At 43.9% G+C, this 71,353-nt stretch overlaps 2 protein-coding genes and 1 non-coding gene across 3 annotated transcripts; 2 read left to right on the plus strand and 1 right to left on the minus strand.

Moving 5' to 3' along the window:
- Window positions 1-11,246: 11,246 nt before the first annotated feature.
- RAB33A (RAB33A, member RAS oncogene family) lies at window positions 11,247-35,530 on the minus strand. The gene is made up of 2 exons (XM_007527630.2): window positions 35,090-35,530; window positions 11,247-11,830 (listed from the first exon to the last, which is right to left on the minus strand). The coding sequence occupies exons 1-2, from the start codon at window positions 35,345-35,347 to the stop codon at window positions 11,375-11,377; spliced, it is 714 nt and encodes a 237-aa protein (XP_007527692.1). The 5' UTR covers window positions 35,348-35,530; the 3' UTR covers window positions 11,247-11,374.
- On the plus strand, window positions 12,061-12,137 carry LOC132536681 (small nucleolar RNA U2-19). Its single transcript, XR_009548165.1, has one exon. It is a non-coding gene; the product is annotated as a small nucleolar RNA U2-19 (small nucleolar RNA).
- A 12,870-nt stretch (window positions 35,531-48,400) lies between the features above and the next one.
- On the plus strand, window positions 48,401-70,569 carry LOC132536680 (apoptosis-inducing factor 1, mitochondrial-like). The gene is made up of 5 exons (XM_060184842.1): window positions 48,401-48,698; window positions 60,704-60,846; window positions 68,156-68,255; window positions 70,183-70,307; window positions 70,420-70,569. The coding sequence occupies exons 1-5, from the start codon at window positions 48,593-48,595 to the stop codon at window positions 70,552-70,554; spliced, it is 609 nt and encodes a 202-aa protein (XP_060040825.1). The 5' UTR covers window positions 48,401-48,592; the 3' UTR covers window positions 70,555-70,569.
- Window positions 70,570-71,353: the final 784 nt, after the last annotated feature.

Below are 71,353 nucleotides of genomic sequence, written 5' to 3' on the forward strand. Positions count from 1 at the left end.
CAGCAATGGAAAGAGTAGATTTGACAAGCAGGAGCAAGAAAGCTAGAGAGAGTTTATTTGGAAAGAAAACAAAGGGTAAAAAGCAAGCCATCAATTCTTTTGATCCTAGTCTTTTTCTAGGGGTCTGAAATATTTGGTGATGGTGGTGTAGGGCATGGAATGCTTATCTGTAGGTGGCAAGCTTTCTGGGTGTGTGACAAGGGGCTGGGGGCTCTGGAATGCCAGGATTCCTTTTCTTCTGGGGGCGGGGGTTGAAGGCGGATTGCCTAATCTGGTTATCTCTCACCTCACCAGGGTCTGGCAGGGTTGATCCTCATCTATGTCTGGGGAATGGCGTCCCGGTGTCTGTCCCTTCAGCCCCGTGCTATTCCAGGTGGTCTGGTCAGCATGGGTACTAACCTGCCAGGCATAGGCATTTGCAAAGGCCTGTCCATATGCCATTTTCCCATATTATGCCTCTGTCTCACATCTTGTGGCCAACTGCCCTTGTCAGCATGCATGCAGGACTGGAACTAGGTGCCCTGGGGGAGGGGTCAGAGAATCTTAGGGCCCCTGGCCAAAGTGCAGAGTCCGGGGACTTCTTTTTTTTAATTATTTATTTATTCCTTTTTGTTGCCCTTGTTGTTTAATTGTTGTAGTTATTATTGTTGTTGTTATTGATGTCATCGTTGTTGGATAGGACAGAGAGAAATGGAGAGAGGAGAGGAAGACAGAGAGGGGGAGAGAAAGACACCTGCACACCTGCTTCACTGCCTGTGAAGTGACGCCCCTGTAGGTGGGGAGCCGGGGGCTCGAACCAGGCTCCTTACGCTCGTCCTTGCACTTTGTGCCACATTTGCTTAACCGCTGCACTACCGCCCGACTCCCCAGGGACTTAGTTTTATTTATTGGATAGAGACAGGGAGAATTTGTGGGGGAGGGAAGATAAAGAGGGAAAGAGAGTGGTCCCAAAGGTGACTCAGTGTGTGAGGTCTGAGTTCAATCCCCGTCAGCACATGTACCAGAGTGATGTCTGGTTCTTTCTCTGCCTATCTTCATGAATAAATAAAATCTTAAAAAGAGAGAGGGGAGGAAGAGACAGAGAGACACCTGAAGACTTCCTGCTTCCCTCAGAAAGCTTCCCCCAGGGCTGGGGAGATAGCATAATGGTTATGCAAATGCATTAAAAGCCTGAGGCTCATTGGTTTATTGCAAGTAAAAGACTCCGGGTGGGTGTGTGGGGAGAATACAGGTCCAAGAAGGATGACAGAGGACCTAGTGGGGGTTGTATTGTTATATGGAAAACTGAGAAATGTTATGCATGTACAAACTATTGTATTTATTGTTGAATGCAAAAGATTAATTCCCCAATAAGGAAATTTAAAAAAAGAAAACAGAAATGTTATGCATGTACTAACTATTTTATTTACTGTCGAATGTAAAACATTAATTCCCCAATAAAGAAATAAAAAAATGTTATAAAAAAAGCCTGAGGCTCTGAGATCTCAGGTTCAATCCCCAGCACCACCATAAGCCAGAACTGAGCAGTAGTTCTGCTCTCCTTCTCTCAGTATCTTTCCCTCTGTATCTACTCTTTCTCATTAAAATAAAGTAACTAAAAATATTAAAAGAAAGAAAGGAAGGAAGGAAGAAAGAAAGCTTCCCCCTTTGGGGGGGGATAAGGTGGGGATTAGGGGCTTGAATCTGGGTCCTTTCATATGGTAACAGTTGAACTGCCACCTCCCTGCCCCCTCAGAACTTTGTGACTGTTCCTGGGTTTCTGAAGAAGAGCAATATGATACTGCGTGTTATGCCCAGAGTCCCGATCTCACGCAAAGAAGACCAGAATCACATGCAATAGCAAGAGCCTTTATTAGCAAGCTTAAGCTTGGGCCGCCAACACCCTTCCACACAAGGAGAAAGTCTGCGACCCCTGATCATTTTTCATCCCACCTTCTTATAGTTGGCACAGGGTGGGTACAGGTGGAAATATTTACACGGAACAAGGAACAGTTGGTTTTAGGTTAACAGCTGTTCTCAATATTCGGGGCTTTTCTCTACCCTCACACTGCGAAGGAGGAGGAGGAAACAATAAAAAGTTGTGAATCAATAGGTACAGGTAAACAGTTTTAGATTCAACCCATATTGATGATCTTGGGTGAACTACTACAGTTTCCAGTGGAGGGAATGGGGACACACAACTCTGGTGGTGGGAGCTGTATGGGTTATTATTATGATTATTACCTCCAGGGGTATCGCTGGGGCTCGGGTGCTCACACTACGAATCCACAGCTCCTGTGTGGGGTTACAGAGGGGTCCCAAATATTGAGAGCAGCTGTTGGCTCGAAGCCAATTGTTCTTGTTCCGTGTGGATATTTCCACCTGTGCCCATCCTGTGACAACTATAAAAAGGTGGGTCGAGAAGTGATCGAGGTTGCAGACTCTCCCTTTGCTTGGAAGGGTGTTGGCGCCCCAGCTTAAGCTTGATAATAAAGGCTCTTGCTATTGCGTCTGATTCTGGTCTACTTTGCGTGAGATCGGGACTCGAACTTCTGGGCATAACACCGGTAGGCCATTTCTTTTTCTTTTTTTTTTTTATTTCTTTATTGGGCGATTAATGATTTACAGTCGACAGTAAAATACAATAGTTTGTAAATGTATAACATTTCCACATAACAATACACCCCCCCTTGTGGTCTGGGAGGTGGCACAGTGGCTAAGGCACTAGACTCTCAAGCATGAGGTCCTGAGTTCAATCCCCAGCAGCACATGTCCCAGAGTGATGTCTGGTTCTTTCTTTCTCTCCTATCTTTCTCATTAGTAAATAAAATCTTAAAAAAAGCACATACCTAGGATTGAACTGCCGGCCTCATACTTCCAAGTCCTGCACTCTGCCTGTTGACTCACTTCCCCAGCCACAATATAATACTTCAAGAGGGAAAAAAAAAAAAAGCAAGATACCCCCCTACTGGGTCCACCTCTGCCATCATGTTCACCCCCCCCCCAAGTCTTTTACTTTGGTGCAGTACACCAACCTTTTTCTTTTTTTATTGGACAGCACAGAGAGAAATTGAGAGGGGAGGGAGAGAAAAAGAGAGACCTACAGGCCTGCTTGACAAATTGTGAAGTGTCTCCTCTGCAGGTGGGGAGTTCGGGGCTCAAAACTCGGACCTTGGCTCTGGGTACTATGTGCGCTTCACCACCTGCCTCCCCTGGAACTGTATGGTATTATACCCCTATTATCCTACAAATTTGTAAATCAACATTAAATCACTAATATTTTTTTTGCCTCCAGGGTTATTGCTGGGGCTCTGTGTCTGCACTACAAATCCACTGCTACTGGAGGCCATTTTTCTCATTTTGTTTCCCTTGTTGTTGTTTTAATTTTTTAAACTATATTTATTTATTGGATAGAGACAGTCAGAAATCCAGAGGGAAGGTGGAGATAGAGAGGGTGAGAGACAGAGAGATACCTACAGCACTGCTTCACCACTTGTGTAACTGTCCCCCTGCAGGTGAGGACTGGGGGCTCAAACCCAGGTCCTTGCACATTGTAACATGTGCGCTCAACCAGGTGTGCCACCACCTGGCCTGCCCTTGTTGTTGTTAATGTTATTGCTGCCATTGCTGTTGGATAGGACAGAGAGAAATGGAGAGAGGAGGGGAAGACAGAGAAGGGGGTTCTTCTTGTAGCGTTTGCCCTTCTTCCGTAGCCAGTCAACAGCATCAGGTTGAACCTGATGTAAAGTTTCGAGACCTCCTTTGAATCTGGAGAGGTGGCAGTCGTTGACTATGTGGGTCATAGTCTGTCTGGAGCCGCAGGGGCAGTTCGGGTCATCTCTGGCTCCCCAGCAATGGAACATAGCGGCGCACCGGCCATGGCCTGTTCGATAGCAATTGAGGAGGGCCCAATCATAACGTGCTAGGTCAAAGCCGGGTTGACGCTTGCAGGGGTCTGTGATGAGGTGTTTGTTCTTTACCTCAGCTGACTGCCAGCTCTGTTTCCAAGAGACTGGAACAGAGAAGTTCAGTGTAGGCATAGGGGACCAGATTGGGTGACGAGACATCAAGCGTTGGACAGGGTGGGCGAAGATATCCGCGTATATTGGCAGGTCCGGTCGAGCGTGTAGACGTGGGAAATGAACTTAGATGATGCCGCATCCCGATGAATATCTGGCGGGGCGATGTTGCTAAGAACTGGCAGCCATGGAACCGGGGTGGAACGGATGGTTCCAGAAATTATCCTCATGGAGGAATATAATTTGGAATCGACCAAGTGGACATGGGGGCTACGGAACCATACTGGGGCACAGTATTCTGCAGTGGAATAGCATAATGCCAGAGAGGATGATCGTAGTGTGGAAGCGCTCGCACCCCATGAGGAGCTGGCCAGTCTTGCAATGATGTTATTCCTCGTGCCCACCTTTGCTGCAGATTTTATGAGATGTTTGTGAAATGACAGAGTGCGATCGAGAGTAACGCCAAGATAGACTGGCTGGGCTTCATGCCGGATTCTCGTACCGCCAAGCTGCACATTAAGCTCACGCAAGGCCGAGGCATGGTGTAGATGGAAAACAGATGATACCGTTTTTGTAGTGCTAGGAATTAGTCGCCATTTTTTACAGTAATCAGATATCAGAGACATGTCTTTCGTGAGTGTTTCCTCGAGGATGTCAAACTTGGATGCCTGAGTTGCACAGCAGATGTCATCGGCGTAGATGAACTTCCTTGAAGAAGTTTCTGGGAGGTCATTGATGTAAATATTAAATAGCGTAGGAGCCAGAACAGAGCCCTGGGGGAGGCCACTTGAGACAAGTCTCCATCTGCTAGACTTGTCACCCAGATGTACCCGGAATCTTCTGTTTTGGAGAAGAAACGATATAGTGTTGGTCACCCATGGAGGCAGGCATCTTGAGATCTTGACCAGGAGACCACGGTGCCAGACTGTGTCATAGGCTGCTGTGAGATCAACAAAGACAGCACCCGTCTTTAAATTCTTCTGGAATCCATTTTCAATGTAAGTTGAGAGGGCCAGGGCTTGTTCGCAGGTAGATCTTCCTGGGTGGAAACCAGCCTAGGCGGGTGATAGGAATTTCTCTGTAAGATGAGAAATACGTGACAGAAGCAGCCTCTCAAGGAGTTTGTAACACACGGAGAGGAGAGAAATTGGTCTATAGCTGGCGGCCAGTGTTGGATCTTTCTTTGGTTTCAAAACCGCTATAATCTTCGCACGATGCCAAACTTTGGGCACAGACTCAGATTCCAAGATGTGGGACAGGAATGAAGCGAGCCACTTCTTTGCCACGGGGCCCAGGTTAAGAATGAGTTCTGGGGTGATGTTATCATAGCCAGCAGCTGTTCCCGGTTTAACCCTCTTCAAAGCATCTTCCAGTTCAGACAAGAGAAGGGGGTGAGAAAGATAGACACCTGCAGACCTGCTTCACCATTTGTGAAGCGACCCCCTGCAGGTGGGGAGTGGGGGCTAGGGAGGGGCTCAAACCCAGATCCTTAAGTGGGTCCTTGTGCTTTGCACTTAACCCGTGGCACAACTGCCAGGCCCCCAAATCACTAATAATTTTTTAAAAAATATCTTTTTAAAAATCTTTATTTGTTGGATAGAGACAGCCAAATCGAGAGGGGAGGGAAGATAGGGAGAGACAGAGAGACACCTGCATACCTGATTCACCACTCGCAAAGCTTTCCCGCTGCAGGTGGGGACCAGGGACTTGAACCTGGGTCCTTGAGCATTGTAACATGTATGCTCAACCAGGTGTGCCACCACCCAGCCCCCACTAGTAATTTTTTATGTAGTGAATAATTCCACCCATATAAGGACATAACATTGATGTGCAGACAAAACAGCACAAACTTAGAAGTCAGAGCCAGGGGAGAGTTCATCAGGTAGAGCGCTCTCCTTACTCACCATGCTCACATCCTGGGTTTGAACCCAGGCTCCACATGGGAATGCTATGGCCTCAGAAGAAGCTCATGTGCTGTGGCAAACCCCCCTCAAATTAAAAAAAAAGTAAATAAAAAGGTCAACCTGGGAGCAGTGGAATCATGCATGCTTGAGGGCCCAGTTCTATAAGGAATGAAACAGTAAATAAACATGGAGACATCAGCCTGTTATCCGAGGGTGAAATTGGGGTCCCCCAAAGAACAGGGCTGTCTGAAATGGCCCCCCGCAGTGAGTCGGGGGCCATCTGAGACTGCTGATGACTGGAGTGCTTGTTTACTGGAGCTCTAGAGGTTACTAACCCCCAGCTGGTCTGCAGACCCGAGGGTGGTGTCGACTCTGGCCCCGCCCCTTCCTGCTGGCCTCGCCCTCCTGAAGTCATGAAAAACATTTAAGACTGACAAGAGCTTTGTTCTGGGAGGAAGTCTGAGCAGCCAGGGTCCCTGAGGCAGGAAGATCTGAAGGCCATGGACCTCTCCTTGCTGACACCCCCCCCAATCCTGCTCCTCCACTCCCAGCCCTCCCCTTCCCACTTCCACTTGGAGAAGAAACTGACACCCAACGTTGGTCTTTATTCACTGTGGGGAATAGGGGTGGAGGGGAAGGGGGAGGATACGCATGTGTGCTGTCGTTTTTTTTTTTATTGAGAGAAAGACCTCACAGAAAACAGAGAGTGAGAAAGAGAGATCTCATTTCTGGATGGTCCCGGGACTCAAACCTGGGCGATGCTTACAGCAAGGCACATACCTTAGCCGGTGAGCCGTATTCTAGTCCAGCCGACGCTATTTTATTTTATTTCATTTATTATAATAATTTATCTTTTTTTTTTTTTTTACCATCAGGGTTATTATTGAGATTCCATACCTGCACAATGCCTCCACCCACCCCTAATCTTTTTTTCTTTGTTTTCTTTTCTTTCTTCTTCCTTTCTTTTTTCCCTTTTGCAAAAATTTCTATTACCTTTATTTGGTTATTGGATATAGACAACCAGAAATTTAGAGGAGGTGTGAGATAGAGAGGGAGAGAGACAGACATGTGCACGCCTCTCAATTCTATTTCTTATCAAATAAAATAGAAAAGGGTAGGGGAGGTAAATATGACTGTTGAGAGCAGTGGATTTGGAGTGCTGGCACTGAGCCCCAGAAATAACCCTGGTGGCAAGAAAATCCTTTTGCATGACTGTTATGATATCTCCCCTGCCCTTTTTATTCTCTCTCTCTTTTCATCTCACCCTCCTCTCTCAATTTCTCTGTTTTATCAAATAAAAGAAAGAAAAAAAGGGAGTTGGGCGGTAGCGCAGCGGGCTAAGCGCAGGTGGCGCAAAGCACAAGGACCGGCATAAGGATCCCGGTTCGAACCCCGGCTCCCCACCTGCAGGGGAGTCGCTTCACAGGCGGTGAAGCAGGTCTGCAGGTGTCTATCTTTCTCTCCCCCTCTCTGTCTTCCCCTCCCTCTCTCCATTTCTCTCTGTCCTATCCAACAACGACGACAACAACAATAATAACTACAACAGTAAAACAAGGGCAACAAAAGGGAATAAATAAATAAAATAAATATTTTTAAAAATTTAAAAAAAAAGAAAGAAAAAAATGAAAGAAGTAACAAGAGGAGAAAAGAAGAGAAGAGAAAGCTCTAAGTGCAGCACACATCACTAGGGTCTGGGGTGAACCTGAGGGTATTGGGGACCAGCCAGAACAGGAGAAAGAGGCTGAAGGGCCAGTCAGGCCAGGGAGGCTATTGGTTTGGGAGGGGAACTCATCTGACGTGTGTCACCCTTTGTATGGGGACAGGGTCGCACCAGAACATGCCTGCAGAGAAAGATGTTCAGGGACTGTTACCTGGAATCCTCTCCTGGAGCCTATTCTTATTCTTACTAATTTTTTGCCATCAGGGTTATTACTGGGACTCAGTGCCAGCACTACGAACCCACCACTCCTGGTGGCCATTATTTCCTCTTTTCTTTCTTTCTCTTTCTTTCTTTCTCTCTTTCTTTCTCTTTTTAGCCTTTTTAAAAATATTTATTCATTTATTCCCTTTTGTTAACCTTGTTTCATTATTGTAGTTATTATTGATGTCTTTGTTGTTGGATACGACAGAGAAATGGAGAGAGGAGGGGAAGACAGAGGGGGGAGAGAAAGACACCTGCAGACCTGCTTCACCACCTGTGAAGCAGCTCCCCTGCAGGTGGGGAGCTGGGGGCTCGAACCGGAATCCTTATGCCAGTCCTTGCACTTTGTGCCACCTGCACTTAACCCACTGTGCTACCGCCTGACGCCTTCTCTCTCTTTCTATTATTTGCTTGATAGGACAGAAATAAATTGATAAGGTAAGACTAATAGGAAGAGAGACAGAGAAGCTTTCCCCTTGCAGGTGGGGAGTGGGGGCTTGAACACAGGTCCTTGTGCACTGTAATGTGTTATGTTCAAATGAGTGCATCACTGCCCACCCCCAGCTTTTTTTTTATGGTTTCCTACAAGGGACTCAACAACATGACTTGCTAGTGAATTTTAAATCTGATTATCTGTATGCTTAATTGCTTGTCTGTCTTGTTTGAGTTTTGTAACTTGGTGAAGATACTCTGAGAAAGATAAACTTAAGGTGAAAACTTCTTGGGTCAGGAGTAGAAAAAAAAAGGAATTATTTGGAGATTACTATTTCCACCTTAAATTTCCCACAAGCACACACACTGCAGGTGGAAAGCCAGGGGCTTGAACTGTGTGCTCTACTGGGTGTGCCACCACCTACCCCATAATGTTGTTGTTGTTGTTGTTATATTTCCACCAGGGTTATTACTGAAGCTCCATGCCTGTACAAGAAATCTACCACTCCCAGTGGCCATTACTTCTTTCTTTCTTTTTTTTTCCCTGTTAGATCGAGGCAGAGAGAAATTGAAAGGGAAGGGAGAGGTAGAGAGAAAAGAGATGCCTGTAGCACTGTTTCACCACTTGTTTCACTTCAAGTGGGGAGGAGCAGAGACTTGAAGCCAGGTCCTTGTGCATGATGACATGTGCATTCAGCCAGGTGTTCCCCCACCCAGCTCTCCATTTTTCCTTCTCTTTACCATTTTTAGCATTACACTGAGTTCAATATGCCAAAGAAGCCCACCAATTTTTCAGTGACTGCCTCTTGATGTTGAGTACATGACTTTTTTTTTTTTTGCCTCCAGGTTTATCGCTGGGGCTCGGTGCCTGCACTAGGAATCCATTGCTCCTGGAGGCCATTTTTCCCCATTTTTTGTTGGATAGGACAGAGAGAAATGGAGAGAGGAAGGGAAGACAAAGAGGGGGAGAGGAAAGATAGACACCTGCAAACCTGCTTCACCACCTGTGAAGCGACTCCCCTGCAGGTGGGGAGCCGGGGGCTCAAATCCGGATCCTTATGCCGGTCCTTGTGCTTTGGGCCGTGTGTCTGCACTACCACCCGGCTCCCAAAGACATTTAATGGGAAGCAGGGTTGCAGTTGCTTCTCTCTCTGTCCGTCTATACTACCCCATTTCCTCTTGAGTTCTGGCTGTTTCTACCCAATAAATAAGTAAAGATAGTGCCAAAAAATAATAATGTACAAGGACTCAGGTTTGAACCCCTGGTCCTCACCTGCAGGAGAAAAGCTTTGCAAGTGCTGAAGCAATGCTGCAGGTGTGTCTCTCTGTCTTTCTCACTCTCTATCTCCTCCTCCCCTCTTGATTTCTGACTGTCTCTATCCAATAAATAAATAAATAAGGCAAGGATAGATTAAAAAAAGAGACTTTCATACCTAGGACTCCAAAGTCCCAAGTTCAATCCCCTGCAGCACCATAAACCAGAGCTGAGCAGTGCTCTGGTAAAATAATAATACATATAAATATAATAGAAAAATTTAAAAACATAAAGAGGCAAGGGGTGTCCACATGAGGCAGAGAGAGAGAGACAGACCAGAATACTACTCAAGCATATACGTTATTGGGGATTGAACCAGGAATCCCAAGCGTGAAAATCCAATGCTTTATCAGCTGAACTCTTTCCCTGCCACCATCTCCTTTTAGGGAGTCGGACAGCAACGCTCCGGTTTAAGCGCACTGGGCACAAAGCGCAAGGACCGGCTTGAGAATCCTGGTTCTTTTTTTCTTTCTTTCTTTTTAAAATTTATTATTATCTTTATTTATTGGATAGAGACAGTCAGAAATCAAGAGGGAGGGGAATGGTAGAGAGGGAGAGACACCTGCAGCCCTGCTTCAACACTTGTAAAGCTTTTGCCCTGCAGGTGGGGACTGGGGGCTCGAACCTAGGTCCTTGCGCATTGTACTACATACATACACTCAACCAGGTGCACCACCACCTGCCCCCCTTTTAAAAAATATTTATTTATTTATTTTCCCTTTTGTTGCCCTTGTTTTGTTGTTGTTGTAGATATTATTGATGTCGTCATTGTTAGATAGGACAGAGAGAAGTGGAGACAGGAGGAGAAGACAGGGGGAGAGAAAGATAGACACTTGCAAACCTGCTTCACTGCTTGTGAAGCGACTCCCCTCAGGTGGGGAGCCAGGGGCTCGAACTGGGATTCTTACGCCAGTCCTTGCGCTTTGCACCACATGCGCTTAACCCACTGTGTTACCGCCCGACTCCCAAGGATCCAGGTTTGAGCCCCCAGCTCCCCACCTGCAGGGGGGGTCGCTTCACAGGCGGTGAAGCAGTTCTACATGTGTCTTATCTTTCTCTCCGCCTTTCTGTCTTCCCCTCTCTTTCCATTTCTCTCTGTCCTATCCAACAATGACGACATCAATAATAATAATAACTACAATAATGATAAAAAAAACAAGGGCAACAAAAAGGAAATAAATAAATATTTTTTAAAATCTTAAAAAAAAACCCATCTCCTTTTGATGTTTCTGGAACCTGACCCCTCCCACCTTTCATACTGGCAGTCTAGAATGTATCTGGTCTGTACCCCTCTCCATCCTTTTTCTGCCCATTAAGGACACTGGGTAAGAATGAAATAAGTCCTGAAGAAGTAACTCAAAATGATGAGAGCTTCTGGTAGGACAAAAGGCTTGTGGGTCCTTAATGGGTCTTCAACCCTAGTAGGGCTAGTTTATCCTACTGGAGACAATCAGAGATGTCTTCTTGGGGGAAAGCAAGACATGAAGTCATGAAACTGGGGAGATAGCACAATGGTTCTGCAAAACACCTTCATGCCTGAGGCTCTGAGGTCCCAGGTTTAATCCCCACCATAAGCCAGGGCTGATCAGTGCTCTGGCCTCTGTATCTTTCTGTTTGTACCTCCCTTTCATTGTAAATAAATGAAAAAATATTTAAAAATACACAAAACCATGTGATAATCTATACAAATTTTATTTTAATATCAATTTGTATGGAAACAAGCAGGTGTCAGCATTATGCAGGCACAGAGAAAAGGGGGGGGGAACTCCAGTGATAACTGATCTTGTGTTTCCACCATTTGGCTTCAACAAGGACAGGAAGTTTTACTGTTAGCTTCCTGTGGGAACTCCAGTTTCTGCACCTTCCCCTGCTGCCGATCAGCATCACGATAGAGCAGGGATTTCTGAGCCTTCAATCGGCAAGCCAAACACATGAAAATTGACTCCACGTTCTGGCTCTCTTTGGGGTCCTTGGCCGATGTTTCAAACAAGAGCATGTTGTGGGCGTCTGCAAATTTCAGTGCTAAGTTGGAGGGTACCTGGATCTGCTCCCTCAAGTCACACTTGTTACCCACAAGCACTTTGGGGACGAGTGGGGGCACAGCATGGCCGTTGCATTCTTGGATCCACATTTTGAGGTTGGTGAAGGAGGCCATTTTGGTGACATCATAGACGAAGACCACTGCGTGCACATTACGGTAGTAATGTTCAACCATGCTTTTGCGGAAGCGCTCCTGCCCAGCTGTGTCCCAAACCTGAACCTGGAAGATGCAAAAGCCCATTGTTGGAATTAGAAAAAGATACATGGTGGTCCAGGAGGTGGCACAGTGGATAAAACATTGGACTGTCAAGCATGAGGTCCTGAGTTCAATCCCCGCCAGCACATGTACTGGAGTGATGTCTGGTTCTTTGTCTCTCTCCTATCTTTCTCATAAATAAAATTTAAAAAATAATCTTAGAAAATTCTCTGAGATCTGCTCTTACTATAGTGGATTGATGATGAAAATAGCCAAGTCTGAATATCAGAAGCTTTTTAGTCTACCTGATGCATGATGTCTACTTCTGAGAAGCAAAAGTACTTAAATTCAACACCAGAATGAGAGAGTGTGGAGGTGGGGGGGATAAAGATGCATGAGCAGAGAGGAGAAAAGATGGTTTCTGTGATGTCCTCAAAATGAGGTGTCAAGCATTGATACAGTGTTTCTTTGACAGTTTGGTAGAATGGACTTCTGAAGTACAAAGGAAGCTAGTTCCAGAGTTTGTAAAGTCTGTCTTCAGATTTTAGTTAAAAATCTTGGGAGTTGGGCGGTAACGCAACAGGTTAATCGCACATGGCGCAAAGTGTGAGGACCGGCATAAGTATCCTGGTTTGAGCACCGGCTCCCCACCTGCAGGGGAGTCGCTTTATAAGCGGTGAAGCAGGTCTGCAGGTGTCTTTCTCTCCCCCTCTTTGTCTTCCCTTCCTCTCTCCATTTCTCTCTGTGTCCTATCCAGCAACAACGACGTCAATCATAACTACAACAATAAAACAATAAGAGCAACAAAAGGAAATAAAAATAATAAAAGAAAAAATTTAAATATTTATTTTATTTATTTATTCCCTTTTGTTGCCCTTGTTGTTTTATTGTTGTAGTTATTATTGTTGTTGTCGTTGTTGGATAGGACAGAGAGAAATGGAGAGAGGAGGGGAAGACAGAGAGGAGGAGAGAAAGAGAGACACCTGCAGACCTGCTTCACCGCCTGTGAAGCTACTCCCCTGCAGGTGGGGAGCTGGGGTTCGAACCGGGATCCTTATGCCGGTCCTTGTGCTTTGCGCCACCTGCGCTTAACCCACTGCGCTACAGCCCGACTCCCTAATAAAAGAAAATTTTTAAAAATCTTGAGCTAGGTGCACTATTTACAGCAGTCAAATGATCGATGCAACATAAGTGTCCAAGGGAAGTGCCTCATGAGGTGATACAGTAAATGAATGAGGCATTGGGCTTTCGAGCAGAAGGCCTCAGGTTTGATTGCTGGCATCACATGTGCCGAAGTGATACTCTGGTTCTCTCTTTCCTTCAGTCTCTCATTAATTAATTAACCTTTTTAAATGAATGTACATATAAATGCCCATGTACAGGCAAATGGATAGTGAAGTTGTGGGATATATATGTCAATGGATTATGACTGTGCAGTCAAAAAAAAAAAGTGTGTGGTCTGGGAGGTGGCACAGTGGCTAAGGCACTAGACTCTCAAGCATGAGGTCCTGAGTTCGATCCCCGGCAGCACGTGTACCAGAGTGATGGCTGGTTCTTTGGTTCTTTCTCTCCTCCTATCCTTCTCATGAATAAATAGATAAATTCTAAAAAAGAAAGTGAGATTGTATCATTTGGGACAAAATGGACGAAACTGGAGGTGATTATATTTTGTGAAATAAGAGGTGAGGGACAATTATCAGATGGTTTTGTTTGTATGTGGAATCTAGATGGCTAAAGCAAATGAGCTTTCAAAACATGGTAACCAAACTATTTCTTGGACTCCATGAGAACTATGGTACATAGAGGAGCACAGGGCACAGATTCAGGACTTCGGTGGAAGGTGTAGCAACTTACACATATCATGTGTGGGTGTGAAATTATACCTCTGGGGGCTGGGGAGATGGTTCTGCAAAAGACTTTCATGCCTGAGGCTCTGAGGTCTCAGGTTCAAGCCCTAGAACCACCATAACCCAGAGCTGAGCATTGCCCTATTTTTTTTTTTTTGCATGTCTCCCTCTCTTAAAAGAAATCATGGGAGTCAGGCGGCGGCGCAGCGGGTTAAGCGCACGTGGTGCAAAGTGCAATGACCGGCGTAAAGATCCCGGTTCGAGCCCCCGGCTCCCCACCTACAGGGGAGTCCCTTCACAGGCGGTGAAGCAGGTCTGCAGGTGTCTATCTTTCTCTCCCACTCTGTCTTCCCCTCCTCTCTCCATTTCTCTCTGTCTTATCCAACGACATCAATAACCACAACAATGTTAAACAACAAGGGCAACAAAAGGGAAAATAAATAAATAGATAAATATAAAAAGAAAAAAATTTTAAAAAAAAGAAATCATAGCTCTGGAATTGTATTTTTTTTTAAAAAATACTGTAAACAGCACTAATACAAAAATCTTGAGCTGTTATGAAACTAGTGAAATGTCTCAGCATGATCAGCACAGGACTTGCATTGGAAGGTTTGGGTTCAATTCCTGGGACAGTAGATACTGGAAGGGTATATGGTCTCTCTCATAAAGTTAGAAAAAATTAAAAATAAAAGGGAGTCGGGCTGTGGTGCAGCGGGTTAAGAGCACATGGAGCAAAGCACAAAGACTGGTGGGAGGATCCAGGTTCTAGACCCCCGCTCCCCACCTCTAGGGGAGTCGCTTCACAAGCGGTGAAGCAGGTCTGCAGGTGTCTTTCTTTCTTTCCCCCTCTGTCTTCCCCTCCTCTCTCCATTTCTCTCTGTCCTATCCAACAACAACGACATCAATAACCACAAAAATGTTAAACAAGGGCAACAAAAGGGAAAATAAATATAAAAACATAAAAATAAAAATAAGCAGGCCAGGAGGTGCTGCAGAGGGTAAAGCTCTGGCATCTCAGGAATGAGTCTGATGTTTGGTATTGCATGTGCTAGAGTGATGCTCTCTCTAGTTCTCTCTCTATCATAAGTATCTAAATGCATAAACAAATATCTTTAATAAAAATGAGCAACAGGTGGGAGTCGGGCGTTAGCACAGTGGGTTAAGCTCAGGTGGCACAAAGCGCAAGGACTGGCGTAAGGATCCCGGTTCGAGCCCCCAGTTCCCCACCTGCAGGGGAGTCGATTCACAGGTGGTGAAGCAGGTCTGCTTCACTTCTCTCTCCATTTCTCTCTGTCCTATCCAACAACAATGACATCAATAACAGCAATAATAGCTACAACAATAAAACAAGGGCAACAAAAACCAGAATAAATAAATAAATATAAAATTTTTTTAAAAAATGAGTAACAGGATCCAGTCTAAATGTTCACTGGTGAGGAATACCAAAAGTGTCTATATTGAGCTATCTAACAGACTATTGTGTTTCCATCAAAAATGCTTCCAATGAGGAAGTGGCAGAGGAAATGTTACAGCCCAGAGAGATAACTCACAAGTTTTGTGCTCTGGCATCACATGGGGGTGCCACGACACCAAAGGAAGCCCCTGTGTCTCCTCCTTTCTCTGTCTCTTTCTCTGTTTGAATAAAAAATGGGCTCAGACTAGTGAGATCTTATTTGTGTCAGGTTGAAACTTCAAGAAAGAAAAAAAAAATCAAAACAAAGGAGAGGAAGGAAGAGAGAGGAAACAAGAATTTCCACATGCTGTTGTCCTAATATTTAAAAATATCTTGGGGCCATGTGGTGGTGTACGTGGTTGAAGGCACATGTTACAATGCGCAAGGACGGCAATTCAGACCTCTAGTCCTCACCTGCAGGGGGAAGCTTCATGAGTAGTGAAGCAGATCTTCTGGTGTCTCTGTCTCTCTCCTTCTCTATCTCCCTATCCTCTCAACTTCTGGCTGTCTCTATACAACAAATAAAGATAGTAAAAAAAATTAAAAATAAATTATGTACATATATATTCATCAGAGAAGAATGCAAAAAAAGACTGGAAACCAGAACATTAATGATTCCATATGGGCAGTAGTACTACAACAATAATTATTTTCTTCTATTTTTTCACTTCCCAAGTTCCTTTTCTTTCTTTCTTTCTTTCTTTCTTTCTTTCTTTCTTTCTTTCTTTCTTTCTTTCTTTTTCTTTCTTTCTTTCTTTCAACCAGAGCACTGCACTGCACTGCTCAGCTCTGGATTATGGTGGTGTAGGGGACTAAACCTGGGGACTATGGGTCCTCAGGACTGAGAGTTTCTTCGCTTAAACATCATGCTCTCTACCCCTGCCACCTTTCCAAGTTTTTACTGCAAGAATAAATCACTTAAAACATTTTGTACTATCTTTATTTATTTATTGGATAAAGGAAGCCTGAAACAGAGAGGGAAGGGTGAGATAGAGAGGGGGCCAGGTGGTGGCGCAACTGGTTGAGTGCACATGTTACAGTGTGCGAGGACCTAGGTTCGAGCCCCCTGTCCCCACCTGCATGGGGAAAGCTTCACAAGTGAAACAGGGTTGCAGTTGTCTTTCTTTCTCTCTCCCTCTCTATCACTCCTTTCCCTCTCAACTTCTGACTGTCTCTATCCAGGAAATAAAGATTAAAAAATTTTAAAAAAGAGAGAGAGAGACACCTGCAACCCTACTTCACCACTCTCAGTTTTCCTCATGCAGGTGGTGACCAGGGGCTCAAACCAGAGTCCTTGCGTATTGTGACATGTGCATTCAACCAAGTGTGCCACCACCCTGCCCATAAATCACTTTCTTTCTTTCTTTTTTTTCCTCCAGGATTATCGCTGGGGCTGGGTACAGCACTATGAAGCCACTGCTCCTAGAGACTATTTTTTCCCTTTTGTTGCCCTTGTTGTTTATCGTTGCTGTTGTTATTATTATTGCTATTAGTATTGTTATTGGATAGGACAGAGAGAAATTGACAGAGGAGGGGAAGACAGAGAGGGAGAGAGAAAGAGAGACACCTGCAGACCTGCTTCAGTGCCTGTGAAGTGACACCCCCCCCCGGGCAGTTGGGAGCTGGGGGCTCAAACCAGATCCTTACACTGGTCCTTGTGCTTTGCCATGTGCGCTTAACCCGCTGCACCACTGCCTGGCTCCCCTCACTTTCTTTAGAGGGGTTTTATGTGACTTTTTTTTTTTTATTTCCACCAGGGTTATAGCTGGATACTGTGAATCCAATGCTCCTAGTGCCCAGTTTTTAATGTTTTTTTCTTTGTTTTATTTGACAGGACAGAGATAAATTGAGGGGGGAGGGGAGATAGATAGAAAGACAAACAGATACACACCTACAGGACTTGCTTTACTGCTTGTGAAGCATACTCCCTGCAGGTGGAGAGCAGGGGCTTGAACCTGAGTCCTTGTGCATGGTGATATGTGCATTTAACTAGGTGTGTCACAGCCTGGACTCCTTGTATGACTTTTTTAAAATACAGATTTTTAAAATTTTTAAATATTTATTCCCTTTTGTTGCCTTTGTTGTTTTATTGTTGTAGTTATTATTGTTGTTGTTGGATAGGACAGAGAGAAATGGAGAGAAGCGATTCCCCTGCAGGTGGGGAGCCGAGGGCTTGAAGCGGGATCCTTATGCCAGTCCTTGTGCTTTGCGCCATGTGTCTTAACCAGCTGCGCTACCGCCCGACTCCCCCAGGTTTTGTTTATTTTTCATGAGAAAGAAGCACACGTAGAGCAAGAGACCAGAGCACTGATCAGCCCTGGCTTACAGTGTTGCTGGGGAATGAACCTGGGACCTCAGAGTTTCAGGCCTGAAAGTCTTTTGGAGAACCCTTACGCTGACATCTCCAGCCCTGCATGACTTTTTAAAGCAAAGCTGGTGCTAAAATCTCACCTTTTAGGTTAGTTTATTTTAAGTTCACTTCGTTGTTACATAAATGCTAATTTAGTTCACTGGATCAGTTCCATGCATCTCAGGATTTTGGGATAAAGGCCAGATTATGAAGAGAAAAAGCTGATATCAGTAACATATGCAAAGACATAACTCCCAGGGAATGCTGTGGAGTAGACATGCATGCCGTTCAATCTCTTCTTTTCTAGACATGCAAAGTCATGCGCAAGGAAAATCCATACTCAGACTGACCATCCCAAAGTGCTATCTCTCCTTCTCTCTCTCTCTCTCTCTCTCTCAGATCAAGGAAAAGTGGACTCAGGTCACTAATTGGCTCTTAGGGCAAAGGAGAACTTCCCTTTGGAGTGAATGGCCAGTAAATAGGACCCAGGAAATCAAACTCAGTCTGTTTGCTGAATGAAGATCCTACAAGGTTTCAGAGTCATCACTCTGTCCATCGATTTCCTTCGCCCAGCTTCCCTTTCATCTCCTGTATCCACACAACCACTATGTCCTTTTGACTTGACCTTCAGCTTTATCCCTTCTACTTGGATTTTGATGCCTTTATGCCAGATCCCTCTTCATGCCTACATTATAGCAGAGTCTTTCAGATTCCAGATGTCACCACTTCACACAGATTTTTTTTTCTTTTAAAAATATTTATTTTGGATAGAGATAGAGAGAAATCGAGAAAGAGAATATAGGGGGCCAGGCAGTGGTGCACCTGGTTAAGCACATCCATTATAGTGTGCAAGGGCCCAGCTTCAAGCTCCTGGTCCCCAGCTGCAGGGGGGAAAGTTTCACAAGTGGTGAAGCAGGTGTCTGTCTCTTTCTCTTTAAAAATTTTTTTCAATTTTTTTATTATCTTTATTTATTGGATAGAGACAGTCAGAAATCGAGAGGGAAGGGGGTGACAGAGAGGGATAGAGAAAGAGACACCTGCAGTCACTACCTGGCCCCTGAAAAAATATATTTATATTAATTTTTTTTATTATTTATTTTCCCTTTTGTTGCCCTTGTTGTTTTATTGTTGTTGTAATTATTATTGTTGTTGATGTTGTTGTTGGATAGGACAGAGAGAAATGGAGAGAGGAGGGGAAGACAGAGGGGGAGAGAAAGATAGACACCTGCAGATCTGCTTCACCACCTGTGAAGCGACTCCCCTGCAGGTGGGGAGCGGGGGGCTCGAACCAGGATCCTTCTGCAAGTCCTTGCACTTTGCGCCATGTGCAATTAACCCGCTGGGTTACCGCCCAACTCCCAACATACAGCCTTTCTAAATGCTTGTTTGGACTGGTATGTTGTCCTCCTCTTCTGGAAATTACAATGGCCTCTACTACATGTGGAATCCAATGGGGGAAGTTTCATATTTATTTATTTATTTATTTTATTTATTTATTCCCTTTTGTTGCCCTTGTTGTTTTATTGTTGTAGTTATTATTGTTGTTGTCGTTGTTGGATAGGACAGAGAGAAATGGAGAGAGGAGGGGAAGACAGAGAGGAGGAGAGAAAGACACCTGCAGACCTGCTTCACCGCCTGTGAAGCAACTCCCCTGCAGGTGGGGAGCCGGGGTTCGAACTGGGATCCTTATGCCGGTCCTTATGCTTTGCGCCACCTGCGCTTAACCCGCGGCGCTACAGCCCGACTCCCCAGTTTCATATTTTTGCCAGAAAATGCCACTCACTGTGGCTTCCCACCACTCAGCTTGACCTGGTTCATTTCCTCTTCTGTACTTTTGGCCTAGCTTGTCCACCTTTCCCTAGAGAATTGGTGTTCCTCTTATGGCCTAACCCAAATTTCAAATTTCACCTATTATTTAAGACTCACTGCATGGGGCTGGGAAGACAGCATAATGGTTATATGAAAGATTTTCATTCCTGAGGCTCTGAGGCCCCAGATTCAATGCCCAGCACCATCATAAATCGGAGGTGAGCAGTCTTTAAAGGATCTCTCTCTCTCTCTCTCCCCCTCCCTCTCCCTCTCTTCTTTCTATATTTGTCTCATTAAATAATTAAATAATTTTTAAAAAGACTCAGCTTCTGTCCCCACCTTCTTTGTAAAACCTCTAACTGTAATTGACTGCTCTCAATCTTTTAATTTATTATTTTAATTTTTTATATTTATTTATTTATTTTCCCTTTTGTTGCCCTTGTTTTTTATTGTTGTTGTAGTTATTATTGTTGTTATTTATGTCGTTGTTAGATAAGACAGCAAGAAATGGAGAGAGAAGGGGAAGACAGAGGGGGAAAGAAAGATAGACACCTGTAGACCTGCTTCACCGCCTGTGAAGTGACTTCCCTGCAGGTGGGGAGCTGGGGGCTCGAATCGGGATCCTGACACTGGTCCTTGCACTTTGTGCTACGTGCACTTAACCCGCTGCACTACTACCCAACTCCCTCTCTTTTTGAATTTTATTGGCTAGAGGCACAGACAGATTGAGAGGGAAAGAAGTGATAGGGAGAGAAACAGAGACACACCAGCAGCACTGCTTCACTACTCATGAAACTTTCTCCCCTCCAGGTAGGGACTTGGGCTTGAACCTGGGTCCTTGTACACGATAATGTGTGCCCTCCACGAGGTGCGCCACCACCCTGACCCCTGAATGTATTTATTAACATGGCTGGGAGAGGAGGAGAGAAAGAGAATCAGAGCATCACGGGGCCAGGTGGTGGTTCACCTGGTTTATCTTACATGTTACAATGTGCAAGGACTCAGGCTCGAGTTCCCGGTCCCCACCTGCAGGGGGAAAGTTTTATGAGTGTTGGAGCAGTGCTGTAGGTGTCTTTCTTTCTCTTTCCCCCCTGTCAGTCTCCCCCTGCTCTCTCGATTTCTGGCTATCTCTATCCAATAAATAGAGACAATTAAATTTTTTTTTAAAGAATCATAACATCACTCTGCCACATGCACTGCTGGGGCTTGAACTTCAGACATCATGCTCGAGAGTCCAATGTTGTATCCACTGCACCATCTCCCAGGCTACTCTCTTGTCTAAGAAATAAAGAATGCAGGGTCCAGGCAGTGGTGCAACTGGTTAAGCCCACACATTACAGTGCTCAAGGGCCTAGGTTCAAGCCCCTGGTCCCCAACTGCAGGGGAAAAGCTTCATGGGTGCTGAAGCAGGGCTGCAGGTGTCTCTCTGTCTCTTTCCCTCTATATCTCCCCCTTCCCTCTCAATTTCTCTCTATCCAATAACAAATAAGTAAAAAAAGTTCAGAAAAAAGAGAGGGGGAGAGAAAGAAAGAGAAAGAAAGAAAGAAAGAAAGAAAGAGGGAGTTGGGCGGTAGCTCAGTGGCACAAAGCAAGGACCAGCATAAGGATCCTGGTTCGAGCCCCCTACTCCCCACCTGCAGGGGAGTCACTTCACAGGCGGTGAAGCAGGTCTGCTGGTGTCTATCTTTCTCTCCCCCCCTGTCTTCCCCTCCTGTCTCCATTTCTCTCTTTCTTATCCAACAACAACGACATCAACAACAATAATAACTACAACAACAATAAAAACAAGGGCAACAAAAAGGAAATAAATAAATAAATATTTTTAAATCTTTAAAGAAATAATGAATGAATGAATGAATGAATGAATGTAGAGATAAGCCAGGGAGGGCGTTCAGTGTTGTAGCATGTACAGGAGACCTTGAGCTCATTCCTTGGTAGCAGATAAAAACATAAATCAATAACAATAAAAGACTTTCATCTCTTCTACCTCTCTGGTGCTCTGAGCTGGAAAAGAGAGCAGGCCTCAAAAAGAAGAGGGCCGTCATCATTGACAAGAAAGCAGTTGCTGCTGAAGTGTGTCATTACCACTTGACTCCTGGCCCCCTCTCCCTGGGGCCTCCCTCCCCTGAGGAGGACTGAATCTCGGTAGCCTTCAGGTCTGTGGCAGCTGCTTTAACACCATGAGCTCAGGACACTAAAAATACCTCCCATACTAGCACTACTGTGGGTGGGAATGTGTGAGGTGTTTGAGGTCCAAGTGCTTGGCTGTTTGGCTTTGCTTTCACTACCCAGGCTGCGGGAAGTAGGAGGAGAGAGGCCTCAAAACTCAATGATGGGGACCTGGCTCCGTATCCACATCTTTCAAAGTCCCACTCCAAGCTAAGAGTGTGTGTGCTGAGAGGGGACCTCCCCAGCAGCCTGCTCATAGAAGATAGAAGGCTGATTTCACCCCTCCCCCCAGCTATTGCAAAGGGACAATGAGATGGGCTCATGGGGACAGGAATGCTCTCATTTTCTTCTGCCTTTTGGTGGTCCTGTTCTATTATGTGGCCAGCAGGCAAGGAAAGGTCTCCTTCCCTTTCTGCACCTGGGATCGCTATCACCTGCTCCTCACTGCTTATGGGTGTCATGTCTGCTCTGTGGCCAGATGTGACAACTGCCCCTTAGCCACATATTAATTCATTCTGCCATGCTATCAGGGGGTGTTGCTGGAGATTCATGCCTACATGATTCTATCACTCCCTGCTGACTTTTTTTTTTAGATGAGGGGAGAGACAAAAAAAAAAAAAAAAAAGAGTGTGGTCCAGGAGGTGGCGCAGTGGCTAAGGAACTAAACTCTCAAGGATGAGGTCCTGACTTCAATCCCCAGCAGTACATGTACCAGAGTGAAGTCTGGCTCTCTCCTCCTATCTTTCTCATTAGTAAATAAATAAAATCTAAACATACACACACACACACACACACACACACACACACACCACGGCACCATTCCACTGATCATTAAGTTTCCCTGGTGAAGATGCTTCCCTATGGTGTCTGGGGGCTCAACTCAAACCTGCATCCTTATGCTACCTCCAGCCTCCACCAAAACATTCCCTTCTTTTGAAGACCAGCCGGGGCTGATGGTCAAACCGACTTGGGTGCAAATTGCAGCCCAGTCATGTCCCACACTCTTTGTTAAAAAATATTATTTTACTATTTAATTTCATTATTTATTGGATAGAGACAGAGAGAAATTGAGAGAGCAGGAGAAAATAGAGGAGAGAAAAAGAGAGACACCTGTAGCTCTACTTTGCTGCTCCTGAAGTTTTCCCCTGCAGGTGGGACCAGGGGCTTGAGCCCTCTTGCGTGGTGACGTATGCACTCAACTGGCTGTGCAACCACCATCTGTCCCCGATTTTATTTTACTTTATTTTATTTTGAGGGTCTCTGTGTGTTCGGTGGTGAGGCATCTGGTTGAGGTCACATAACCATGCAGAAAGATCAAGTCCCTGGTCCCCATGGGGGGGCTCATGAACAGTGAAGTAGTGCTGCAGGTCTGTCTCTCTCTCTCTCTCTCCCAGAACACTGCTCAGCTCTGGTTTATGGTAGTGCAGAGGATTGAACCTGGGACTTCAGAGCCTCAGGCAAGAGAGTCTCTGCATAACCATTATGCTATCTACCCCTGCCTCTCTCTCCCCATCTCCCCTTCTCCTCTCAATTTTCTATCTGTCCTATCAACTAAAATAAATAAATAAAATTACCCATCCAAAAAGATCTGTGTACTCATATGTTCTCGGCAGCACAATTTGTAATAGCCAAAACCTGGAAGCAACCCAGGTGTCCAACAGATGAGTGGCTGAGCAAGTTGTGGTATATATATAATGGAATACTACTCAGCTATAAAAAATGGTGACTTCACCGTTTTCAGCCGATTTTGGATGGACCTTGAAAAATTCATGTTAAGTGAAATAAGTCAGAAACAGAAGGATGAATATGGGATGATCTCACTCTCAGGCAGAAGTTGAAAAACATGACCAGAAAAGAAAACACAAGTAGAACCTGAAGTGGAATTGGCATATTGCACCCAAGTAAAAGACTCTGGGGTGGGTGGGTGGGGAGAATACAGATCCAAGAAGGATGACAGAGGACCTAGTGGGGGTTGTATTGTTATATGGAAAACTGGGAAATGCTATGCATGTACAAACTATTGTATTTACTGTTGAATGTAAAAAAATAATTCCCCAATAAAGAAATTAAAAAAGAACAGAAAAAATAAAAATAAAATAAACAAATAAAATTAAAAGAATATCTCGGAAAAGTAAAATAAAATTGTATGCAAAAACAAACAAACAAATACATAAAAATATATGAGTGAAAGTGACCACAGCACCGAAGCTTCCTTCAATGCAGTGGGGGTCGGGCTCAAACCTAGACTGAGCCCATGGCAAAGCAGCACATTATCCAGATGAACTATTTTGCCAAAACCAACTGTAAAACCAGCTGCTCTCTGCTCACTGTGCTCTGCTGGAATCTGAGACCAAACACAGCCATTCTGCAAAGATGCCACGGGCTCATGCCATGGAAATCCAGGACACACTCTCCTTTCTCTTCTGCTCCCAAGCCTTCACCGTCCTCTTTGGCTAGACAACAGAATGCATTAGAAATGTAATGCTTGGTGCAATACATTTGATACACTGCACCAAAGTGAAAGACTCTGGTGTCAGAGGAAAGGGGCTCAGGTCCTGGAACATAATGGCAGAGGAAGACCAAGTGGGGATTGAACTGTCATGTGGAAAACTGAGAAATGTTATACATATACAGACTATTGCATTTTACTGTTGACTGTAAACTATTAATCCTCCAATAAAGAATAAAAAGAAAGAAATGTAATGCTTGGGGACCAGAAAGTAGCAGACTTGGTTGAGCACATATGTTACCTTGTGCAAGGACATGGGTTCAAGCCCCTAATCCCCACCTGCAGGGGGAAAGTTTCAAGAGTGGTGAAGCAATGCTGCAGGTGTCTTTCTCTTTCCTTTTCTAGCCTCCCCTCTGGGTTTATCTCTATCTGATAGATAGATAGGTATATAGATAGATAGATAGATGACAGATAATAAAAATAAAGAGATAAATAAATAAGAAATGTAATGCTTGTTAGAAACGCAACCAACGATGCTAGATAGGAATGCACTCAGTATCTTGCACACGTTACCATGCACAAAGCCTTGGGTTCAAGCTCCTGGTCTCCACCAGCAAGGGGGGAAATTTCATGAATGGTGTAACAGTGCTGTTGATGTCTCCCTTCCCTCATTTATTTATTTATTTATTGGACAGAGACAGAGAGAAATTGAGAGAGGAGGGGGAGATACAGATGGCGAGAGACAAAGAGACACCTGCAGCTCTACTTCACCACTTGTGAAACTTTCCTTCCTGCAGATAGGGACCAGAGGCTTGAACCTGGGTCCTTGAGCACTGTAGTGTGTGTGCTTAACCAGATACGCCACCACCTGGCACCCGATGTCTTTCTTTCTCTCTCCTCCTCTCCCTTTCTGTTTCTTTCTGTCTCAATCTATCTGTCTTCCCTTTCCTCTGGATTTCTGTCTCTATCCAATAGATAAATGAATCGATTAATACAAATAAAATTAAATTATTTATAAAAGATGTTCCAGGGGCTATCACTGCCCAAACCAGTGCCAACAAGCCTTCCATCCCTGCAGTGGGTCTTTCTTTTACCCAGGAAGTAGATCTGGCATCTTTAGATAGAAGAGGTATAAGTGTTGGAGGCTGTTGGGGAAATGGAGACCAGTTTGAGGCTATGTGAGCTTCTGAAGGATTCCCCTGTGGATCCTGAGCAAAGTGTTAAACCAATCGTTTCTTTTCTTTCTTTTTTTTATTGTTGTTGTAGTTATTGTTGTTGTTACTGATGTTGTTATTGTTAGATAGGACAGAGAGAAATGGAAAGAGGAGGGGAAGACGGGGTTGGGGGGAGAGAAAGATAGACACCTACTGACCTACTTTATCGCCTGTGAAGTGACTCCCCTGCAAGTGAAGAGCTGGGGCCCGAACCAGTATCCTTACTCAGGTTCTTGCGCTTCGCACCATGTGCACTTAACCCGCTGCGCTACTGCCCGACTCCCAACCCAATAGCTTCTTTAACCAGGACTGTTCCATCTGAGTTTGGGGTCCCCACATATGTGCATATCAGGCTGAACAGTAAGGGAGACAAAAGCAAAGGGGAGCTTATAAGCAGAGAGGCAGCAGTACTGGAGCCATTAGCCACCATGACAACTGGCAGAGAGTGGGTGATCAGGAGGCCCAAGGAAGGCATGTTGTTAAGAATGAAGATGGAGGGGCCTGGTGGTGGCACACCTGGTTGAGCACATGTATCACAATGCGCAAGAATGCGGGTTCGAGCCCCCGGACGCCACCTGCAGGGGGAGAGCTTTGCAAGTGGTGAAGCAGGGCTGCAGGTGTCTCTCTGTCTCTCACCCTCTCTATCTCCTCCTACCCTTTCAATTTCTGACTGTCTCTATCCAATAAATAAATAAAGATTAAAAAATTTCAAAAGGGGGCTGGGTGGTAGTACACTTGGTTGAGTGAGCATATTGAAATGCTCAAGTACCCGGGTTCAAGTCTGTGGTCTCCACATGCAGGGGGGAAATCTTCACGAATGGTGAAGCAGGGCTGCAGGTGTCTCTCTGTCTTTCTCCCTCTCTATCTCCCCCTCTTCCTCTCAGTGTCTGGCTGTCTCTATCCAATAAATAAAGAAAAAAAAATTAAGTTAAAAGAATTTTTTTAAAAAGAGAATGAAGTTGACCAGGAGTAGATACCAGAATGGTTATGCAAAGAGACTCTCATACCTGAGCCTCTTAAGTCCCAGGTTCAATCCCCCGTACCACCAGAAGCCAGAGCTGAACAGTGCCCTGGAAAATAAATAAATAAATAAATAAATAAATAAATAAAACCAAGCAAGAAGTTCAGGAGGTTTTAGATAGAGCACAGGTGTTTCGTACTACTAACTTTATTTTTTTTCTTTTCTTTTCTTTCTTTATTTATTTATTCCCTTTTGTTGCCTTTGTTTTTATTGTTGTAGATATTATTATTGTTGTTGTTGAATAGGACAGAGAGAAATGGAGAGAGGAGGGAAGACAGAGAGGGAGAGAGAAAGACAGACACTTGCAGACCTGCTTCACCACCTGTGAAGCGACTCCCCTGCAGGTGGGGAGCCGGGGGCTCGAACTGGGATCCTTACGCCGGTCCTTGCGCTTTGCGCCACGTGCGCTTAACCCACTGCGCTACCGCCCGACTCCCTACTAACTTTATTTTTAAAATGAAGTTGACCACTGGGTGGTTGAACACACACATTACCATGCACAAGGACTGGGGTTCAGGCCTCCAGTTGCCACCTGCAGGGGGGAAGCATGAAACAGTGGTGCAGGTCTCTCACTTCCCCCTCCCTCTCTTTTTTTTTAAATTAAAATCCTCTTTACTTATTTATTAGACAGAGACAGCCAAAAATCAACAGGGAAGAGGGTGATAGAGAGGTGGAGAGAGCCCCCATACCTATGGGCATCTAATCTTTGACAAAGGGGCTCAGACTATTACATGGGGAAAGCAGAGTCTCTTCAACAAATGGTGTTGGAAACAATGGGTTGAAACATGCAGAAGAATGAAACTGAATCACTATATTTCACCAAATACAAAAGTAAATTCCAAGTGGATCAAAGACTTGGGTGTTAGACCAAAAACTATCAGACACTTAGAGGAAAATATTGGCAGAACTCTTTTCTGCATAAATTTTATAGACATCTTCAATGAAACGAATCCAATTACAAAGAAGACTAAGGCAAGTATAAACCTATGGGACTACATCAAATTTAAAAACTTCTTCACAGAAAAAGAAACCACTACCCAAACCAAGAGACCCCTCAGAGAATGGGAGAAGATCTTTACATGCCATACATCAGACAAGAGTTTAATAACCAACATATATAAAGAGCTTGCCAAACTCAACAATAAGACAACAAATAACCCCATCCAAAAATGGGGGAAGGAAATGGACAGAATATTCACCACAGAAGAGATCCAAAAGGCCGAGAAACACATGAAAAAATACTCCAAGTCTCTGATTGTCAGAGAAATGCAAATAAAGACAACAAGATACCACTTCACTCCTGTGAGAATATCATACATCAGAAAAGGTAATAGCAGCAAATGCTGGAGAGGGTGTGGGGTCAAAGGAACCCTCCTGCACTGCTGGTGGGAATGTCAATTGGTCCAACCTCTGTGGAGAACAGTCTGGAGAACTCTCAGAAGGCTAGAAATGGACCTACAATTCCTCTCCTGGGGATATATCCTAAGGAACCCAGCATATCCATCCTAAAAGATCTGTGTACACATATGTTTTTGGCAGCACAATTTGTAATAACCAAAACCTGGAAGCAACCCAGGTGTCCAACAACAGATGAGTGGCTGAGCAAGTTGTGGTGTATATATACACAATGGAATACTACTCAACTGTAAAAAAATGGTGACTTCACCGTTTTCAGCCGATCTTGGATGGACCTTGAAAAAATCATGTTCAGTGAAATAAGTCAGAAACAGAAGGATGAATATGGGATGATCTCACTCTCAGGCAGAAGTTGAAAAACAAGATCAGAAAAGAAAACAGAAGTAGAACCTGAACTGGAATTGGTGTACAGGTCTAAGAAGGATTCAGAGGACCTAGTGGGGTTTGTATTGTTAAATGGGAAACTGGGGAATGTTATGCATGTACAAACTATTGTACTTACTGTTGAGTGTAAAACATTAATTCCCCAATAAAAAAAAATTTAAAAAGAGTGGTCCGGGAGGTGGCGCAGTGGTAAAGCTTTGGACTCTCAAGTATGAGGTCCCGAGTTCGATCCCCGGCAGCACATGTGCCAGAGTGATGTCTGGTTCTTTCTCTCTCCCTTTATCTTTCTCATAAATAAATTTAAAAATTTTTTAAAAATTAAAAAAGAGAGGCAGAGAGAGAGAGACACCTGCAACACTGCTTCACCACTTGCAAAGCTTTTCCCCTGCAGGTGGAGACTGGGGGCTCAAACCTGGGTCTTTGCACAATGTAACATGTGCGCTCAACCAGGTGCACCATTCCTTCTACCCATTCATCTTCCCATTCCCTCTCAATTTTGCTCTGCCCTTTCAAATTCAAATAATAGTAATAATAATAATGAAAAGAGTAATGAAGTCAACTCTTTTGTTTCATGTTGGATGGAGTTTGAAAAGATCTAAACCAAAAAGAGGAGGATGAGTTACAGATTATCTCACTTGTACGTGGAATTTAAGAAACAAGGATAGTGGCCACGTGGTGGCACACTTGGTTAAGCACACACAGTACTATGCAGAAAGACCCACAAAAAGACGTGAGTTCAAGCCTCCAGTCCCCACCTGCATCGGGAGGTGCTTCATGAATGGTGAAACAGGTCTATAGATGTTTATATTTCTTTTTTATTATTATTTTATTTTATTTATTTTTTTAAAGATTTTTTTATTTATTTATGAGAAAGACAGGAGGAGAAAGAAAGAACCAGACATCACTCTGGCACATGTGCTGCTGGGGATCGAACTCGGGACCTTGTGCTTGAGAGTCCAAAGCTTTTATCACTGTACCAGCTCCCGGATCACTATTTTATTTTATTTTTTTAATTTTTATTTATAAAAAGGAAACACTGACAAAAACATAGGATAAGAAGGGTAGAGGTTTATATTTCTCTCCCTATCTACCCCTCCCCTCTTAATTTCTCTCTATTCCATCAAATAAAATAGAAAAAAAAAGAGGAAAAAATGGCTACCATGAGCAGTGGATTCCAGCACTGAGCCCCAGCAATAACTTTGGAGAGAAAAGAAAGAAAGGAAAAAGAAACAAGGATTAAAATGGGGGGCAGTTTGGTGGCACACTTAGTTGAGTGCACATGTTACAATGTGCAAGGGCCTGGGTTTGAGCCTCCTGTCCCTACCTCCAGGTTGAAAGCTTCACAAGCAGTGAAGCAGGGCTGCAAGTGTCTCTCTCCCTCTCTTTCCCCTCCCCCTTTCAATTTCTGGCTGTTTCTATGCAATAAATAAAGATAATAAAAAAAATTAAAAAGAGGGGGCTGGGTGGTGGCCACCTAGTTGAGTGCACATCTTATAAAAAAAAGAAAACACAGAGTGAACATTGGAATGGGTGTGGTATAATGCACCAATGGGGAGGGAGTAGGGAACTTTGGGGGTCTGGTGCATGATGGTAGACAAGGACCTAAGTTGTGGGTGAGAATATTTGGCAGACACCTATCATGGGGAGATGAAAGACTGTATCCATGTGTCAACAACTATACTGTAAACCATTAACCTCCCTCTCCAATAAAATGATATTAACAAAAAAAGACATGATGTCATTCTGACTGAGGGCAGCTTCTGAGAAAGCACTGAGCTCAGCCCCTGCCTCCATCCCTCCATGCCTCCTCCCTGCAAGGCATCGAGGAGTGGGAGTGTTTTTCCAGCTGATGGGCAGAGGAAGAGAAAAATCACAGTCCTGGGGGACCCTTGCCAGGACGCAGCTGACCTCTGCTGTGCCTGGACTAGGGGACTCGGCTGGTGGGGGTTGCCCAGCCTGTGGGAGCAATCAGACTGGACCAGAACAAGATGTTTCCAAGAGAATCTACAAAGAAGGGCTCAGACCCAGCTCTGAGCACCCCCTCTAGTCCTCCTACCTACAGTGACACCCCCCCCAAACACACGCCTAATGTTTTACAACTGAGATAGGCTAAGAAAGAACAAACAAACATCTAGCTAACCCTGGAGGTGGTAGACATGTAATGGTCATTAAGGGGAGCTCCACCCTTCCCTTGGGAGCTGGGGAGCTTCTCCTCCCTTCAAGGGAGCTGTCTGAAAGAGTCTCTGTCTGTCTCCTGTGCTGTCTGTCCTGTGTCTTTGTGGCAGACTAGATGGGGGGGAGTGGTACTAGTCCAGTGTGGGGATTGTATGTGCTGTTAAACCAGACAGCCTGATGTGGAGAAAAGCCAGTGCTTGGAGAGATAGCCTAACTGATTTGCAAAAAGGCTCATGCCCAAGCAGAAAAAGTCCCAAGTTCAATCCCCAGCATCACCAGAAGCCAGAAGTGAGCAGTGCTCTGGTAAACAAAAAAGAAGAGAAAAGAAAAGAGGGGGCCGGGCAGTGGTGCACCAGGTTAAAAGCACGTAGTACAAAGTGCAAGGACCCGTGCAAGTGTCCCGATTTGAGCCCCCGGCTCCCCATCTGTGGGGGCGGGGATTGCCTCACAAGCAGTGAAGCAGGTCTCTATCTATCTATCTATCTATCTATCTATCTATCTATCATCTATCTATCTTTCCCTCCTCTCTCAACTTCTCTCTGTCCTATAGAAAAAAAATGGAAAATGTGCCCACAAGAGCAGTGAATTTCATAGTGTAGGCACTGAGACCACAACAATAACCTTGGAGGCAAAAAAAAAAAAAGGAAAAGGAAAGAAAAAGAAAAGGAAGAAAGGAAAAGAAAAAAAAAAGAAAAGAAAATAGTGGTCCGGGAGGTGGTGCAGTGGATAAGCATTGGATTCTCAACCATAAGGTCCCAGGTTCTATCCCCGGCAGCATATGTACCAGAGTGATGTATGGTTCTTTCTCTCCTCTTATCTATCTCATGAATAAATAAATAAATTATTTTAAAAAAAGAAAAGAAAATACATTAAAAAAAAAGAAAAGTGGAAAAAAAGAATGGTCTGGAAGGTGATATTGTGGATAAACTATTGTACTCTCAAGCATGAGGTCCAGAGTTCAATCCCTAGTAATACATGTACCAGAATGATATTCTGGTTCTCTTTCTCTCTCCTCTTATTTCTCAAATAAATAAATAAATAAATGAAGGGAAAGAAGAAAAAAGAAAGGACAGTAGAGAGGGAACCAGGAGGCCTGAGATACTGACCAGAGCCTGGGAGATGTCAGGCAAGCCACACCCCCTCTCTCAGCCTCAGTGTCCCATCTGCACAATGGAGACACTGGAGCAGAGAGTCTCTGCCATCTCTGAACATTCCCTGATTCTCACTGCCAAGGTAAGTCAGTGCAGATTCAGCTATGAAAACCTGGGTACTAAAATCAGTGTTTGGGGGGGAGAGCAGCTGAAGAAAGCATCATGAAGGCACCTGGGGCCTGGAGCTGGAACCCTGGGGCCTCCGGCCTAGGAGAACCCTTCAGACTGGCTGCCTCCCCCAGTGCATAACTGGGGTGGTGATGGGTATTTGGGGGTGTAGAGTGCATTGAGTGTGGGGGGGGGCTCTGAATCTAGGGTGAAGTCTGTCCCAGGGCAGGTAGGAACATGAGATGGTGAAGTGCTTGGATTCAAGGACTACAGAGTAACAATCTCATTTCCCTCTCCTCTCTCTCTCTCTCTGCCAAGTTATGTAATCTTTCCAACAGGGAGAGTCCTCTTTATTGGTCAGAAGGAGATGAGAATGAAAAGTAGTAATTGCTTGGGGCTGCTATGAGGACAGAACAGGAAAGCTTATGCAGAGGGCCTGGTCTGGCCTGAGATTTTGATTACTAACAAGCAGAAGTTGTTATTCTCATTGCCTGCCCATTCAAAGCTTTTCTCCACCATTTACACTAACCAGGAAACACTAAAGTAGAATTATTCTGATTGGGGTATGTGTGTGTGTGGGGTATGTTAGGAACTCATGGACTGGAGGCACCGAATGGGGTTTCACAAACCCTGGGGGACAGGGTGTGGGACTGATAATGAAGAGGTTGCCCCCAATGGCTAAATTTGTTCAACCCAACAGGCCACACCCAACTGTGGAGAGAGCAGAGCGGGCTGAGGTCTCTCTATGGCTCTATGGACCTGGCTGCGGTCCAGGGTCACCACAGTCTGCACACTGGAGGGAAGGAAGCCTTTGGCAGTCATCCCCAAGTGTGGTTCTGGCATGTGCTCCTTGAGAAACTCCAAGGCAGCTACAGTGAGAAGCCAAACCTGCTCCTGTCTTGCTCATGTGTTAGCTGCCTTCTTCACCATCTTCCCCGGGATAGCCTGCTGGTGGGGGAGGGCGCGCGCGTGTGTGTGTGTGGGGGGGGGGGGGGCGGGGGGCTTTCCTCTTGGTTTCACTGTCCATCCCCTGGTCAACTCCTTCAGAATCTGAGTTTCTAGAGGCTCCTCAGGGACCCTGTCACAAGGCTTTGCCCTCCTGAAAAGATCACCTTCCCCTCCAAAGCCCGTATTAAGCACTATTCTGCACATGGTGCTGTGCTGAGCTTGGTGTCTGGTGAGTCACACAGGCTCTGCCCTCTGGGGAAAAGTCCAGAATCTTTGGTAGAGACTGTACAATCCTGTTAGGCTAAGTACTTGGATACTAGAAGGGACTAGATCTCTCTCTCAAAAAAAAAAAAAAAAAAAAAAACCTTCCCAAGGCCACTGGGTGGTGACCTTCCTTCCCTCTCCTCCCCTCCCCTCCTTGTCACTTCCTCTCACTCATTTTTCTGCTAGTCCTTGTCCTCCTCTCCCCCACACTCTCAGACTCTTCCTTTCTTCTGCATGCATCTAAACTTCAAGTGAAATTCTTTCTCCCCTCAAGCTTCAACTCAGGGAACTCTGTGGCTAGAGTTAAAGTGGTAACAAAGCCAGGGAGACAGCATAATGGTTCTGCAAAAGACTTTTATGCCTGTGGTTCTGAGGTCCCAAGTTCAAATGCTACCACCACCATAAACCAGAAATGAGCAGTGCTATAGTATCTATCTCTCTCTTAAAAAAATGGTGGGAATGGTGTTTATGTACACTCCAATTAATTTGTAGTCATATAAAAATATATTTTAAAAATGCCATTATTTGGTAGGAAATTGAGAGGAAAAAAAAGGATGATCTCTCCCTACTCTGGGTTTTGAAAGGCATGTTGAAATCCCAGGAGCTCAGGACATTACAGGAAGGAAGCTGGACACCCATGGAAAAGTCCTATAACCAAGCAAACATCATAAGCAAGGCCCTTGGAAAGGACAGAGATGGAGGCTTGCCTTGACTTTCAAAAGGAAAAGTAGCAATCCTTCACTTCCCCCCACCCCAATTGCAAGGGACTCAAAAGATCATGATTTCAAACCAATGTCCCATATGTCCCAGCCGGGGCTGGGGGCAGGATGAGGGTGGTGTCAGTTGTTCTTGAGAGTACTTCTTAAACAGTACCAAGTAGCCCTTACCCCCCTCCCCCCACACCCAGTACCTCGGGCCTGGCTTCTGAAGCCATTTTAAAACCCTGTTCACTTAAAAATCCAGGACTACTGAGACAGTTTAGACTGTTTTGTTATTTTCTGCAGATCGTCAATCCATTTCCACAGCTCTTGAAAGGGAGAGTGTGTGTGGGGGGGGCAATTCGGACCCCAAGAATGAGAGCTACCTGGGCTGGAGAGAGATCTTAATGGTTCTGCAAATGACTTTCATACCTGAGGCTCTGAGGTCTCAGGTTCAATCCCCAGCACCACCATAAACCAAAGCTGAGCAGTGCCCTGACGTCTCTCTCATTAAAATAACAATAACAACAGCAATAATATAAGAGCTACCTACAGATAACAAGGTCCAACCAAAGGCTCATATGTAAAGACCAGCTGGAGTTGGTCTTCAGGGCCAATTGCCTTTTGAGCTTCTCAAGCCCTTTGCCCATAATCTTACCCTCTCTGCTCCCCGGACACATGCAACTACCCTTGCCATGTTCTCCCTCCCCTTCTCACTTTGCATGCAGAAATATACTTGCCCTATCTCTATCGAGGCATCACTTTTCTGGAGCCAAAACTGAGCACAACTCCTATCCTCAGCCCATTGGATAAACTAACAGGGTTGGATGGGGAGGTGGGGGAGAAACCCATACACTTTCCTGGGCCTCCAAGAAGTTGCGCTGCATTTTTTTGAACCTAGCTGAAAAGAATACCCACAGAATGGGCAGCTTGATCTTTTGGTGCCCCCAGACAAATGAAAAAAAAATCTAATTTTTTATTATTTGTTGGGGAGGATGCTGTTCCCAAACCATAAGTTTGGACCACTGTGTAGGAAGTGTGGGCTTCTTCTGAAGGGCTCATGGCTTCATTCCAGAACCATCCACTGCAACCCCCGCATTCTAAGCCCTAAGCCTAACTGTAAACACTGGAATTAAAAATAATAATAAAAGAAAGAAAGAGATGGAAAGAAAGAAAGGGAGAGAACGAAAGAAGGAAGGAAGGAAGGAAGGAAGGAAGGAAGGGGAAAAAAGAGAGAAAGCACACAGCTCCCTTTCTGCATGGCTTTCCACCCTCCCCCCACTCAATCTTTGGGTGCCTCCAGGGTTCAGCCAAAGTGGTTTTCTGCAGCTCAGGTGCCCAAGAGGTTAGGACAGACCTCCAGACCTGGGAAGCGCTTTGGGATCCGTCCCATAGAGCAGGTCCCAGAGAGATACCCCGGGGTGCCCTTGCCCCGCAGGTGCAGCCTCCCACCCCAGGCCCAGGGTCAAGGATACTTTTCCCAGGCACTTTTGCCTGCGAGAGCTGTGAAGCCAGGGCAAAGGGCAGCAAGGCAACCACTCCCAGCTGCCCCCGGGAGAGAAGAAGGGCGAGCTGGGAACAGCCTGACAGAGAGAGAGAGGGAGAAGGAGAGGGAGAGAGGGGGAGAGATAGAAGCAGAAAGAGACAGAGAGACAGAGACAGACAGACAGACAGAGAGTGAGTGTGTCAGTCGAGAGGGAATGTGGAGGCGCCCCGGGCTTTAGGGCTGGGCTGACACCCCCCCCCCCCCCCAGCTAGAACGACTCCCCCGGCCCGGCTTCCACCGACCCCTCCCTCCCTGGACCTGCCCAGCGGTAGCGGCATCACCTTGATCTTCTCGCCCTCGATCTCCACCGTCTTCTCCCTGAAGTCCACGCCAATGGTGGCTTCAGTCTTGTCCGGGAAGGTCCCCCCACAGAAGCGGAAGGTCAAGCAGGTCTTTCCCACGTTGGAGTCCCCAATCACGATGATCTTGAAGATGCGGATCTGCACATACTGGTCCAGCGACGAGTCGAGCTCCAGAGACGCCAGGCCGGAGGCCGGGGCGGGCTGCAGGGTCCCGTGGCCCAGGATGGGCTGCGCCATCTCCCCGGGACCGGACCGGGGGCTCCCAACCCCCCTCTAGGGCTCCACACAAAGAGAACCGCCACGTTAGTGCGCTCGAGGCGAGCGAGCTGTGTGTGTGTCTATGAGTGTGTCCGCCCGTGTGTGCGTGCGCCCGCAACGTGTGTGCGCGCGCGCGTGATGGGGGTGCCTCTCACCCTAGCCCCCCCTTCCCCGCACCCTCTTCCACGTCGTCTTCCTCTTCCTCCTCCTCCTCCTCTTCCAGCGCACCCTCTTTGCAGCTTCAAAGCACCAACACAAAAGCCAGTGAGGGGAGAAGGGGTGGAGGGTAGGGGGTCGTCCGCGAACCTGCACCCTCGGACTGGACGCTAGTGGTGTGTGTGTGGGGCGGGTAGCTCTGCGATACTACCGCGTCCCGGGAGCCACCGCCAGACCCTCCCTGGCCTGGACCCCAAGGATTTATCTAAGAGAAGAAGCCCAGAGAAGGCAAGGAGTGGGTGGGGAGAGCAGCGCTGAGACCCCATGACTCTCGTCCTTTCTCCTGGGCCCCATTTATGGGAGAGGTTCCGGGCTCCTCGCCCAAACTGCTGATGGGGGTCTGTGCGCTGGGAGCCCAGCTGCTAAAGACAAAGGGAGCGGCACCCCGAGGCGTCTCTGGAGCACCGCGACCTTGGGGGCTGGAAGCACTTGGTGGCGGTGGGGAGTTGGAGCGCCCCCCTTTCGCCGCTGGAGCCAGAGCGGGCAGCTGAGCCACTCGTCCACAGCCCCCTGCACCCTCTCCCCGGTCTTGGCATAAAGGGATGCTCTGTTTTATTGAGTGGGCAGGTGCACTGGCGCACCCCGGAGGGCGCAGCCAACATCCGCCGTGGGGTGCGGGTTCTGCGCCGCCGAGCTCAGGGAGCAGGGGCACGGGTGTGCGTGCTTAGGGGGAGTTACTGTTTCTGTCACAGACTTGCCACAGATGTGTGTGCGTAGGGGGGGGGGACTGGGGGGCGCGTGCCAGGCGCCAACCTCCCCTTATCACACCACGAGCACCCATCCTCTGAATTTTCAGAAGAGCGGCTCCTATTGGTTGCCGCAGTCGGTTGTGTGGGGCTGGCCAATGGGGAAGGCCCGCTGCGGAAGAGGGCTTTACACCCGGTAGGCGAAGGGGGGGGGGCGCTGTTGGTGGCAGCCCCAGTAAAAGGAGACTCTGTTTCTCCCCCTTTCCTAGCTAACCATCGCAGGACCAGGTGGAAGGGTCTGGAGACAAGGTCTAACCCTTCCAGTTTCAGCATTCCTCTTTTTCTTATCACAAGTCCTTCCAGAATGCTGACCTTTCAAAGCGAACTGGAACCCTGGAGAAGAGATCACCCTTTTCTCATTGACTGGAGGACATCAAGTGGTTGGGTCTGATTTGCCGGAAGTCTGGAGGATGTTTGGAAGCTGATAAATGAATAAACTTTCTCTCCTTTTAAATTTTATTTTGAATAGAGACAGAGAGAAGTCGAGAGAGGAGTAGGAGACAGAGAGGGAGATAGACTACTACTTCACTGCTTGTGAAGCTTGCCCCCCATGCAGGAAACATCCGAGGCTTGAACCCACGTCCTTGCTCATGGTAACATGTGCTCAACTAGGTGCCTCGCCCCCCCCACCCCCTGCCTTTCTTTTAAGACCTTACTTAGCCGTCAGACTGGGGAAATGGCAAAGACTCACATACCTGAGGCACTGAGGTCCCAGGTTCAATCCCCAGCACCACCATAAGCCAGAGATGAACAGTACTCATCTTCCACTCTGCATCTTTCATTTAAAAATAAATGATAGAATGAGATATTAAAAACAGACTTTATCCCTTTCCTCATATATATAGTAGGATAATAGTGATATCTGCTGATAGTAAACACACGATCTTAGTTTTCCTAGTTTGTTTTTTTAAATATTTTTATTTATTTATTCCCTTTTGTTGCCCTTGTTTTATTGTTGTAGTTATTATTGTTGTTGTTGTCGTCGTCATCGTCGTTGGATATGAAAGAGAGAAATGGAGAGAGGAGGGGAAGACAGAGAGAGGGAGAGAAAAATAGATACCCGCAGACCTGCTTCACCGCCTGTGAAGCAACTCCCCTGCAGGTGGGGAGCCGGGCTTGAACCTGGACCCTTATGCCAGTCCTTGCGCTTAGCGCCACGTGCGCTTATCCTGCTGCGCTACCTCCCGACTCCCTGTTTTTTTTAACAGAGCACTGCTTGACTCTGGCTTATGGTGGGTGTGGGGGACTGAACCTGGGACCTCAGAACCTCAGGCATTAGAGTCTTTTTTGCATAACCGGTATGCTATCTCTCCCACTCAACACACAAATTTTTAATGTCACTAAGGTCAGAGAATCAGTCCACAGACATGCGAGATGCCATCTTCTTTGGCATTCCAGGCTGAGCAGTGGAGAAACAAGCATGACTAAATTCATTCCCACTGAGAAGAACAATTGTGTGCATTAGTGATAAGTCGGCCAGCAACTTGGAATGTGACTGCTCAGCCAAGTCCAAGTTACTCAAAATAGCTGGGAAAACGGGGTCTTCTAGTAAGTAACCTTTTAGCTGTGTTAATGGGTATATTTATAGCTGGCTCTTTTAGCATATATGTGGGTCACTGGTTTCTTAAAAGTTCTGGGTTATAGTATTCACTATTAAGACCATTTTGAGGGTTTAATCCGAGGCAATCATTATGAATACCAATTATCAGCGTACAATGTGACTAGCTATTATTATTATCTAGTAATTTGGAATTTTTTTTGATTGGCTGGTATCTAGATAATAGTTTTCTGCATCATTCCCCTCTGTAATTTCAAATATAGACCTCCCGGTGATGATTAGCTACAAATGAGTAGCTATAAAAAGGGAGGGCAGAGAAGTAACTATTAATTAGACATGTCTGGTAGGTACTGTGGAAAACTTTGCCAACTCACAGCCAGAATTAACACTGAATCCCTGAGAGATACAAAAACCATTATATTCACGCAGTAAGATCACTTGCATGTTACATCAGGCAAAAAGCTTGTCACCATCTGAGAGTTCTCATTATATTTATAAGGTGACAACACTGCTTTGTGGAAATGTGAAATCTCAAAATTAGCTCCCTGTCCTAATTAAAGCTCTTACCTTTGTGGGACAAAATTGGAGAAAATTTGCACTTGTATTTCTGGAGTTGGTTTAACATGTGGATATTGCTTTAGTGAGAGAAAGAGAGAAAGAGAGAGAGAGAGAGAGAGGAGTGTGGGGAGATAGTATAATTCGTCTGTAAAAGACTTTCATGCCTGAGGCTCTAAAGTCCCAGGCTCAAACCCCAGCACCACCATAAGCCAGAGTGAGCAGTGCTCTGGCAAAATAACTAAATAAATGAATCTTTAAAAAGCGTTGCAGAGGAAGTTGTGCAGTGGCTAGAGTATTGAATTTAGAAGCATGAGATCCTGAGTTTAATCCCCAGAAGCACGTGTGCCAGAGTGATATTCTCATTCCCTCTCATCTATCACTCTCATGTTCATAAATATAATCAATCTTTTGGGGCCAGGCAGTGGTACACCCAGTTAAGCTCACACACTACAGTGCACAAGGACCTGGGTTCAAGCCCCTGGTTCCCACGTGCAGGGGGAAAGCTTCACGAGTGGTGAAGCAAAGCTGCAGGTGTCTGTCTCTTTCCCTCTCTATCTCTCTCTCCCCTCTCAATTTCGCTCTATATAGCCAATAATAAATAAAATTAAAATTAAAAAATAAATATTTGAAAAATCAGCTACCAATAAAGAAAAAGTAGGACAAGAAAATAACCTTGATGCAGCTGTTAAAAACAAATCAAATGTGTTCTGCAATGACTTTTCTTAATTGTGGATGAAATGCTTCGCTCTCAAATATAGTCACTTGTTTTCAACAGGTACCTGATTATCATGATTTTGATAGTACTTTTCAAAGCCCTTTTTTTTTCACCAACAGTTGGGACTGACCTATACTTAATTAATCTATGATTAATGCTGGTTTTCAGAAATGGCAAATAAATACTACTATGCTCAAGACCATTAAAATGCTAACTATAATCGCTACTTTATTTGGGAATTAATGTTTTTGGTATTTATCCTTGAAAGCAGCCCTAGGTAAGAAGTCATCTACTGCCTCAACTTCTGAACAACTGTCTTATTTCTTATGTTAAAGGTTATGTGTTTATTTACTTTTTATTATTATTATTTTAATTTATATTAATTTAATTTTAATTATTTTAATTTTATTTTAATTTCTTTATTGGGGACTTAATGTGTTACATTCAAGAGTAAACACAATAATTTGTACATGCATAACATTTCCCAGTTTTCCATACAACACCCACTGGGTCCTCTGTCATCCTTCTTGGATCTGTATTCTCCCCACCCACCCACCCCAGAGTCTTCTACTTTGGTGCAATACGGCAATTCCAGTTCAGGTTCTACTTGTGTTTTCTTTTCTGATCTTGTTTTTCAACTTCTGCCTGAGAATGAGATCATCTCATACTCATCCTTCTGTTTCTGACTTATTTCACTTAACATGAATTTTTCAAGGTCCATCCAAGATTGGCTGAAAACGGTGAAGTCACCATTTTTTATAGCTGAGTAGTATTCCATTGTGTATATATATATATATATATATATATATATATATATATATATATATATATATTACAACTTGCTCAGCCACTCATCTGTTGTTGGACACCTGTGTTGCTTCCAGGTTTTGGCTATTAACAAATTGTGCTGCCAAGAACATATGTGTACATAGATCTTTTTGGATGGGTGTATTGGGTTCCTTAAGTACTTTTTATTATTTTTAAATATTTATTTATGTATTGGATAGAGACAGAGAGAAACTAAGAAGGAACGAGGACACAGAGAGGGAGAATGAAAGACACCTTACAGCCCTGCTTCACTACTTGTGAAGTTCCCTCCCTGGAGGTGGGGACCAGGGGCTGGAACCCAGATCCTTGGACATTGTAAAGTGTGCACTCAACCAGGTGCATCACCATTTGACTCCTTTCTTTCTTTCTTTCTTTCTTCTTCTTTTTTTTTTTTTTTTTAGAATTTATTTATTTATTTATGGGAAAGATAGGAGGAGAGAGAGAAAGAACCAGACATCACTCTGGTACATGTGCTGCTGGGCATTGAACTCAGGACCTCATGCTTGAGAGTCTGATGCTTTATCCACTGTGCCACCTCCCGGGCCACAACCCCTTTCTTTCTTGTTAGATAGGAACATTCTAGGCTGCACTCATTTCAGGACTCGTCTTGCTCAAGTGGCACAGAGTATGTTGACCCAGCCTCCCTTGGGAGAGTGGGGTAGTTTCTATCTATATTGTTGTTCTACATTGAGGGCAAGGTCCCGTAGAGGCCCACAAGAGGGTTTATTATGCTTCTGATAGAGATGACCATTGACAGTGGAGAGAGGGATCTGTTAGAGGTCTAGGTCCATCATATCTATGTGGGAATCCCAGGATTTCCTGACTAGGGTCCCAGATGATGGGGTGGCCTGGTAGTGCATTTAATGATGGTAGGGACATCAATAAAATATGACAGTCTCTTGCCCTAATCCAACTTTTAAAAAAAAATTTATTTCTTTATTGGGGAATTAATGTTTTTTTTTTATTTTTTATTTAAGAAAGGATTAGTGAACAAAGGCATAAGGTAGGAGGAATTAATGTTTTACATTCAACAGTAAATACAATTGTTTGTACATGCATAACATTCCCCAGTTTCCCATTTAACAATACAACCCCCACTAGGTCATTTATCATCCTTCATGGACCTGTATTCTCCCCACCCACCCACCCCAGAGTCTTTTACTTGGGTGCAATATGCCAATTCCACTTCAGGTTCTACTTGTGTTTTCTTTTCTGGTCATGTTTTTCAACTTCTGCCTGAGAGTGAGATCATCCCATATTCATCCTTCTGTTTCTGACTTATTTCACTCAACATGAATTTTTCAAGGTCCATCCAAGATCGGCTGAAAACGGTGAAGTCACCATTTTTTACAGCTGAGTAGTATTCCATTGTGTATATATACAACTTGCTCAGCCATTCATCTGTTGTTGGACACCTGGGTTGCTTCCAGGTTTTGGCTATTACATATTGTGCTGCCAAGAACATATGTGTACACAGATCTTTTTGGATGGATGTGTTGAGTTCCTTAGGATCTATCCCCAGGAGAGGAATTGCAGGGTCATAGGGTAGGTCCATTTCTAGCCTTCTGAGAGTTCTCCAGACTGTTCTCCACAGAGGTTGGACCAATTGACATTCCCACCAGCAGTGCAGGAGGGTTCCTTTGACCCCACACCCTCTCCAGCATTTGCTGCTGTTACCTTTTCTGATGTATGACATTCTCACAGGAGTGAAGTGATATCTCATTGTTGTCTTTATTTGCATTTCTCTGACAATCAGAGACTTGGAGCATTTTTTCATGTATTTCTCGGCCTTTTGGATCTCTTCTGTGGTGAATATTCTGTCCATTTCCTTCCCCCATTTTTGGATGGGGTTATTTGTTGTCTTGTTGTTGAGTCTGGCAAGCTCTTTATATATGTTGGTTATTAAACTTTTATCTGATGTATGGCATGTAAAGATCTTCTCCCATTCTGTGAGGGGTCTCTTGGTTTGGGTAGTGGTTTCTTTTGCTGTGAAGAAACTTTTTAATTTGATGTAGTCCCATAGGTTTATACTTGCCTTAGTCTTCTTTGTAATTGGATTCGTTTCATTGAAAATGTCTTTAAAATTTATGCAGAAAAGAGTTCTGCCAATATTTTCCTCTAAGTATTTGATAGTTTGTGGTCTAACATCCAAGTCTTTGATCCACTTGGAATTTACTTTTGTATTTGGTGAAATATAGTGATTCAGTTTCATTCTTCTGCATGTTTCAACCCATTGTTTCCAACACCATTTGTTGAAGAGACTCTGCTTTCCCCATGTAATAGTCTGGGCCCCTTTGTCAAAGATTAGATGTCCATAGGTGTGGGACCTCTAATCCAACTTTTGTAGTCCTTACTTTACCTGACAAGGTTAGACTTAGAGTGATTGAGGGACGTGAAATGGGAAGTAGGTGAGGAGAGCATCTAGGTTTAAGTAGAAAATATTTGATTAAGTACTTTATGGTGTCTTTTTTAGGTCTTTCTACTTTCTTGCTGCACTTACTGAGTCACTGCAGACTGCTGCTCAGTTTTACTTTAAGGTACATATTTCCCCCAACTTACAGATGCGTGTGCACATGTGCCTTATCCCATGGGCCCTTGGTCTGTATCTAGATTCTGTAACTTTGTTAGAAAGTGAGCCATCTGGAATGGAACTAAGGGCTCTTATGAGTTAGGAAAGGTCTCACCTGAATATTCGAGGTGGAGGATTGACATCCCAGGCCTAGCGTCTCTGTACACAGTCCAACGTGAAACATTATCAAGGTGGCACTGGTTGCAGTGATTTGGTTGAGGCCAGCAGATGCAGTAGCAGATCGTATGAATCAAGAGAAGCATGAAGGAAAGTGAGCAAAGTCCCAGAGGTTCCAGGACTGGGAGAAATATGGTTGTAAAGAGAATGAGGAAGGTTTCTTGCTATCTTTGAGTTAAAGAAGGCGATAGACAATTATTACTATAATCAAGTTATTTGGGAACTTGGTTTACTTTGAAAATCCCATGGTTAGGATTTACTGTACCCTTCAAGACCTTACCATGATTTATATCATTTAATGCTATTTACAAATAACTTATATACTGACAAGATTGACTGCTTCTGGTCTCCTTGGCCTAAGATTATATGTGATTTAGTATTTCAAAAAAGTTATTATTAGAAATGCATTAACAAGGGCGGGGGAGACAGCATAACGGTCATGCAAACAGACTCTCATGCCTGAGGCTCCTAAGTCCCAGGTTCAATTCCCTGCACCATCATAAGCATGAGCTGAGCAGTGCTCTGGTGTTTCTCTCTTTCTCTCTCTGTCTCTCTCTCTGCATCTTTCTCATAAAATAAAAATAATAAAAAAATTTAAAAAAGAAAAGAAATGCATTAACAATTTAAGCCCAGTGTTACAATTCTATCAGTTTTCTAATTTTAAAGCTTAAGTGCTTATATTAAAGGAATATACACTCAGAACTGAAGCCTATGTACAGTATTTAAAAGCTAAAGACATTCAATCTATTTTTCTCCTCTCATAATGATTAAATAGTGATTTATAAGACTAAAAGTTAATAGGAGTGTATGTTAACACCAAAGGTCTGTGTCCCTCCCTCCTGCACACCTCAAAACTTAATATATATATATATATATATATATATATATATATATATATTTAAATTTATTATTGGGTAGATAGACACGGACAGAAATTGAGAAGGGAAAGGGAGGTAGAGAGGGAAAGAGACAGAGAGAGACACCTGCAGCCCTGCTTCACCACTTGTGAAGCTTCCCCCATGCAGGTGGGGACCAGGGCCTTGAACCTATGTCCTTGAGCACAGTAATGTGTGTGCATAACCTGGTGTGCCACTGCCTGGCTCCTACCTCCAAACTTTTACATTGAGATTGCATGCTGCTCTCTGTGACAGACTTTACAAATGTTGGCTCATTGGATCTTCACCATAGCATTATGACACTGGCAGATTAGATAGATTATGCGCAGTTCTAGGACTTGCCCAAGTGGCAGAGCCAGGATCCAACCCAGAACAGAATGAACCCAATGTCAATGTGGTCCTTTCCCACAATTATTATCTTTGCTCCCAATATATATTCACCATCTGAAACCTCATTCCTCCTCCCCCTCTTCCTCTTCCCCCTGTCTATTTGAATTGTACTACACATCCTTCAGAACACAGCTCAAAAAACACTGCTTTTTTTTTTCCCAGTGCACTGCTCAGCTCTGGTTTATGGTGGTGCTGGGGATTGAGCCTGGGAGCCTCAGGCAGGAGAATCTGTTTGCATAACTATTATGCCATCTCCTCTGTCCCTCAACAAACATTTCTAGCATGAAGTTGTTTCTTTCTAAAGAATTTGTTTATTTATTTTTGTTAATGAAAGTGAGATACAGAGAGAAAGCCACAGATAGAGACCAGAAAACTATTCAGTTCTAGTTTATGGTGGTGCTGGGGATTGAACTTGGGACATAAGAGCCTCAGGCATGAAAGTCTTTTGCATAACTGTTATGCTATCTCCCCTCTGTTTCTTTTTCTCTTTTTTTTTTTAAAGATTTTATTTATTGATTCATGAGAAATGATAGGAGAGAGAGAAGCAGACATCACTGGTACATGTACTGCTGGGGACTGAACTTAGGACCTCATGCTTGAGAGTCCAATGTCTTATCCACTGAGCGACCTCCTGGACCACTCCCCTCTGTTTCTTAATTATTCTATCCCACACTGCTTTCATTTGCTCTGATACTGCATCAGAAGTCATTATCTGGGGCGGGGGAGACAGCATAATGGTTATGCCTGGGGCTCCTAAATCTCAGGTTCAATCCCCCGCACCACCATAAGCCAGAGTTGAGCAGTGCTCTGGTGTTTCTCTCTGTATCTTTCTCCCTCTCTCTCTGCATTTCTCTCAAAAATAAAATAAATAAAATATATTTAAAAAAGAAGTCATTATCTGTTTATATATTTTACTTATAACTTATTTTTTTGCATTTTTAATTAAATAATTTTATTGGATAGAGACAGAGAGAGAGATTTAGAGGGGGGAGATAGGGAAAGAGCCAGAGAGTTACCTGCAGCTCCGCTTCACCACTTGTGAAGCTTTCTCCCTGCAGGTGGGGACCAGGGGCTTGAACCTGGGTCCTTGTGCACTGTAATGTGTTTGCTTAACCAGGTGCCCCACTACCTGGCCCTAACTTTTTTTTTCCAGAGAATTGCTCAGCTTTGGCTTACAGTGGTATAGAGGACTGAGTCTGGGATTCAGATTCTCAGGCAGGAAAGTCCCTGACATAACTATTACACTGTTGCCCCATCCTTGATATCTATTGTTTTCATTTATTTATTGGATAGATTCAGAGAATAACTGAGATGGAAGGGGAGATAAAGGAGAAAGAGATACACGTGCAGCATACACGTGAAGTGTATGCTTCACCACTTGTGAAGTTTCTTCACTGCAGGTGGGTACTAGCACCTTGAACCTGGGTCCATGTGCATTGTAGCATATGTGCCCAACCAGGTGTGCTACCACCCAGCCCCCAATATCTATTGTATTAAATGATCGGTACATAATATCTCAACTATATAGTGACCACTTTGTACACTTTTCCTTCTCCCCAGAGTCCATTTCACTTGCCACAAGTCCCAGTGGCAAGTGCTTAATAAATACATGTGAGGCTTAGGGAGAGAACATAATTGTTCTGCAAAGTGACTTTCATGCCTGAAGCTCCAAAGTCCCAGGTTCAATCCCCAGAACCACCATAAACTAGAGCTGAGGAATGCTCTGGTCTCTGTGTATCTTTTTAAAAAATATTTATTTATTCCCTTTTGTTGCCCTTGCTTTGTTGTAATTATTTTTGGCTTATTGATGTCATTGTTGTTGGAAAGGACAGAGAGAAATGGAGAGAGGAGGGGAAGACAGAGAGGGGGAGAGAAAGATAGACACCCGCAGACCTGCTTCACCGCTTGTGAAGCGACTCCCCTGTAGTTGGGGAGTCAGGGGCTCAAACCGGGATTCTTACGCCAGTCCTTGCTCTTTGTGCATCCTGTGCTTAACCCGCTATGCTACTGCCCGACTTCCTCTCTCTGTGTATCTTTATCTCTGTGTCTCTCTATCATTAAAATAAATTAAAAAAATCTTAAAATACATGTGCTATGAGCATGTAAACCACGTTTTTGTAAAGGAATGTGCTATGGTTTGCATACAGCTAAAAAGGCATTGCTTAGGCAGTGGTAGATAGCATACTGATTATGCAAATAGCTTTCATGACTGAGGCTCTGCATTCTCAGGTTCAATCCCCAGCACCACCATAAACCAGAGTTGAACAGTGCTCTGGTAAAACATTGCTCTGGATTAACATTGGTAGGGACTGCCCCATTCTCCACAGGGAGCTGGGGTCAACATACTCTGGCATTCAAGGAAGATGGGTCCTGCAGTGAGTGCTACCTAGAATGTTCCTCACTATGACCACAGAATGTGAGCTCAGACCTGCAGGAATGCAGAGGTTAGTTGGGCTCCTGTGCTGAATATGGTCCCCAGATCAAATTGATGGATTTTATAGTTAACAATATTTAGATACTTTTCCCACATTTGCGAACTACTCTCTGTCCTGATCCAACTTTGTAGTCCTATTCCCAACTAACACTGTCTCCCCAAACAATATAGTTAGCCTACCTACATGTTAGGCTAACATGTCAGGCTCAGGCAAAAATTTAACAAGTCATGGGCTCCTTGGAATATAATAAATAAACCTAAAATAGACCTAGTAGCCTTTTCCAAAATGGAGACCCCAAATCTCATCTGCTATAGTCTTATCTTTAGATTCCTGATTATTAAAACAATTTATTTTGCTTTCTATCTTAATGCTTTTAGGGCCACCAAGTTGCAGATGTTACCATGATGCCAATCTGACTTCACTGGACAGATGATCTCACTAATGTACCCTGGAACCCCACCTCTCCAGAGCCCTGCCCCACTAGGGAAAGATAGAAACAGGCTGGGAGTATGGATGCTCCTGCCAATGCCCATGTTCAGAAGAGAAGCAATTACAGAAGCCAGTCCTTCCACCTTCTGCATCCTATATTGATCCTGAGGGATAAAGAACAGGGAAGGGATAAAGAACAGGAAAACTTCCGGTGGAGGGGATAAGATGTGGAACTCTGGTGGTGGGAATTGTGTGGACTTGTACCCCTCTTATCCTATGGTCTTTTTGATCATTATTAAATCAATCAATCAACAAAAGTTTTGCCCATTGAACCTGCATTTCACAGAATCAAAAAATCCATTCATTGTGTCAACTCTAACAGGTGTTCTGCCTAGAATTTCTTGCACAGGAAAGTCTGCGGAGCACAAATTATTTTTTCATTTTCTTCAAAGGTTAATGGTTTATAGTAAAGTTGGTGACACATGCATGCAATTTACTATCTCCCTATGATAAGTGTCTGCAAAATATTCTCACCCCCCAAATTAGGACCCCAATGTCCATCCCTCCCAAGAGTGCTTTGGTGCAGCACACCAACCCCAGTCCATCCAAGTTTTACTTTAAATTTTCTCTTTCTTTCTTTCTTTCTTTCTTTCTTTCTTTCTTTCTTTCTCCCTTCCCTTCCCTTTTCCTTTTTTCTTCTCCTCCTCCTCCTCTTCTTCTTTTTTTTTTTTTTTTTACCAGAGCACTGCTCAGCTCTGGCTTATGGTGGTGCAGAGGATTGAACCTCGGACTTTGAAGCCTCAGGCATCAAAGTATCTTTGCATAACCATTATGCTACCTCCCCCCTGGCCTACTTTACATTTTCCTTTTCTGACCCTGTCTGCTTTCGAGTGAGGTCATTCAGCATTCATTCCTCTCTTTTCTCACTCATCCCACTTAACACTATTCCTTCAAACTCCATCCAAGAAGCAAAGATGAGGAATGTTTTCTTCCACCTATTTTAGAGGTTTTTTTTGCATAATATCCAGGTCTTCAGTCCATTTTGATCGGATATTGGTGCATGGTGTTAAGTGGTGGCCTTGTTTGACTTTTCTGCATGTGGACGTCCAGTTAGGTTTAGTAAGTAATGTAATACCCAGTGATCCAAAACATAAGAACAAAGTGCGGGCACTAGGGACACACATTTAAGTTCTGAACATTTGTCAGCTCCCGCCCGCGACAGAGCCGCAACACAGATCCCAACCGCCCGGCGAAGTCCCTGGGGTTCTCCCCCACCCCCACCCCAGCCTCAGCCCCAGCCCCAGCCCCAGCCCCAGCCCCAGCCCCAGACGCTTGGGACACTTTTCCAAAGGTGCTCAATCAAACTCATGGCTTCCAGCCTGCGAAAACTTGCCAGTAACTTTGACCCGGAGTTCTCAGTGTGTGTCATCGCTCAGAGCCTGCGCAGAGCCTCTGTGCAACCAATCGCAATGCTTCGCCATGTGCTGCGCCTGCGCAGGAGGTCTCCGGGCCGACTTCCCCTTCCCCTGCGCTCCGCAGGCCGGCCGAGCTGTCCAATGCTCACCCGGGGCTGGAAGGAGGAGCCTGCGTACAGTGCGCGTGAAGGGAGCTCGCGGGGCGGGCCGGGTTCCCCACGGTGTTTGACCGCTCAGCCGGCGAGCGAGAAGAAAGGAAAAGAAGCGGCGGTGCACAGCTGCGGTTGCCGAAATGTTCCGGTGTGGAGGCCTGGCAGCGGGGGCTTTCAAGCAGAAGCTGGCGCCTTTGGTGCGGACTGTGTGTGTCCGAGGCCCAAGGCAGAGGAGCCGGCTCCCAGGTGACTGTCCCATACTGGGCACCCCCCCCTCCCCAACCTCGGCGATCGAGGGGCCGGGATGTCTTGGGTTCTCCATGCGTTCCAGCCCTCTCTTCCCCAACTCTCTGACTCCCTTGGAGAAACTCCTGCTCATAGTTGCAGGGATCCTGAATTGGCGGGATCCAGAGTAGAGTTTCGCAAGCCATGCCGACCTGACCTTCAAGGGAATTGAAACCCAGCAGTAGGCTGGAGGCCGTTTCCTGAGATAATACAACAGCTGGCCACCTCGTTTTGCTCAGTGCCACCTCCCTGCCACCCTTAGGCTGCTTCTTTGAGAGCTAGGAGGTCAAGAAGATTTTTTTCATTTAGGATTGTTAAGACTTGAAACGGGACATTTCAGCCCTGGGCCTCTAGAACCCTTATAGAAATGAGGGTATTATCAGACCTAGACATTTGAGCGCATGGTGAAACAGAAACGGAGCAATGCAAGCAAAGAATCAGTTGATTGTGTGCCAGGGACCCGGAGAGTTGGCCCAGAATTAATTTGAGATGTTTTGGGTAGTGTGATTCTTGGTGGGCTTTAATAGCTCAGAGAAACAGCTTGCAGGATGTATTGTATTGGTATTTGATATCCCTGAAGTTGTTGCGTTACAATTTAGATCTGGAAGGGATTTTGTGGAACAGTTCATGCCACTCATTTTTATAGATAATAACACCCATGTACACAGAGGTGAGATCATTTGCCCAAGGTCATTTGCCTAATTAATAGGTAAAGCAAAGGGTAGTCTGCCTGTCCCTCGCCCTCTAATTCCCTTCCAACAATTCAACATTACAGTTTGACCTCAAAAGGTTAAGAATCCATCCGGTTTCCTTTTACCCCATCAGGCATCAGAGATCTGTTAATTTCTCTGAGCTGAACGTGTCTTGAACCTGCCAGTTTATAACTACCGCTATTTCATGGGGATGATTAATTTCCACCTGTAGGAGGTGCTTTTTTGTTGTTAAAATCAATACTCTTTGAATGGTGATATTTGTAAGACAATGCATATTTGCAGTGTCAGGAGATACTCTTGGATTGTGGTCTATGGTAGCAGGTCCAGGGGGCTCAGAAGGGCTCAGCAGGGTGTGTTGGGGACCTAGTGCCTTATGGTACCAGAGGCTGAACCATACACAGGGTGAGGGGCACCGAGGTCTATCTTGGGGAAATGTGAAAGGGTCATTACCTGTCCTGTAAATCAGCGTTTCGTTTATAAAGTGATATTGATGTTGATTTAAAAAATTAACTTTCACCACTTTCTGGCTTTAAAAAATAAGTGAAAGGAATATTCCCCCTTGAGTTGTCTTTCTTTGTAAGTATGCACTTGAACAGTTTTTCCAGTTGTTGGGCTTCAAAAAAAAGCTTGCTGATGAATATGTCCTAAGACATAGTGTACTTGAACTTAGAAACCTCTACTTTAGCTTTTTAAACTAATGATGGCTTTGATATCAGTTGTGTGGCTTTGCCCCCCCTTCTTTGCATTCATATGCATGACGTTCTGCAAGTTACACACAGAAGTTGACACACAGCTGTAGTTAAAATGATGTTTCATCTACACTGGCCTATCTCACTTTGTGCGTTTAGTTTGCTCACAGCTTTCACTACCATTTTGAAGTCTGACCAGGCACCAGTTAAATAATGGATTTACAGAGCTACGTAAATGGATTTACAGAGCTATGTAAATGGATTTACAGAGCTATGTGTTGGATGTGTGAAAGTAGCCGGTTATATTAGAGTTGCTGAAGAGCAGACATGGAATTTTTTTTTTTTTTCCTCCCAGTCTATTTTATACTCTTGTTTGAAGGCAGTCTGCTGTAGACCTCACTTTCAGACATCCATCCACCACTTTGTCTACATAGTTACTTTTTGTTCATTGGCTGAGCACCAGAGTAACATCTGCCCTTAGAGATGGGTGCGGGTAGGGTTATTAGTTTCAAAAAGAAATTATGATTGTATCCTTACAAACATTGTGATCTTTCCACTTAGGAAATATCATTCTCAACAAGGGCAACAAAAATGGGGGAAAAATAGCCTCCTGGAGCAGTGGATTCGCAGTGCCGGCACCAAGTCCTAGCAATAACCCTGGGGGCAAAAAAAAAAGGAAATATCTGACATTTTATGATTTTATTTTATTTTTTACCAGAGCACTGCTCAGCTCTGGTTATGGTGGTGTGGAGGATTGAACCTGAGACTTTGGAGCCTCAGGCATGAGAGTCTCTGTATAACCATTATGCTATCTTTTCTCGCCCCCTCATCTGATTTTTTTCCCCACATAGTAAATAAACGTGTTTTTTTGCAAAGGTCAGGAGGAAGCATTGTTTATATTTGGTCAGTCTCTCTCTCCCTCTTATCAGCCTACCTCAGTGAGTTGTTGACTTGAATCTATCTCACATCCATCACAATTGTCAGGTTAATTTCCTTTTTTTTTAAAAAAAGATTTTATTTATTTATTTATTTGTTTCTGAGAAAGATAGGAGGAGAGAGAAAGAACCAGATATCACTCTGGCACACGTGCTGCCGGGGATCGAACTCGGGACCTCATGCTTGAGAGTCCAAAGCTTTACCACTGTGTCACCTTCCAGACCACAGTCAGGTTAATTTCCATCCTATGTTAGTGCTGCTGTTTGTATTATTTATCTCACTATTCTGACTCTTTCCAGAAATAATTGAAAGTAAACAGTCACCAATCTGTGTCTGCATTCAGCACTGCAAAGGAGACAGGTTAATCGATATTTTCTCTTAAATAGAATTATATTTAGTCACCAAACATTGTGCTGCCCATGTGATCAAACTGACCACTGACCCCTGTCCAGAGGGTCAGATGTTTAAATATATATATATATATGTTTTGTTTTGTTTTTTTTGTGTAAAATCCATCCTGCCTACTTAAAAAAAGAAATTGGACTCCTTGCAGTCCTGGATATTCCTGGACACTGCCAAGTGACACTCCCCCCCACCGTTTTTCTTTCTTTTTTCATTATTTTATTTTGTTACTAGGCTTATCACTGGCAGGGGGCGGGATTCGGGGGGCTATGCTTATACTACAAATCCATTGTTCCTGTTGATATTTAAGCGACTCCCCTGCAGGTGGGGAGCCTGGGGCTTGAACCGGGATTGTTCGCGCTTAACCCACTGCGCTACCGCCCGACCCCCCTTATTTCTTAAATTCCACCTATAAGTGAGATCATTTGGGGACTGGGTGGTGGTGGCACACCTTGTTGAGCATACATGCTACAATGTGCAAGGACCTGGGTTCAGTCCCTCAGTTTCCATCTGCAGGGGGAAAGCTTTGGGAGCGGTGAAACAATGCTGGAAGTGTCTCTCTTCCTTTCTATCTCCCCCTCCCTCTCAAGTTCTGTCTCTATCCAGTAAATAATAAATCCAGGGGCCATGTGGGGCAGTGGTATATGTGGTTGAGTGCCCATATTACCATGTGCAGGGACCTGGGTTCAAGCCCCACAGTCCCCACCTGTAGTGGGGATGCTTCATGTGTAGCAAAGCAAGTCTGCAGGTGTCTCTTTTCCTTTTCCTCCATATCTTTCCTCTCCCACATTAATTTCTCTGTCCTGTCAAGTAAAATAGATAGAAAAACATGGCCACCAGGAGCGGTAGATTCATTGTGCCACCTCTTGAGCCCCAGTGATAGCCCTGGTGGCAGTAAAAATTAAATAATAAATAAATAAATAAATAAATAAATAAATAAACCCAAATAGCATAAAAGTGAGATCATTCAATATTTGTTCTTCTCTTTTTGGCTTATTTTACTTAGCATGATGCCTTGGAGGTCCATCCAAGATGAGGTAAAGAAGATGACTCTATTTTTAATAGCTGAGTAGTGTTCCATTGTGCGCATATGCCATAACTTCATGACATTTTTTTCCACCTCCCCCCCCAGAGCCCTGCTCAGCTCTGGTTTTATAGTCACACAGGGAATCAAACCTGGGACTTAAGTGCCTCAGGCATGAGAGTCTCTTTGTAGAATCATTATGTTACCTATTTTTTTAAAGTATATTTTATTTATTAATTTTCTTATTTATTATTGGCTAGGACAGAGAAATCAAGTGGAGAGGAGGAGATAGAGAGGGAGAGAGACAGAGTGACTGACACCTGCATCCCTGCAGGTGGGGACCAGGGGTTTGAACCCAGCTCCTTGTCCATTGTAGCATGTACACTTAACCAGGTGCACCACCATCTCTGGCTGAACCACTATGTTATCTGTTATTTACTCCCTCTGTGACCTTTTTTCCTTCCTTCCTTTCCCCCCCCCTTTTTTTTTTGAAGAGAGAAACTGGAGAGGGAAAGGGGAAATAGGGAGAGATAAAGTGAGATGCCTGCAGCACTGTTTCATGGCTTCATGAAGCTTATTCCCTGCAGGTGGGAACCAGGGGCTTGAACTGGGACCTCGTGCTTGTTAATGTGCATGCTCAATAAGGATGGCCACCACCTGGCCCTAGGACTCTTTTGATGTGACTCATATGATCAGGCAAGTTTGAAATATGCTTTTTGGGATGACTCTCTTCTATCTCCACTGACCTGGGGATTCAAACACTACACGAAAAAATCCCGTGTCTCATGTGAGTCATTTCAGACCAGTTTTCAGAATGGTAGCAGTCACTCCTCCCTCTGACTTATATACTGCTAGAGGTTTGTCCTCATGCCCTTGACGTTTCATACAGTCCCTGGGCATGTGGTAAATTCTCAGTGTTTATGTCAATTGAACCGCTTTACCTACTGCTACTAAAACACTTAACCTTGGCAGAATAGAATCTGATTCCTCTGCCATCTCATCTTAATTGTTTCCGCTGGTGCCTTTCATTAGAGTGGTTTGCACTGGATGGTAGTGATTACTGTGATTGTTCTAAAATTCTAGCAGGACTTGATGCTTTGAAAAAAGAAAAAAAAAAGGACGATAAAGACCACTAGCTTTCTGATAAAGACCATTGGCTTTCTGAGTAAAGAGGTACTTAATGGCAGTGAACGGTGCCACTTAAGCTCTTCCTGACCTATATTGTATCCCTAGCAGAGATAACAGTTTGTTATTCTAAAAACAGCATTCAAGAACTTACTCCTTAACCATTGAGAATTTCTGGGTACCTAAAATGTGTAAAGGGTACTTCGGCAAAAGGTCTTCTGCAAGTGTGGAAAACAAACAAACCAGGCGGTACTGAAATCTCCAGAAATGAACTTGTTGACTGAGGTGCTGTTCTACCACTAGCCTGTGGTATTGGAGGTAGCTTGTTTATTTATTTATTTAATTTATTTTTGCCGTTGTTGTTGGATAGGACAGAGAGAAATGGAGAGAGGAGAAGACAGGGGGAGAGAAAGAGAGACACCTGCGGACCTGCTTCACCGCTTGTGAAGCAGGGGAGTTGGGGGCTCAAACAGGGATCCTTATGCTGGTCCTTGTGCTTTGCGCCACGTGCACTTAACCTGCTGCACTACGGCCAGTTATTTATTTTCTTTATTGGGGAGAATAATGGTTTACAGTTGATAGTAAAATACAATCGTTTGTACATGTATAACATGTACAAACTTTTCTTTTTTTCTTTATATTTTTATTTTTCTCCTTTTGTTGCCCTTGTTGTTTATCGTCGTTGTTATCATTGTTGTTGTTATTGCTGTTGTTGTTGGATAGGACAGAGAGAAATGGAGAGAGGAGGGGAAGACAGAGGGGGAGAGAAACCTGCTTCACCGCCTGTGAAGCGAACCCCCTTGCAGGTGGGGAGCTGTGGGGGCTCTAACTGGGATCCTTATGCCTGCCCTTGTGCCATGTGTGCTTAACCCGCTGCACCACTGCCCAGCTCCCAAATTTTCACAAAACAATACAGCCCCCACTAGGTATTCCTCTGCCATCATGTTCCAGAACCTGAACACTGCCCCCATCCCAGTATTTTACTTTGGTGCAATACACCAACTCCAGTCCAAGTTCTGTTTTGTGTTTTCCATTCTGATCTTGTTTTTCAGCCTCTGCCTATGAATGAGAGCATCTCATATTCATCCTTCTCTTTCTGGAGGTGGCTAATTTATTATTAAGCAATCTGAAATCTGATGCAATATGGCTAAAACACCTTTGCAAAGAGTTATTCAGAATGTTCCATCCTTACCAATATACTTGGGGAGAATTTATTGATTTATGTAGCTAGTTTAGTTTATTAGATAGAGACAGAGAAATTGAGAGGGAAGGAGGAGATAGAAAGGGAGAGAGAAGGGTGGGGTTGATAGCCTAACGGTTATGCAAAGAGACTCATGTCATTCCTGAGGCTCCAAAGTCCCAGGTTCAGTCCCCCCAGTCTACCATAAACCAGAGCTGAGCAGTGCTCTGGTGAAAAGAGACAGAGAGGGATAGGGAGAGAGACATCTACAGCGCTGTTTTGCCACTTGTGAATCTTACCCCCCTGCAGTTGGGGACTGAGGGCTTCAACCTTGGTCCTTCTGTACTGTAACATGTGTGCTCAGCCAGGTGTGCCCCCACCTGGCCCTGGGAAGAATTTATATTTCATCCAGTCAGTTAAGTTAACATTTAGATTTATAGGTTGATATAGATAGATAGATGTTGAGTAAAGACCTACTTGTGTCAGCGGCTTCCTGCTAGAGCAACTCAAGAATTGAATCCAGGGAGTCGGGCGGTAGCGCAGTGGGTTAAGTGCAGGTTGCGCAAAGCGCAAGGTCCAGTATAGGGATCCTGGTTCGAGTCCCCGGCTCCCTTCCTGCAGGGGAGTCCCTTCACAGGCGGTGAAGCAGGTCTGCAGGTGTCTATCTTTCTCTTCCCCTCTCTGTCTTTCCCTCCTCTCTCCATTTCTCTCTGTCCTATCCAACAACTACCACATCTATAACAACAACAATAATAACTACAACAACAATGAAAACCAACAAGGGCAACAAAAGGGAGAAATAAATAAATATGTAAAAAAAAGAATTGAATCCTGCACAGTGTAGGGAATGCAAATGACAGCACTACATTACAATCACCAGACCCACTGAGTGAGTAGAGCTTAATTATTTCAACCACAAGAGACAAGCTAATTACATGATGTGAGAACAAATTATCACTACAATGGCAATCATATAATTTATAAACTTATCAAATAATACTAATAAAAAAGAGCATCGAATCCTAATTGTGAGGAAGAAAGCACTCTTCTGTATGTGTGGTCTGGCTGCAAGAAAACTAAAAGTGGCTTGGTGCCCTGATGAGAAGTCGAATCAGCTGGCTTTCCTCTGGTAAGACAAATGAAAAGGCATGTTTCAATCATGTGAAAAATCCCTAATATTTGAAGGGGAGAGAGTAGGGGAGAGAGCATGATAATAATTTTATGGTTAAAAAAAAGGAGGGGGAGAGGTTTAGATATAAACATCTGTACCATACTACCATCTTTTACAAAGCTATAGTCACTTCAGTAGATATGTAAAAAGTTGGTTTGGGTAAAACATTAATTCCCCAATAAAGAAATAAATTATAAAAAAAAAGTTGGCTTGGTGCTGATAATAGTTGTGTATGTCATTTCTTTTGAAGCACTAGCTTAAATGTTAACTAATTTGCCCTTCTAAGGAGTTTGTTCTTGAGGTGTCTTTCTGTGCACAGCGAAGCAAACGCTGCTGAACTTGGCCCAAGTCTCCATTATTATTATTAATTTGTGGAAAAGCCAGCAAAAACAGAACCACTGTGGTAGTATTCAGTTAAAATAAAGTTGTTAATGATTCTGGACTTACGATTTAAAATTTTTTTTTTATTATCTTTACTTATTGGATAGAGACAACTAGAGATTGAGAGGAATGGGGAAAAGAAAGAGGGAGAGAGACCACTGTAGCCCTGCTTCACCACTCACAAAGCTTTCTCCCTGCAGGTGGGGACCAAGGGCCCCTTGTGCATTTTAATGTGTGCTCAAACCAGATGCACCACCCACCTGGTCTCTGGATTTAGGATTTTCTACAGGGATAAGTAAAATAAAAAAAGAAAAGTTTTGTCAGTAGACAAACTTAGGGTAGAAGTGGGGAACAAAACTCAATTCCTTGAACTGAACTAGATCACGTGGAACTTTTCTTTGAACTAAAGGTAACCACGTGGAACAGTTTCATTTTCTCTCTCTCTCTCTCTCTCTCTCTCTTTCTTTTCCCTTTTGTTGCCCTTGTTGTTGTAGTTATTATTGTTGCTGTTAATGATGTCCTCATTGTTGGATAGGGCAGAGAGAAATGGAGAGAGGAGGGGAAGACAGAGAGGGCGAGAGAAAGATAGATACCTGCAGTCCTGCTTACCGCTTGTGAAGTGACCCCCCTTCCTGCAGGTGGGGAGCCAGGGGCTCGAACCTGGATTCTTACGCCTGACCTTGCGCTTTGCACCACGCGCACAGTCTTTGTACTACCGCCCGACTCCCACAGTTTTATTTTCTAAGGCCTGAGACTTATTCCATTTCTACATTTGAAGTTTTGTCATTTTTATGGACTTTTGAAATTCAGAAGTTTGCCCAGATCAAGATAAACTTCTCTATCCCCCCATTTTCATGGTCTTTTATTTCTTAATCTAAATTGTTTTCTTTTATGTGGTGATAAAGGCTTCTGAAGCAGGTAAGGCAAACAGTTGGGCAGATGAATAGAGCACAGGACTTTATAAACCCAGGGACTCTAGCACTGAAAAGAACAGAATGGAGTTGTGCTCTATTGGCTCTTCCCCACACCAGTAAATGAAAATAATAAAAATTAAAAAAAAAATCAGAAACAGTACATAAAAGTATGCCTCAACCTTTCTTTCCCCCTCAGCTCTGGCTTATGGCAATACAGGGGACTGCACCTATGGTTTGATTTCAGTGTCTCAGACATAAATCTTTTGCAGAACCATCATGCTATCTCCTCCACCCAAAGAAGTTAGTTTTTAATGATTTGTTTATTTATAAATGAGAACCAGAGCAATACTCTGGCCCATGTGATGCCAGGGATCAAACTTAAGACATCCTTGTTTGAGAGTCCAATGTTGTATTCATCACATCACCTCCTAGGCTACTGTTTCAATTTCTAAGAGTATGGGTCCAGGATCTTTTTAACTGTAGTTGAGAAATAAAAATGAAACTCAAAATCAAGTTTTTGTAAGTTACTTGCTGGTGAAACTGCCCCAAACTGGAGAGAGGCTGCTTATAATCTTTTTGTTCATCCTGTTCAGTATGATTGGTCATAGGAATATTATTGATGTGATTGACTTTAGGTTAACTGTGCTGAGTGTTACTTATCCTATGGTTTCTGCACAATGTATGCTGCAGACTACGTATTCCTGAGTTCTGAAATAACCATGTTCCCAAGAATTTCATGTGAGAGAATTTGAACCTGTGTTGGTTATGTTTCAACCTCTCCATACCAGGACATTATTAAAGCAGACTTGAGGGATAGCTCCCAGTTTCTAACCTCTACAAGTGTGTATGAAACTCCATACCGGTACCATTTGGTTTGTGTTTTAAATCCAGTTCAAACTGGGAACATACCTACCCGCTTCAAGATCTATACTTCCCAGAGGATCAGCTGGGAACCTGCTAGAAGTACAAATTCCTGAACTTTTCCCCTTCCCAGATCACCCAGTTCTTGGAACTCTGGGAGTGGTGGCCCCAGCCATCTCTGTCTTTTTATTTATTTATTTATTTATTTTTATTTCCCCCCCCCTTTTGTTGCCTTGTTTTATTGTTGTTGTTATTGGTGTCACCATTGTTGGGTAGGACAGAGAGAAATCGAGAGAGGGAGGGAAGACAGAGAAGGGGAGAGAAAGATAGACACCTGCAGACCTGCTTCACCGCCTGTGAAGTGAACCCCCTGCAAGTGGGGAGCTGGGGGCTCGAACCAGGATCCTTCAGCAGGTCTTTGCACTTCGCATCATGTGCGCTTAACCCACTGCGCCACCGCCTGGCTCTCCAGCCATCTCTGTCTTAACTAGCCCTCCAAGGAACTCTGAGACCCACTGTTCTCGATGAGGATCAGAAAATGATAGCCCACAGGTCTGTCCTTTATGCATGCTCTAAAAAAACCCAGACACTTGTGGTCCATGAAGATCATATAAAACTCAAATTACAGTGCCCTCAAATAGTTTTACTGGGACACATTTGTGCTCATTTATTTGTATGGTCACCTGTGACTGCTTTTGCACAGAGCAGACCTGAATAATTACAGTGGTGACAAAAATAACTCACAAAACTGAAGCTATTTAGTATCTGGGTTTTTTTTTTTTTCCAGAACTTTGGCCTAGGCTTGGGTCCTAGTCAGCATCTGGGACTATGACATAAGCAGAGAATGTACTGAGATTTCATAAGTCTGTGAAACTAGCACATTAATGTGAGAGCTGTTATAATCATCAGCTTACTACAAAGCTATACTGAGGGACAGGTGTAGATGGCATAATGGTTATGCAGAGACTCATATGCCTGAGGCACCCAAGTCCCAGGTTCAAACAAACAAAAAAACATAGTTTTATAGCAACATAATATGTGTCTTATGTTGGACACATCAGTGTCAAGTAGTTAGTGGATGCACTGACTTTTTTCATTCTTTTAAAAAATATCTCATTTAAAAAATATTTATTTTTCCCTTTTGTTGCCCTTGTTGCTTTATTGTTGTAGTTATTATTGTTGTTGTTATTGATGCCGTCGTTGTTGGATAGGACAGAGAGAAATGGAGAGAGAGGAGGGGAAGACAGAGGGGGAGAGAAAGATAGACACCTGCAGAACTGTTTGACCGCTGGTGAAGCAACACCCCTGCAGGTGGGGAGCTGGGGGCTGGAACCGGGATCCTTAAACTGGTCCTTGGTCCTTGTGCTTTGCACCACGTGTGCTTAACCCTCTACACTACCGCCCGACTCCTAAAATATCTTATTTTAATGAGAGAGATAGAGAACGAGACCAGAGGTTTTTTTTTTTTTTTTTTTTTTTCTCCAATACAAAGCAGAACTTGGACTGGATTTGGTGTATTGCACCAAAGTAAAGGACTCTGGGGTGGGGGTGGGGGATTGTTCAGGTCCTAGAACATTATGGTGGAGGACCTAGGTGGGGGGGGGGTTAGAGAGTTATGTGGAAAACTGAGAAATGTTACACATGTACCAACCACTGTATTTTACTGTTGACTCTAAACCATTACCCCCCCCCAATTAAAAAAAAAGCACAAAGGCTCTCTTGAGTCACCCTACTTTAGAGTATCTAGGTGGGGGGGTAGGTAGCATAATGGTCATGCAAAGAGACTCTCATGCCTGAAGCTCCAAAGTCCCAGGTTCAACCCCCCACACCACCATAAACCGGAGCTGAGCAGTGAGCCCTCTCTTGAAAAATTAAAACCCTGATTTACTTTTAAGCTTTGACATTTCTGTTTCCCAGAACACTTTACCTTTCAGGAAAGACTGAGCTGTGTCCTGTCTAGATTGTATTGCAGGCTTTTGTTATTTTATATAAGATTTGTGTCAGCCTTAAATGGTTGTTAATAGCTCTTTTACCTCTTTTATTATTATTATCATTATCATTAGTGTGTGCGTGTAGCTGGGACCTCAGGCACTCCCAGGCTGATATTTTTATTCAGAATGAAGGAGAGAGACCAGAAGACCAGAGCTTCCCCTGGTACCTAACTGCTCTCATGTGGTGCTGGGGGGGGTTATAAATTTCTTCCCTGTGCAGCTTTAAACTGTACTCTTAAAACTCCAGCCTGGGAAGACAGTATACTCGTTATGCAAATGCATTTCATGCCAGAGCTGAGCTGTGCTTCAACATCTCTCTATCTCATTAAAAAAAAAATCAATCATGTTTTTTTAAAAAAAAAAACTTAGAACTGCATTGTGATTATTGTAGTAGTTCTGGCTACAGTTCTGGTGACTTCCCTCCCCCCTTGATCATTGAACAGTGAGTGTCAGGCAGCTCACTGGACGACAACTCTTAATGTATGGAACATGGAACGTGTGGGAATTTGTCAGAAACATGTACTAACTGTTTTATTTTTGTATGTGTATGTGTATGTCTTAATAAATTATGTTCCTTAGGCAACTTGTTCCAGCGATGGCATGCTCCTCTAGAGTTCCAGATGACAAGACAGATGGCGAGCTCTGGTGGATCAGGGGGCAAAATCGATAATTCTGTGTTTGTCCTTATTATGGGCTTATCAACAATAGGAGCTGGTGCATATGTAAGTAGAAAAAGCAGCGCGTGGAAAGAAGCTGCTAACAGCTCCCATTAGTAGACTCAGTAATGTTCACTGTGCTCAGACTTTTGCAACTAATTCCCCCTTTCTCCTTTTGAAAAAGAAAAAAAAAAAAACAATTTCCAAAAATCCTTCTATTAAGGACCCACTGTCTAAAACCTTACTAGAGCCAACTTGGGAATGAGTGAAAGCTAATCTTATGTTGATTGATCTTTTACACTTTTCACTTGTCTTTTTACTCTGTCAGTGAAAGCCACGATGTTTTTGTAGATTTGACTAATCTACCAAATTGTGCCCTTGCTCTTGGATGTGACACAGTAACTGTGAATGAGGTTCAAATGCATTACAGCTCCTTAGCACAATATTTGGGGTATTTCCCCATTTGTCAAATACTCAGCTTGGGATGGATTAAAAAAAAAAGTCTTCAATCCAAAATATTACACTTTCCTAAAAGGTAGACTGTCTCTGACTCTCGCTCAGAAAGGAAAAGACAAGGGACAGGTCTGTTACCTCCAATTTTAGAATGGAGTCTATTAGGTAAGAAATGCGGTTTTAACTGCTCAACACCATACTATCTCCTTAAATGAATTCTGATCAGCTCAATTGGTCATGGTGGAATCATTCTGTGGTTTTTTTTTTTTTTCTTTCTTTTTTGACTTGGCAGGGTTTACTGTGGCTAAGCCGGTCAGTCTAAAGTTGGTTCATGTAAGGTTGAGTGAGCCAACTTAGGTAACACCTAGTAACATCTGTGAAAAGGGAAAGCAAATGCTTGGAAGCCATTGCCATTTTAGGTCTTGTCTTTCTTTTTTAAAAATACTTTGTTTGTTTGTTTGTTTATTTATTTATTAATGAGAAAAAACAGACGAGTCAAAGAAAGAACCAGACATCACTCTGACACATGTGCTGCTAGGGAGTGAACTCAGGACCTTGTGCTTGAGAGTCCAACACTTTATCCACTGCACCATCTCTTGGACCACCCATTTTAGGTCTTTGTATCAAACAGTAAGACATTGACATGAACGTTGATTCCACTGGTCGCTAGGTGTTTTTATTTTTTATTTTATTTTTCGAAGGGACATGACAATTACTTGAAGTTACCCAGATCCTCATATCCTGACCTGACTTGCACATACACAAGAAAAGTAGCCAACTCTTGACAGTTGTGAGTCAAATCAGAGCAAGATAACAAACTGAGGGACCCTGTGTTCTCTTTCAATTCTGGAGCAGCCTTTTTTCTTTTTTTTTTTTTTTAACGCAGGGTAACCAAAACAATACTTTCTTGCATGAATGTTTCTTCACTAATCCTTAGTGCTTTTTCTGTTTCCTTTTGTTTCTTTCTTGGCCTTGCCTTTATCTACAGTTGTGCAGTGTCATCATCTAGGATCCCCTTCTAGATCACTAGTGTCTACAGGTGCCTCTAGGAAAGATGGCAGCAGCCTAGTGTACTTTAAAAAAATATTTATTTACTTATTCCCTTTTGTTGCCCTTGTTGTTTTATTGTTGTAGTTATTGTTGTTATTGATGCCATCATTGTTGGATAGGACAGAGAGAAATGGAGAGTGGAGGGGAAGACAGAGGGAGAGAGAAAGACAGACACCTACAGACATGCTTCACCACTTGTGAAGCGACTCCCCTGCAGGTGGGGAGCCTGGGGCTTTCTAGTTATTTATTAAAGAGACATTGTCAGAACCTTAGTGGGTCCTTGAATCTCCTTTTCTGAGCAGGCGAAGTTCTAGTAGATATAGCTAAAGCCCTACATGTAAAGAGTATTGCAAATCATCAACCCATTCTTGGAAACTCTTGCCAATTTCATGATTCATTTTTTTATGCTGAATTATATTGTGCTTTAGTGCTGCATACCTAGTAAGAAAGTCTCAAAGAGTGAGCATTAAAGTAAAGGTAACTTGACCACAATCCGTTATTTTGAGTCATTTTTAAGTGATAATGTAATTTTTGTGTTTTGTGGGCAGCAGTCAATTAGCTACTGTACTTTGATCGTGAAAAGGCATTTTATTGAATGCTTCTGAGGTAATCCAAAAAGCCATAGGAATTGCTCCCTGACCCCAGCCACTGTTTCAAAGTCAAATCATTTGACAGCGTCCCTTTTACAGCCTCTAATTTTTTCAAACTAGCGGCTGAAATGGTCCAAGTTAACACATTCATGTAGATTGCTTTCTAAGATGCCTTTCATTCCTAACTCAGATGGCCTCCGAGCCTTAACTTTTCCCTTTCATAGTTCTCTCAACTTTCCCTACCAGCTCTCCATTCATACAAGAGTAGATTTAAAGTGCTTGTGTCTGATCTGTTTATAACAACTGAAAGCTATTAAACCTCTGGTTTATGTTGCTGTACCAGAGTTGGATGGCTTCCACAGAGCTGGCCTGGCAAGTCTCTTGATGCCAGGCCAGAAGACAGGTCAGTTACTATTACTCTGTCCTGCCTTCGAAATAAAATTGAAGTGTCAGTTCCTCTTAAGACATTCAGTTAAATGCCTCATTGAGCCCTCTGTTTATCCAACACTGGTAATAATAAAACGATTTAGTTCAGGTTAAATGATAAGCTTTTGTCTGCAAATAATTTATCAAATTGTTTTTGTACAGTTGTATATTAGGTTTCAAATCATTGAAGCTCCCCCTCCCCCAAAAAAGTTGGTATTAGTTTCAGGAGAACTCTTAAAGTCAGAGTTCCAGTTTGATGAGAGGTGGCTATCAGTTGTTTTAGTGTTTATATTAGTCAGCGCTGACTGCCATAGCAGTGTATATACTGAGAACTGAAGCAATACAAATTTCAATTCTCACAGTCTGGATGCTGAAAGTTCAAGGCCAGGGTGTCTGCAAGGCCTGGTCTGAGCTCTCTCCCAGGCTGATAACTGACCCCCTTCTTCTATCTCTTCACGTGGGAAAGAGGGCACTTCGTTCTGCTTCTCTTCCTCTTCTAAGTTCGTCAGTCTTATCAAATTAAGACTCCCACCCTGTGACTTTATGTAAGCTTTATTATCTCCCCCCATGTAATAAAAGCCAGCAGGCCCCCAAACACACACATTTAAAAAAAGGTGTTTCCCCTAATAATTTTCATAAATGTGTAGCTTTTGTTGACCTGACATGAATTCATGTTACTAAGCAGAAAGCTGTGCAAACTGAGCAGACCAAAATACTTGGGGGTGGGGAGACTATTTAATTTTTAGTATGTTTATAATTTTATTTTATTTTATTTTACCAGAGCACTGCTCAGCTCTGGATTATGGTGGTGTGGAGGACTGAACCTGGGATTTTGGAGCCTCAGGCATGAGAGTCTGTTTGCATAACCATTATGCTGTCTACCCCCACCCTATAAATTTATTTTTATATCAGAACATTTATTTTAAAAGATAAATATAAAATATATCTGTGAATCTGTGACAACTGATAAACCTCAAGATAGTTCTTTTTTAATTTTTTAAAAAATATTTTATTTATTTATTCATGAGAAATGATAGGAGAGAAAGAGCGAAAGAAGCAGACATCACTCTGGTACATGTGCTGTCAGGGATTGAACTCAGGACCTCATGCTTGAGAGTCCAATGCCTCATCCACTGCGCCACCTCCTGGACCACAATATTTAAAAATTTTTAATATTTATTTATTTATTTTCCCTTTTGTTGCCCTTTTTGTTTTTCATTGTTGTAGTTATTGTTGTTGCTACTGATGTCATCGTTGTTGGATAGGACAGAGAGAAATGGAAATTGGAGGGGAAGATGGGGGAGGGGGGAGGAGAGAAAAATAGACACCTGCTGACCTGCTTTATCGCCTGTGAAGCAGGTCTCCTGCAGGTGAAGAGCTGGGACCCGAACCAGGATCCTTATCTTTGTTTATTTATTAGAGACAGCCAGAAATTGAGAGGGAAAGGAGTTGATAGAGAGGGAGAGAGACAGACACCTGCAACACCGCTTCACCACTTGTAAAGCTTTCCCCTTTCAGGTGGGGACTGTGGGCTTGATCCTGGGTCCTTGCACATTGTAACATGTGTGCCACCACTCGGCCCCAAGATAGTTCTTCTTAAACATACTTTATTACTTAATGGGAGAGAGAGAGAGATTGACTCAGAGCATTACTTTGGCACATGCAATGCCAGGATCAAACCTCGGATTTCAAGCTTAAGAATTCAATACTTTATCCACTATGCCACCTCCTAGACTCCCACCTCAAAATATTTCTTGGTCTGTTCTTCCTTTTGTGAAGTGTGAGAGGGCTTAGACCACTTTTCAGTATCTCTCTGAATGTGAACACGGCCCAGTTTATTTCTCTGCCCACTCTTGTTGACCAGATTAAGCCATCTTTTCCAGTAAAAGTCCCTTTCTGTTTTTTTTCCCTTTTGTTGCTCTTGTTTTATTGTTGTAGTTATTATTATTAATGCCGTTGTTGTTGGATAGGACAGAGAAATGGAGAGAGGAGGGGAAGACAGAGAGGGGGAGAGAAAGATAGACACCTGCAGACCTGCTTCACCACTTGTGAAGCGACTCCCCTGCAGGTGGGGAGCCGGGGGCTCGAACCGGGATCCTTATGCTGGTCCTTGCACTTTGCGCCACATGCGCTTAACTTGCTGCGCTACCGCACAGCTCCCCAAAAGTCCCTTTTTTAAAATAGGATTTGTTTAGCTATAAATGAATAGTTAGTGGTAAATCCAAAGAATAAATTGTCTTTCACCTTACATTCTTTTTTTCTTTTCTTTTTACCCCCCCCCACCACCATGGCTACCATTGGGGGCTCCGTACTTGCATGACTTCACTGTTCCTGGTGGCCATATTTTTTGTCTTCTAGATAGAGAATGAGAGATAGAGTGGGAGAGAGAAACAGAGAAGGAGAGACACATACAGCATGGCTCCATCACTTGTAAAGCCTCCCTACCTGTGGGCACTCCTATGTGGTGACCTGGGACTTGAACCCAGGTCCCTGTTCAAGATAACAGGTGGTCTTTATTGGGTGACCTACCTGCTGACCCACCTCCCTCTCCATATGTTCCTTAATTTTCTTTTTTTAAAAATATTTATTTATTTATTCCCTTTTGTTGCCCTTGTTTTATTGATGTCGTTGTTGTTGGATAGGACAGAGAGAAATGGGGAGAGGTGGGGAAGACAGAGAGATGGAGAGAAAGATAGACACCTGCAGACCTGCTTCACCGCCTGTGAAGTGACTCCCCTGCAGGTGGGGAGCGGGGGCTCAAACCGGGATCCTTATGCCAGTCCTTGCGCTTTGCGCCACAGTGCGCTTAACCTGCTGCACTACCGCCCGAATCCTGTTCCTTAATTTTCTAACCCAGATCATGTCATCATGTTTCTAGGCTGATAAGCGTTAGGTCCAGATCTCAGGGTCCAAGTTTCTCATTGCAGCCCAATGGCTGCTCTGTAAGGAGGTCATGTAAACAGTCTTCGTGGTGGGGAGCTAGAATAATAGTTATGCAGAAAACTTTGATGCCTGGGGTTCTGAATTCCCAGAGGCAGTCTCTTGCACCACGGTAAGCAGAGATGAGCAGTGCTGTAGTCAAAGTAAAATAAACAGAATCAATCTTAGACCATGTTTTTTTTTAAAAAAAAATTATATTTATTTATATATTCTTTTTTTGTTACCCTTGTTTTATTGTTGTAGTTATCGTTGTTATTGATGTCATTGTTGTTGGATAGGACAGAGAGAAATGGAGAGAGGAGGGGAAGACAGAGAGGGGGAGAGAAAGATAGACACCTGCAGGCCTGCTTCTCCACTTGTGAAGCGACTCCCCTGCAGGTAGGGAGCCAGGGACTTGAACCGGTATCCTTACGCTTTGCGTAAGAGGGCTCAAACCGGGATCCTTGTGCTTTGCGCCATGTGGGCTTAACCCGCTGCACTACCGCCAGACTCCCATAGACCATGTTTTATGATACTTTTTTTTCTTGCTTTCTCCTTCAACTCATTAGTAACCCGGAATTACACTTGACATATTTCACTTAAATTCTTGTCTTGCTGATCCTGAGGGTTATAGAAGAGCAAAATTGTTAATAGTTGAAGTGAGTCATTTTTTTTATCTGAGAGATATATTGAGAGAAAGGTGAGCTGCTCTGTAAGGCTAGGCCGTGTTTCGAGGCATATCTTAGTGTTCAGAACCCTTCGAACTCACACCGAGAAAACTTATGTGTCAGCTTCCTACCCAATTCTGTATAGATCTGGTGTGTAGCTTAGTCCAAAACCCCTTTTCTTGGGCCTGTTGCTTTGTTGCATACTACCCAGGTTCAAGCCTGGCCCCTACCACACAGAAGGAAGCTTTAGTGTCTCTGTCTCTATCTCTGTCTGTCTCTATCTTTTTAAAATGTTTTTTTAAATTATCTTTATTTACTGGATAGAGACAGCCATAAATTGAGAGGGAAGTGGGGTGATAGAAAGGAAGAGAGACAGAGAGACACCCGCAGCACTGCTTCACCACTCGTGAAACTTTCCCCCTGCAGGTGAGGACCAGGGGCTCAAACTGGAGTCTTTGCACATTGTAACCTATGCACTCAACAAAGTGCACCAGCACCTGGCTCCTCTCTGTCTCTATCCTTTAAAAAAAAAAAAAAAAAACTTTTATAAAGTTTAGCCCTTCCTAGCACTGGGGTCTTCTAGCATTTTTCTGGTTTTTTCTTTAGCTATTCCTTCAGAATCATATATGAGGACAATTCTCAAACACTTTTATCTGCTGACTTGTATTATTTTCACACCAAATGTGTGCACAACTCAGACTTTTTTATTTGTTAAAATAGTTTTACCTTTCAGCCTTGGAGGTTGCACATTGTCTAAAACTCCAGGCTTACAAGTATAAGGTCCCGGGGGCCGGGTGGTGGTGCACTTGGTTGAGAGCACAAGTTAACAGTGCGCAAGGACCCAGGTTCAAGCATCTGGTCCCCACCTGCAAGAGGAAACCTTCATGAGTGGTAAAGCAGTGCTGCAAGTGTCTCTCTGTCTCTCTCCCTCTCTATCTCCCCTTCCCTCTCAATTTCTGGTTGTCTCTATCCAAATAAATAAAGGTAATAAAATATAATATTAAATAATTTAAAGATTAAAAAAGACGCATACACAAGTAAAAGGTTCCAAGTTCAATCCCTAGCATTTGCATGTGCTAGAGTGATGCCCTGGTTCTCCATTCTCTATCATTAATAAATTAATAGAATAAAATAATTTTGCCTTATTGGTCTTAATATAGTGTAACTAACCTCATGCAGACAAAAACTTCTCATTTAATTGAAATGACATTGCTTATGATGTGAGATATTGTATGATAAAATAAATGTTCTCCATGTTTGGATCTGCAGACCTACACAACTTTAAAAGACAACAAAAAACGATACGATGAAAGGATGTCAAGGTTAGGGCTGAGACCAGAAGAGAAACAGAAAATGGCCTCATCGTCCGGTGAGTAGGATTTGGGACTCACTATTTAAAGGGAGACTTCTCAGTTTAGGTGGGTGCAGTTTTTTTAAAGTGTCTGATAAGAACTTGGATTAGAGAACAAAAGTATTTTTTTTTATTTTAAATATTTTATTTGTTCATGAGAAATGATAGGAGAGAGAGAGAGAGAGAACGAACCAGACATCAGTCTAGTACATGTACTCCTAGGGATTGAACTCAGGACCTCAAGCTTGAGAGGCCAATGCCCCATCCACTGCACCACCTCCCGGACCACAGAGAACAAAATTATTAATGGGCACAATTGGTTTTTCTCTTTAGATTCGTAAAAGGAAAACTTTTTTTTAAAAAAGATTTTATGTATTGATTTATTTTTAGATTTTATTTATTTATGAGAAAGATAGGTGGAGAGAGAAAGAACCAGATATCACTCTGGCACATGTGCTGCCGGGGATTGAACTCGGGACTTCATGCTTGAGACTCCAAAGTCCTATTACTGCACCACCTTCCAGACCACAAAGGCAAACTGTTTAAGGCAAGCTTGGTGAGTAAAATTCTCTCAAAAGGGATGAGAAGGAAAATCTCTGCTTTACTGGGGGGAAATTCTTTTATTCTGATTTGTTCCTTTTGGGACTTCTTTTGGGAGTCTTACCTTGTTAAAGATGAATTCATTTTCCTAAAGCACCTTCACTTAGCCATCATTTCCAGCCCACACAGCTGGATTTTTCAGAGAGGATTGTTTTAATCCTTTAATAAGCCCCACAACGCTGGGTGGGTGGTTTACATTGCTTTCCCTAGTAATACCTCTTTATTCTTAAACATTGTATCATAATCCCCAATGGACCTGCTGGCTTTCCCCCCCTAATTGCTAACAAAAGGTGAAACTGAACCTGACATTTTCTGGTTGGTGATTAGGAAGTTAATGAAAAAGGCAGAAGCTGCCTAAGTAAATGTTTCCTAATACGATCCAGCAATAATTAAACATTTCAGCTAGTTTCTAGTTCTGACAATGAGTAAATGACATTGATAAACTCATTCATTTTTTTTTGGAATGTTTTTCACTGATTTTTTGGTCCATTTTTTAAATTATTTATTTAATAAAATGACCGACAAATCTGTTGGATAAGAGGGGTACAATTCCCACCACCAGAGTTCTGCGTCCTATTCCCTCTATTGGACACTTTCCTATTTTTTATCCCTCTGGGAGCATGGACCCAGGATCTTTATGGGGTACAGAAGGTGGAAGGCCTGGCTTCTGTGATTGCTTTTCCGCTGGACATGGGCATTGGCAGGTCAAGCCATACTCCCAGTTTTTCACTTTTTTTTTCTTTTTTATTTAAGAAAGGATTAATTAACAAAACCACAGGATAGGAGGGGTACAATTCCACACAATTCCCACCACCCAATCTCCATATCCCACCCCCTCCCCTGATAGCTTTCCCATTCTCTATCCCTCTGGGAGCATGGACCCAGGGTCATTGTGGGTTGCAGAAGGTAGAAGGTCTGGCTTCTGTAATTGCTTCCCCGCTGAACATGGGCGTTGACTGGTTGGTCCATACTCCCAGTCTGCCTCTCTCTTTCCCTAGTAGGATGGGTCTCTGGGGAAGCGGAGCTCCAGGACACATTAGTAGGGTCTTCAGTCCAGGGAAGCCTGGCCGGCATTCTGATGACATTTGGAACCTGGTGACTGAAAAGAGAGTTAACATATGAAGCCAAACAAATTGTTGAGCAATCAAGTTTTTCACTTTTAAACTGCTTTTCCTATCTCATTGGCATACCGTAACGTATCTTGAGGTTCACGTGGTACAGTGTTTCGCTACCTTTATGTAAAGGATTGAGACAAGGACCAGGTGATTTTTTTTTTTTTAAAGCAATGCCAAGGAGGCATCTGAGATCTCAGGAAGTGTCACCTGGTGTGCTCTGTTGTTCACAGCTTCGGAAGGAGAGGCGGGTCCTCAAGTCAGGGTCCCCAGTCATGTTCCATTCCTGCTCATCGGAGGAGGTACTGCTGCTTTTGCTGCAGCCAGATCCATTCGGGCTCGGGATCCTGGGGCCAGGGTAAGGCACACGTTGTCCCAAGTGGCACAGAGGGTGGAGTCGACAAGCACTTTGCCAAAGATGACTTGGCTCTGATAAATTGTCTTCTTTGTGTATGTGTGTGTGTTTAAAGGTACTGATTGTATCTGAAGATCCTGAGCTACCGTACATGCGGCCCCCGCTTTCAAAAGAACTGTGGTTTTCCGATGATCCCAATGTTACAAAGACATTACGATTCAAACAGTGGAATGGAAAAGAGAGAAGGTGAGTTCACGTCTAGACAGTGGAACAGACTAACACTTCAGAAAAGCACAGGTAGTGGGGTCCGGACTTTGCAGAGGCCATACGCAGTGCATAGGAGGATGGCCCGTCTCTGCATGTTGATGCCTATTCTGCTTGGCCGAGGCTCCAGGGTACAATGGCGAGACTCCTGGATTCTCTGTCAGATGGACCAACAAGTCAAGGTGTAGTGTCAGTTTCTGAAGTGCCGAGTCTCCTCCTTCCTGGTTCTTTGAGGTCAAAGTATTTTTTCTTGCCTGCAGGGTAGTCTGACCCTGATCACCAGGATCTCTGTGGCAGCAGGTATACATTAGCATTTGATAGGCTTCCCTGAGGCCACGAGTTTACTGCATTCTGTTCCCCAGTTCCCCTGAATGATTCCTTGGACTTTGCTCAGGAGCCTGTGGGTTCTCCAGCTCTAAATGGCAGTCCAGAGCACCTTTTTATAAACCCACTCAGTGCCTGAGTAGTTCCACATGGACCCTTTAAATTTGACACTTGGATTTGAAGCAATTATAAATATGGCACCTGTCGTAATGCAGTACTGTGGTTCTGCTTGAGTCCTTCTCTCCCTCCCTTCCTGTTTTCGATGTCCACACAAAATCACCAGTCTTCAGAGAGTGATTTTTTTTTTCTTGAGCAGAAACTCCAGCTGTTGTCTGATGAAATTAACTGAGTTGTTTTGTTGGAATATTTGTTATCTGGGGGACAATCAACTTTCTGTGACTAGGTCACCACAGCCCCACCATGGATGTCCTTCCTGGTCCTTATGTGAAACTTTTCCAGGG

The sequence above is a fragment of the Erinaceus europaeus genome, unplaced genomic scaffold (assembly GCF_950295315.1).
Source record: "Erinaceus europaeus unplaced genomic scaffold, mEriEur2.1 scaffold_575, whole genome shotgun sequence".
NCBI lineage: Eukaryota > Metazoa > Chordata > Mammalia > Eulipotyphla > Erinaceidae > Erinaceus > Erinaceus europaeus.

Excerpts from the sequence above, each read along its gene's own strand:
- RAB33A (XM_007527630.2), bottom strand. The coding sequence starts at position 35,347 with ATGGCGCAGCCCATCCTGGGCCACGGGACCCTGCAGCCCGCCCCGGCC. Across the intron at positions 11,831-35,089 it reads TCGAGGGCGAGAAGATCAAG|GTTCAGGTTTGGGACACAGC; the intron begins GTGATGCCGCTA and ends TGCATCTTCCAG.
- LOC132536680 (XM_060184842.1), top strand. The coding sequence starts at position 48,593 with ATGTTCCGGTGTGGAGGCCTGGCAGCGGGGGCTTTCAAGCAGAAGCTG. Across the intron at positions 48,699-60,703 it reads GCAGAGGAGCCGGCTCCCAG|GCAACTTGTTCCAGCGATGG; the intron begins GTGACTGTCCCA and ends TATGTTCCTTAG. Across the intron at positions 60,847-68,155 it reads CAATAGGAGCTGGTGCATAT|ACCTACACAACTTTAAAAGA; the intron begins GTAAGTAGAAAA and ends TTGGATCTGCAG.